The following is a 72,089-nucleotide window of genomic DNA, read 5'->3' on the forward strand; positions in this document are numbered from 1 at the left end:
ACAAGCTAGAGATGACATTGGTAGTGTTGTCTCGTTGCTACCAAGGACATATGTTAGGACTCTAGACCGCATGAGAAGACAGAGAAGTGAGGTACATGAGAGTTCAATTTTAAAATTTGTTTATTTATTATTGTTGACTATGAATTTGATTTTTGATTTTTGATTTTTTGAAATCATATATTTGAAGTAATCTAACTTGGGGTTTCACTTTTGTGTTCATGCAGAATCCATCAAAGCTAAATAATACTTCAAAGAGTCTTAATTTTGATGATCCACCTGTAGAATAGGATGTCCTAGAAATATTTGTACTTGTTTCTTATTTTGAGATGCTAGTTGACACATTTTGAGATGGTGTATCCCACATTGTATCTAGACATGTAGACTTCGTAAAGATTCTGAGATGGCATGTGCCACAATTTGTAGAAAAAACTTTCATATTATATCTTTGTCATGTGTAATAAACCTAATGAGACTTTGTTTCCAATACAACTACCCTTGAAATATTTTGTCCAACCAATGTAATAGGTTGATAGGTGTTATAGGCTACAACATGGCTAATAGACTCTAAATTTGTAAACCCTAACTCCACTTTCTTATAGGGTAACCACAACTTGGATAATAGGTGTAATAAACGTTGGGGACACTTTAGTATGGGGTAGTCACATATGTTCTATGGATCTTTGTGGACATATTTGGGTTGAAACTAGGGTTCACTCAACCAATCAAAGCTAACAAAGCATATGGTTTGGTCCTAGAACAAATGGTTTGAAAGATACTTAGGTTTGCAACTTTCAATTGAGCATCACTGCAACTTTTTCCAAAAAGTGAGATTTGCCTGCCAAATTCAAATGAGGAAAAATCTTCCAAAATGGAGAGAGGTTATTATAGGCTTCTCCCACTGTCCTATAATTCCAAATGCCTCAACAATACCTCACACGAGCTCCAAGTTACAAGGCATGAAATATCGCTACCCAATCATGCTTAGTGCACCTTGAGGACACTTTAGTATGAGATTGGTTAAGAATATTCTATGCATATTGGTGGATAGAACTATTGACAATTGGCTACCAGTGATATGTAATTGTTTTCATTTATGGAAACACATGATGTACATGTTGATAGGAAACCTTGGAAATAAAGATAGTGTTTGGTAATCAGAAAATTGTCTAAGTAGAGAATTTGGTTTACAGTAGTGTATTGTTTTGTTAATAACATGTTGCAAACGTCATATTATGACAAGCGAAGTTACATGGAGATAGTATACATGTTGTTGATGACGTGTATAACCTCCAAAGTTTGTATGGACTGTATAGAACATAGTTAATCGTGTTTTGATGAAGCAGGACAACGAAATTAAAGGAAAGAATTGTTTTGGTTACAAAACCATTACTTGTCCAATTAGGGCCGACATCCTAGATGTTTACCCTAACTTGGAAAAGTGAATTATGGTCTTAGCCAACCCAACAGTAATTTGTGTAAAGGCATGGTATTTATGCAAAGGACTTCTTACGATAAGAAGTGTGTTATTTTGTGTAACATTGTGTAAGCGAAGTAAGATTGCGAAGTGAGCGAACTTTTGTGAAAGCAATATATGCGAAGTTTTATATGAGCTATCTGGTGATATGAGATCGAGCTAAAGATAAGAGATCAGACAAGGAAGGAAAATAACAATAAATTACTTGTTTGAGTAGTGAGCTCTTCTTGTAGTTAAAATTGCATGTTTGGGCAATGGGCTCTTCTTGCATACATTATACTACAACTCCTAGCAGGGTTGGAATCTCCTAACTTAATAGGGTCCATCCTCTAACAAAGAAAATACATATCAGTATATTATCTAGTGGGTATCATCCACACTGAGGTTTTCCCTTGGCCAAGGTTTCCCTAGTTAACAAAATATGGTGTTATGAGTTATCTTTGTGCATTGCTATGGTTACTATTCAACATTACTTTATTGCTTTGTTATGCATGGTTTAAAGTAAGTAATAATATCTACTTGGCGACTAAAGTTTGTAGATTACTGATTCCCCCCTCTCAGTAATCCCTATTTCTAACAAGAACGTGGTTATAAATGGGGTTCACCTAGCCAATTGGAATTAATAGAGCAGATGGTTTGGTCCTAGAACGAGTAGTTTGAAAGAGTAGTGCAACTTAAAACTAAGTATCACTACAACTTTTGACATAAAGTGAGATTGTCTTGCCAAATCCAAATGAGGTCAAAACTCCTCAAACTAAGAGAGGGCATTGTAGGCCTCACCCACACAATCTTGTAGCACTTGACCATTTGACCATACATCACACAAGCTCTAACTTACGAGCCATGAAAGATCGTCACCCAATTGTGCTTAGTGCACCTTGGGGACACTTTAGTATGGGGTCGTCATGGACATCCTATACATCTCTGTGACATCCTATGCATCTCTGTAAGTGAATAGTTCAAAAGATATGCAATGGTGCAACTTTCAATAGAGCAAGATTATCTTGCCAAATTCAAACGAGGTCAAATCTCCCATAACGGGGAGAGGTTATTGCAGGCCTTGTCAACACAGTCCTGTAGCACCTAACAACTCGATGATACCTTTCACGAGCTTCAAGCTAAAAGCCTCTAGGGTTTCCTGCTCCATTGTACAAGGTACACCTTGGAAACACTTTAGTATGGTTAGTTGCAGATGTTCAAACAACTTTTTGGATGGAACAAGGTTGTTAATGAGGTTCATTTAACCAACCAAAGCTAATAGAGCATACAATTTGGTCCTAGGATGAACAATTTGAAAGATAATTTCAACTAAGCATCACTACAACTTTTGGCATAGAGCGAGAACATCATGTTGAGTTGAATCTCTAATAACATAGGGAGGCTATTGTAGGCCTTACCAACAAAGTCCTATAGCACCTAACGACTCAACGATCCTCTCACAGACTCTGATTTATGGGCCTACAACGTTTGTTGTCTAATTATGCTTAGTGCACCTTGGGGACACTTTGGCATGGGGTAGTCATGTATCTTTGTGGGCAGAATGAGGTAGTTATTAGGGTTTTCTCGACCATACATAGCTAACAATGCTTACAATTTGCTCTCAGGATAAACAATTTGAAAGATATGTAGTGGTGAAACTTTCGATAGAGCATTACTGTAACTTTTAGCACTTTTATGTCAATGACACTTATAACCTTGCAAACATGACTATTTTGACTTAGATGAACTAAAAACATATTTTTTATGCTAGGTTGACCTTACTTGACCATTTTGACCACTTTGACCACCCTTGGCCAATAAGGCTTAATAGACCAAATGGTTACACAATGGGGTAGACAAAAATCTAATGACATCTATATTAAAATTGAAATCTATATTACAATCAAAATTTATTACTATTGAAATGTAATGCATGAAAATGATATGTTTGACCATATTACATTTTTTTTAACCAAGTCAAATATTTGCAGTCTTGCATGTATTTCATCATTATAGGAGCTTGAGTGTACAATACACAACCTCCCACAAATACATCACATGTTATTGATACGACCATATTATATATAAATACATCAATTTTATCAAAAGTCATAGATATAGAATTACCAAAAATCTTAGATACACAACTATATATAAAAAATCCTATATAATATGTGTGTCTTTTCTCCTCCTTAATGTATAGGTTTAACCAATGGTACTTGATGACATCTACATTCCAATCCCTGCATTGTGAAGGCACAAGAGAAAATTAATAGAGAAAGCAAAAAGTTTATATTCTGACAAAAAGATTATGAATGTATAACTAACTAAACAAACCAAAGATCATGACTAGCCAATGCATACATAAAACTTTACTTGTCATGATCTAATCAAATGCATGCCTCAATCTTCTATATCTATCATATATGTATCCAACTTCACCTACAGTCCACATACAAAACCAAACTAATTGGTTCAAACAAATGAAGCAAAAAACTACAACCAATCTATTGAATGCAAGTGTAATATACATGGAAAACCTTAGAGTAAGTTGGTATTACCTCTCCGACACAAACAGGTCCTCCCTATAAAAGAACCAAAATTCTTTGGAACACATATGATGGCAAATAAAAAAAAATTGAACCCACAAAAAAATCACCATAACCACAAATAGTAAAGCGAGTACATCCTATTGAATGCACTTTAACTCACAACAAATCGTAACCTTAACAAATGCAGTGGCAAACAACTCATCGTCAAGAAATGAGAAACAATGAATAAGCGCACATAAGCAACTGTTAACAAAAGAAAAATAGGAGCAAGAAAATGGTCATACGATGACCGAGACATGTCGACATTAGGTAGTGCACAAAAACAACATTTAAGTGTCAGAAAGGGGGAAAAAATGAGACCAGTAAAGTTGTCGATGTTTCCTTGCAAAATGATAGACAACTTCCAAAGAGGTCATCTCCATACAAGACACTTATTGACATAATTAAATTTTAGAATAATATGTAGATTTCACAATTCCTCTTGTTTTATAAATTGTAATCACTTATATTTTTAGCATTAGTTTCACATATTTAATTAAATACTAGAATCATTTTTAATATTTGTTAAATTATTACTATGTTAATTTTTTTCTAAAGTATTTATAAATTTTATTAAAGGAAAATAACACAAAGTTAAATATAATTACAATAATAATAAATTTATATGTTTGAAATCTATTTTTCTTAAAGTTGATTAATTTAATTTTCAAAATATCTTTGATGTTTTCTATTTGATTTTTTTAAAATATAGATATGCTAGTTATACAAATATTTAGACATTTTTAATAATATAAATTAATAATATAATAAAGATTCTATATTTTTCTTCAATTTTTGTATATAAATTTGAAAAATTCCATTCAATGAAAACTCCAAAATACTTCATTTCATCCATTGAAAATTTAGGTATGATCCTCACTCTCTCGTGATGGACCATCCACTCCCCTCCCTTGGAATCCAAAGACCGTAACCCCTGGTTACAGGGCAGCCAAAATGCATCCACCCATGGTGCACTTTTTTTAGACTCCTATATCTATACACCTAAATAAAAACTAAAATTGAAATTGATTGGTTAGGAGGATGGAGAAATGGAAATTGACTTCTGGCTGAGGAATCCCAAGAGAATTGCACTGGCGGCTCTTCTGTTGAGCGCAGGAATAGGGTGTACAGCAGTGGGCATTCATTTGTCCTATAAAAACATCGCTCCACAGCAGGAGCGTATTAAGAAGCGCAGTGACTTCGTCAGGGAGCGCCTCAGGGCACGCCGCTCTGGCTACTAAGAAGCTCTCCACATATCAATTCTGCCAAATCATTTGTTATCTGGGAAATGTCCATCATACAAGTTATGTCTGAGAACGAAATAGAAATGGGGTCGGAGTCTCCTACACCCAGGACTATCAGAGCCACTGTAGTTCAAGCTTCTACTGTTTTCTACGATACCCCTGCCACTCTTGGTATGTTAGATCGCTTGCTATGCCCTTGAAATAAGGTAGTTGCCCTTTTCATTGCCTACGCGGAAAGCGAGGGAATGCTACGTATTTCCTAACATGAAACTTAAAAATTTGTACCTCGTTGGGTTTAATTCTTTCAGTTAGCTTGTTTCATCAAGCTTTTGTGATTCCCTTCAAGCTTGCTGTATTTAGCAATTTTTCGTTGAGTTAATGGTGAAGCAATTGTAATCCAAAATTGAATTATCAGGCTCGAATCTGGAGAGGGTAGGGTAGGGTTGAATGCTAGGTTTGAATAATATAGGGTAAATGAAAAGTGATCTTGTCGAGGGTATGTTTAAAGGTAAAGTGAAAGTGAAAGAATGAATAATTCTAATGACATCCACTTAGATGGGATAGTCTAAGGGACCGAAATTTATAGCTTTCAGTTATCTTGAAATTCTTTTTGGTGTGGGATTTCTTCTGTGTGTCTTGACTAGAAGCTAGCAGTTTTGTTAATTCTAGCTTCACACATAATGTATCTTGCTCACCTTCAAGCTATTTTTATACTGAGTTTGGATTTCCTCATAAGCTGTATATTTTATGGTAAAGTGCCATTCCGCTTCCAGTGCTCCCTTATTACAGAATATGCTATATGCTAGTTATCTATTCTTAAACTCCCTTGGCTATCTTCTACTTACCAGTCTTACATCTAAGATGAAGTGATTTAGACCTCAATCGTGCAACTAACAATTTTTAATATTTGCCCTTAAATGTTATTTCCAGTGGGGTCCCAAGTTGGGTTGAACTCTGTGATATAGTGTGTTTTTTTTCCATCCAAATTGTTTTGTCCACATGGCAGTTCTCCTACATATATTTTTATTTATCGATTGCTCTTAGAACATTCTTGCAAATTAATGTGCCACTTGCTCAACCAATTGTTGTTGTGTTTCATTCAAGTTTTCTTCCTATGGCCTAGTACCTCCTCCATAGCTATTTTGGACCAGCGATGGTTATCCATGTTTTCAACCTTTTTTAAATAACTTACCAACCGGGTTATTGCTGATGCCTCCAATGGAAAAGTGCCTGCTTCAGCCAAATTGGATAAACATTCCTTTTATAGAATGTTTGCACAATAGTCTCCCATATGTTAAATTGGTTTCTTGTTTGATCTTACCAAAAAAGACTGCGTTTATCTTTTTATTTTTGATCATACTGACATTGCAATGACTTCGGTTTTAAAAACATAGATTTATCAGTACAGACCACTGTAAGACACTATTTCTGTTTTTTCTTCATTTAATTTTATAGGCTTCTCTTGAAAATGCACCCTAAAATTTAACCTGGCATTGCCCATTTGCCTTTTTAAATCACTGGAGACTTCAACTCACCAGGCCTTATTGTTTGGGATCTACAAAGCTGGTAGGTTGGATTTGGTATTAAACATAACTTTAACACTTAATATATTTCTCTTTGGAAAATAGATATGGGATTTCATTAGGAAAGCCCCGATGCTGTGTTACTTAAGGTCATTTTTTTTTGAGAGGTAACATTATGAATTACTTAAGGTCATTTTATTTGATAAATTTTGTTGAAGATTTTTTTCTTAAATTTAGAAAAAAAAAATCTGTTTTCTGTACAGATTGTGGAAATGTGTCTTTGATTTCTGTGATATTGCTATCAGGAATTGACTGTGTAGTTTTGAGTCAACTCATTGACCCATGTTTTATGAGCAGTGATTCACAAGAACCCATTTCTCATGAGAATGAATGGAACACTTAGCACTCATCGCACCTAGGTGCGGTAAAGCACCACATTAACTTGATGCTCAAAGCAACCGAATTACAGGCATAAACCTAGTGCCAATTTCTTTTTGAAGTACAAGAAACTAAATTGTTGTCTTCTAAGTATGTATATAGTTTCATCCTTAGTTGCCGGATTCGTCCCCTGCTGCCCGGATTCGGGTTCGGGTCCGTACGGGTCCGGATTTGTCCCTGGGTTCGGTTCAGGTCCGGGCAGGGTCCTTAGTTTTGACTGTGGATTTGTCCGGGTCCTTGCTGAAGCGAACCCAGATGAACCCACAGCGAACCCAAGGCTAAAACAACCTTAAAATTTTAATTGTTTTCTTATGCAACTCTCAAAGGAACTTAATAAAAAAACATTTCACTCATCTAATCCCTTATGTCAAGGAGTAGGATGATGATATAGCAGCATATGGGACTAGTGGAATCAGTTTGGGTTCCAATGATGAAGATCTAGATATAGTTGCAGTTGGGGATGAAGCCATTAATCCCTCATTTTGTGATGATCCATTTGACCCTTGAAGGGCATTTGATACTATGATTATTGATAAACTACTAAAAACTTGTCATCTATCATCATGTTTCAATCTTTATTACTTGATGAACTAGTCTTTCTTTTGCAATTTAGTAATTCAATGTATTATTTGATGAACTAGTCTATGTTTTGCAATTTAGTAATTCAATGTATAATTTTCTTTACAATCATGAAGATAGATTAATGAGCGAGTATTTAATGCTTTTAGATTCAGGTAAAAACAGGTTTTGAAGGGACTCGAAACCCTTTGGCATTTGGCATTGATCAATGATCAAGCAACAGTTGTTCATATTGTGAAATGACTTTGTTTTGCAACTATGCATGTTTCTCTTGTGTGTGTGTGTTTATATATATATATATATATATATATATATATATATATACATATATACTCACGAACCCATCCATGAACCCAAATGGGGAAATAAAAAATGGCTTGAATCCACGACCCGAACCCGAACCCGAACCCATCCCCGAACCTGAATCGGCAACTTAGGTTTCATCTAATATCCAACTTATCATCCTTTTACAAAGTGCAATGCTCATTCCCTTGAATTTTTTCTTTTTTTGGATCTTTTGTTTGTTTGGTGGACTATAACATACAAAATGCTATGATTCATTGTATAAAGCTCTCTCTTATGCATTAATGCGTCTTGCAAACAATCAAGAGATCCTTTTGAATTTTATAATACTACTGACTTTAGAAAATGATGGATTATAATTAACTCGCTAGAGTTCAGCAGCCAAAATAAATTTAAATGCTTGCAAAAAGAAAAATTGCTATTTTATTAACCCTTCCTTTGAGACTGTTTAAGTTTATCCTTCAAACTTGCGTACAATTTCTTCAAATTGGATCTGCAAGATGCAAGAGTGCCATGTGCCAAGCGTGAGGGTTGTGGGTAGATTTATGTTTTGTATCACACTGAGTTTTTGGCTTGGACTCATTGAGCTTTTTGTGTGTACACACCAGAAACTCGGCGAGTCAAATGCCTAAGTTTTGCAGTGAATAACTCTCTAGTACTTGTCAAGTTTGCCATTTATGCTTATAATATCACATGATGAGTTTTCTTTCTATGTTGGGCTGATTGTTTATTTATTGATGATGAAAGTTAAATTGCTATATGTTCTGCAGCTTCCTTCCTCTCTTTTATCTCCCTCCTGTCTAAAGCCTCCCTTGAGGTTTTCCAGAAATCTGCTGGCCAGGTCACCATGTTTGGATACTGCATTTATTATTGATTAGTTGCCTTGTTGTGCTGCTGCAGTCCTGTGCACAATCGCCATAAGAAAGGTTTCATTGATTTTTATTTTGTTTCATCACCTCTAGAATTATATCCTCATGGCATCAAGATATAAGTTGAATACTTTATTTGAATACGTGCTTTTAGATGTGATTATTGTTAGGGATGTGGTTGGGTGGTTGCAGTGTTGTTTTCAATTGCTTTTAAGTGGCATTACTTTTTTACAAGGTGAACAGAATAATCTCAATAGTTGGTAACTATAGTTTGGTTTCTTGAGTTTTTATTAGATGAAATCAAAGAATAAAACTGTGAACATTTATATTTTATTGAGAGTAGTGTATATATTATTTGGTTTGTTTGCAAAGGTTGGACTTGGAAATCTCATGTGTTCCATATATTTTCTCAAAGCTGTCCCCTACATTTTGTTTATATTTACCAACTTCTTTTTAATTATTGTTAATCTTGAGGGCAGATAAAGCAGAAAGATTGATAGCAGAAGGGGCTGCTTATGGGTCTCAATTGCTTGTGTTTCCCGAAGCATTTATTGGAGGCTATCCTAGAGGATCAAATTTTGGAGTTATAATTGGTAATCGCTCTTTGAAAGGCCGCGAGGAGTTTCGGAAATATTATGCTTCTGCTATTGATGTACCAGGTATATTCTTCTGTATCCTTTGTTTAAACTTGATGAGGAAATATTTTGGCTAATGCGTGCAATACCTCTGGGTGTAACTTTCCATAAGTTGTGGAAAGTGAACTTTTAATTGTGGAAATAGTTACAATTCATATGCTTTGTATCATGTTTTTAAAAAGTAGATGTTATGAATCTGGGAAAGTCATAGACAGCCTGTAATCAATTTGAAGAGAGATATTATTCACCTGCTGTTTGTCCACCCACTCAAATCTGTAACCGAGTGCAAAACCTGTGATTTCCTTCTTGATAGTCAGGACTTGGGTATATTTTTTCAAAATAATTATTCTTGTTATGTTGTCTTATCAAACCTATGACGAACTGTTCTCGGTAATGGTATCTCTCTTATTCGATTTAATGGTTTTGCAGATTTACATGTTAAAGTTTCTCTTCCAAAACTAGTTATACTTATATTCAGTGTAAAAATATTAGTTTTGTTGACTTAATTGCTAGACAGTTGTTTGATACAATTTGAGGGGGCCCAATGCTGAAGATGCACTCCATACTAGAGTTCACTGTTCAAGTCTGGCGCGGAGGAAGGCCATATGTCTTAATGAACATTATATATTTTAAATGGAATATCTGCTTGTGGAGCTGGTATAAGGGAGATCTCATGCACCAATTTATTGTATCACTTTGCAATATAGTTCTTACAGTTGCTTTTGCATTGTCCCTACTATAAATTTTCTACCTTACTCAGGACCACTTGATCATTCATATGCAGTGGACTTTGTCATCCAGGAGCTCTTTGTCAGTGAATATACTATTTGTAGTCTTCCCATGAAAGGGATAAAACTTGGGCAATTCACGTTCACTTCAGATGCACTAATATATGGTTTAAAATATTTTTGGGCAATTCACGTTCACTTCAGATGCACTAATATATGGTTTAAAATATTTTTAATTTCTCCAATCAACTTTGGTGATTTAAGGTTCATGTCCCACCTAGCTACCGTAATTTTATTGGTAATCAGTTTCTGGTAATTTGATAGCAGAATCAAGCTAGCAGAAACTTTTTGTGCTCGTGTATTATTACTGAGGATGTATGATACTGCAGAATTAGTTCTGACTTGCAAAATTAGTTCCAACTGACAGATAGCTCATCAAAATGCATGTTATTGTAGCTTTACCTTTTCAAAGTCTGTGGAGGGAGAGTGTTCACATTTTACCTGTGTTTTGCAAATGGGGATTTAACAACATTGACATTTGAAATTTACCTTGAGGTTGTCTTTTAAGAATAAATGTCATTCAAAAATGTAAAGCTGGCAACTTAACACCCGTTTGATGCACTTGCATTTTGTTATGCACCTCTTGATATTTCATTGTGCGGAATATTCATTGAAAAACTGTTTCTTGAAGATTCCATATTTGATATTGCTTTTGTTATAAACTCCCTGGTAATATCAAATATTTTCATTATATTTTCATTAATCATAACATGAAATCCAACTGACATTAAAACTTTGTGCATTATATATTACGAAGAGAAGTATATACTTTTGTTGTGCTACCATCTATTCTTGTATCCTTTAACTCAATGTTCAACAATACTTGAGCTTTTCTCTTGCTGTTTCTTACAAATTTTTGCAATGGAGTGTTGACCAAACCACAGAGAGAAAGAGATATTTAGTATTTACCAATGACATGAGGTGTAATTGTGCTAGGAACAATCATGGATATAACATCCATTCATTACACAGGTTTATAACACTGTATGCAATGAATCTATCACAAATCCTGCCCTTTTGTTTTTGGCAATTCACAATACCCCATAGCTTTTGAGTTGTGATTCACAAGAACCCCATCTCTCACGAGTTTTAATAATTCTTTCCACCCATTGCATCCAGGATACACGTAACAGTGGGGGTAAGAGTCTAACTTGTGAAAAGAAGATTCAATGACCAATCCTTAGTCTTCTTTGATGAAGATTTTGATTCCAAGGCTCTTATAGTTGACACAGTAAAAATTCTTTGGTTTTGCCAAACCCTAAATTAATGTAGCAAACAATGATTTTTATAGTATGACAGGCAGGCGGGTTTGTTATTCTGTATTTGTTCATCTATAGGCATTAAAGGGATCATTAATTTGTAATGATTATGCTGAGGTAAAGCCATATGAGTCGTGGAGGTTGAAAAGGTGAATGGGAGTTACAAGCATGAAGGACTGTGTTTGAGGAATTCATTGCTCAAGTACTTAATGTATCTTCTCTGCCAGTTTGAGTTAAGGAACTGAGAAATGTATTCAAAAACTATTAGAATTGTAATCTGCATTCTGGCACATTTGGAGCTGGATTGGCATGTTGTCTAGGAAGAATGGCAGGTTCAACCAAGCGTGGAAGGGAAATGGAATGTGTCCTCCTTGGAAGGTGGTTGTGCTTAAACTTTTTAAGTATTTTGTTGAAATATAAGCATCCTTATAATGGCTTCAACCACTAGACTTAGAAATTTAGAATGCATGCCTGATTCAACCACTAGACTTAGAACCCATAGGACGTAGTTAAGCCATGTCATGAACCCCGCGAGGGACGTTGGCCCACTACCAACAATCCCCCTCCCAATGTCACTTGTCGCAGCTTGCGTGGATTCAAATATGTGACCAAGCTCTAATACCACTAGTACCACTTGTTAATCACTAGGGTTGTTGTTGCACCAAAAGATCGACTTGTCAATGCCTTATACAACCACTAGACTTATAGAAGCCATAGGAGGCCGTTAATATGTATCACGAACCCGCGAGGGATGTTGGCCCGCTGCCAACATGAAACTCAAATAGGAAGAAGGGAAGAGGAAAGTTGGAAGAAAAACCATTATTCAAGAAAGAAAAACCCACAATAGATGGAACTAGAGAATACATTCTAATAGATCTCGCTTTTGGATGTGAGATATCCATACATAGCTCTTTATTCTTTGGAGAGGATTGCTTTCTTGGACCTAATTGGGATTGTCATTGCTGGTGCTTTGATAGTAGATCTTTCCATTCTATTGACATCTCTATTGATAGACTACCACTTTTCATGTATTCCTTGGATACTCCTATACTTCTTTAAAAGAGACCATCACTAGAGCTGCTAGGTGAGACATATACAAATAGTACAACCAAGTCGCTTGAATCCGTCATGCACTTTGTCATGAGGCCTTGTGATGTAGTGCAAGGCAAGAGTATCCCCAAAGGAGATGTCCTAGCCCCCAACTATATAACCACATAGCGGAAACACAACAAGAAGAAGCAACAATGCAAGATCTAATACCAAATTACAATAATCTGTTCATAAAATATAATTGATTACATGCAATATACCCGACTGTAAGGCGTTCCGGGTTAGGGCCAAATACAAACAACAATTACAAAATCAGTTAAGCAAGATCCAACAAGATCCAACTTACAAACCAATCTTGGCTAGTCCAGATACACAACTGGATAAAAACACTGAGAAGAATCCACACTTGTACCCTCAAGTCCACCAAGAGATCCTCTAGTTCCTAAGCCACAGCACTAGCTCTTCAAATTCACATCTATCCTTCATTCCATCCCAACTCAAAATAAAATGACTAAAAGACTCCACAAGGCCCCTACTTTTACTAATCTAAGCCACGAGTCGGCCCAGAATGCTAAAAACTAAAATTAAATACTTAAAGAGCCACAAGTCGGCCTGCAACAGCAATTAAATGCCTAGAAATTGATATCCAAGAAAAATTGCAATATCTCATAGCTTTGATTGAATTAGAACTCGTGCTTCGAACTGTGGGTAGTATTTTAGGTTCTCTACAACCCCTTAAATGCGCAACGGCTGATTCACCAAGGATAAGTGCGCATCCATCTCAAAAGTCAAGCACATAAAATTGTCACACAGAACTACCAGAAATCGATACTCCAGGAGAATTGCCACATCTCCCAACTTATAAGGAATTAGAACTTGCGCCTTGGACCATAGATAGTACTCTAGGCCCTCTTCAATCCCTGAAGTGCACAACCTCTCATTCGTTGCCAAAATTAGTTACACGGTCTGCAACAGGCACCCAAAAACCAGAAAACACAGTTCCAGCGGCAAGGTAAAAACAGTTCAAACTTCAACTCAATCCATCCAATCTCTATGCAATCATGAGGAAAGGTTCTCCAATGTGTCTCCAACACATCTCTAACTATGAAAAACATAACTCCATCAAAATCCAAGCTTGATGCTCCTCAACACTTAACCAAAAGTCCTCCAAACATGCAGGATTGCAGGCAAGCCTAGGATGCTCCTGCATCAGACACCCCAGGTTCGAAAAGATGTTCTAGTAGCTAGAAGAACATCTGCTGGGATTTAGCACATAAATCCCAAATTGGTTCTTCACATATATGTCCTCCAAGTCTTCAACTTGCACACTCTTTCCCTTGTTTTTCTTCTTCTTCACATTCACCACAAGTGTTCCATAGGTCTGCTTTCCATGCTGATCTCCAACCTTCTCAGAATCTGCCAACTCAACTCGGTTGCCAATACTCAGGTTCCTCTTACCGAGCTCTTCATTCTGCAAAGGAATCAGGGAAAACTTCCTACCACCTTTCTCAATAGTAAACACATTTTTAACACAATCATGCACAACCCTACAATCATACTGCCAAGGTCTGCCAAGTAACACATGACAACTGTTCATATCCACAATATCACACAACACTTGATCCTTATACTGACCAATTTGTAAATCAACAAGGCATTGCTCCCTCATAAGTTTCTGAATCACCTTGTCAGCAACAAGGTTATCAGTACCACCACCATCCACAATCATCTTGCATATTTTGCCACCAACCTTGCATATTTTGCCACCAGACTTGCAACAAGTCCTGAACAAACTAGTCCTCTGACAAGAATCCAATGTCCTCTCACCAATCAATACTCACCGAGCCAACAAACTCTCTCCTTGCTCAGGCTGATTGTCCTAGAATGCAACCTCATTCACCACAGCAGTTGTCCTCCCAATCGGACATTCAAAAGAACTATGCTCTTCTTGACCACACTTGAAACAATTACCTCTGAACCCACCTCCACCTGTCCTTCATTTCTATTCAACAAGTTTTGGTTCACCTTCTGCTTTCAATTTAGCTTGTGCCAAACTATCCTACTTCTCCTTCCCTTGGGAACTACCTTGATTCTTCCTCTTTAGCTTCTCCTCTGCTCTCAAAGTATATTGATAAGCATCCTCAACTGAAGAAATATTCAGCATACCAACATCATCCTAAATATTGAATCTCAAACCATTTATGTACTGAGCTACCTTCTCTTTTGACAATTCTCTATGCCCAGACTGAATAGTCAACTTGTAGAACTCCTCGGTATAATCCTTCACAGTCATATCCTTCTGCTTCAAATTTTGCGATCCCTTAAACAACTCAAGTTCATAATCAATAGAAATGAACTTAGCCTTCAACTTAGTCACTATCAATCTCCATCTAGTGATCTTCATTTCACCTTCCTCTTCTCTATCTCTTTGTAGTTCTTTCCACCAAAGAGCAACATGTCCCTTCAGCTTAGTTTGTGCCAACCTTACTCTGAGTGGATCCTCAATATCCTCAATCTCAAAGTAGTCTTCCAATTCACCAATCCAATCAATCAGGTCTTCAGGATTCAAGGTACATGAGAAATTAGAAACCTTCATCTTATGCTTCAACTTCAACTGACATCCAGGTCAAGCAAACTGACCAACCCTATTTCCCATAGGCCTCTCCACACGATCAGTTTTGTCCTCACTACTTGATCCAACAACTTCAAAGTCTTCAACAACTTTTTCATAACTTCCTTCAGTACCCACATGCCTAAGTACACCACCTAAAGCACTTACATTTTCAGCAATCATGTCACTCTTCATCAATGCTAGCTAAGATCTGAAACTGGCTTTAACCTCCTCCATCTTAGATTTGAAATCTGCTTTAACCTTCTGTGAGATCCATTCTTCTACAACATCACTAAGATCATCAATTGCCCTAGGGTCCAATCATCATGGAGGCATCTTCCATAATTTTAGCAAACTCTAAGCAACGGATCCACCAATCCAGAAGATCAATCAGCCACAAGATCAACCTTCTTTGCAAATCCTAGTGTAAACTGCCTCACCTTCGGCAATCTATCAACACACTTAGAAACAACCATCGCTTTGATACTACTTGATGCAGTGCAAGGCAGGAGTATCCCGAAAGGAGATGTCCTAGCCCCTAGTTATATAAGCACACCCGAAACACAACAGCAAGAAGCAACAATGCAAGATCTGATACCAAATTACAATAATTTGTTCATAAAATATAACTGATTACATGCAATATGCCCGGCTGTAAGGCCTTCTGGATTAGGGCCAAATACAAAAAACAGTTACAAAATCAGTTCTGCAAGATCCAACTTACAAACCAATCTCAGCTAGTCCAAATACACAACTGGATAAAAACACCAAGAAGAATCCACACTTGTACCCTTAGGTCCACCAAGAGATCCTCTAGTTCCTAAGTTGCAGCTCTAGCTCTTCAAATTCGCATCTATCCTTCATTCCATCCCAACTCAAAATAAAATGACTAAAAGACTCCACAAAACCTTTACTTATACTAATCTAAGCCACAAGTCGACCCATAATGCTAAAAACTAAAATTAAATACTTAAAGAGCCACAAGTTGGCCTGCAACAGCAAGTAAATGTCTAGAAATTGATATTCGAGTAACATCGCAATATCTCATAGCTCCGATTGAATTAGAACTCGTGTTTCAAACTGTGGGCAGTATTTTAGGTTCTCTATAACCCCTTAAATGCGCAAAGGTTGATTCACCAAGGATAAGTGCACATCCATCTCGAAAGTCAAGCACAGAAAACTGTCACGCAGAACTGCCAGAAATCGATACTCCGAGAGAATTGCCACATCTCCCAACTTATAAGGAATTATAACTTGCGCCTTGGACCATAGATAGTACTCTAGGCCCTCTTCAATCCTGAAGTGCGCAGCTTCTCATTCATTGTGCAAAATTAGTTACACGGTGTGCAACAGGCACCCAGAAACCAGAAATCACAGTTCCAGCAGCAAGGTAAAAACAATTCAAACTTCAACTCAATCAATCCAATCTCTATGCAATCATGAGGAAAGGTTCTCCAATGTGTCTCCAACACATCTCTAACCATGAAAAACATAACTCCATCAAAATCCAAGCTCGATGCTCCTCAACACTTAACCAAAATTCCTCCAAACATGCAAGATTGTAGGCAAGCCTAGGATGCTCCCACATCACCTTGTATGGCTACCAATCATTCACCAATGAAATTATAAAAGCTTACCTCAGTGTAGCACACCTATTCTTTCACAAGACGTCTATGTCTAGATGACTATGGCTCCTTATAATTGAAGCACGACTTCTTCCTTCTCGATTCATTTTTTTCCTCAATGTTGGTCTTGATGGAAAAGTATTGGTCTACTATACATTTTTGTGAAAGGGTTCTTTGACATGAAGGTTTTGGTTTGAAACTTGTTCTTTGGCATTGAAATATCTATGCCAAAGGCCTCTAGATGGTCTCTTTTAGGTTGGCAGTTCAAAAGCCTTGACCAACCCCTAATGAAATATAGAGTCGATCTTCTCTATGTGATGTTTGACACTATCATCAATAGGTTCTTAAACGTTATTACATAATTTTACACTAAACCACACAATTTGAGTTGAGTTAAATGTTTGAAATAAACATCAATATCCTTTTGATCAAACCTTTGAATCAAAAGCCTGTAGAATTCATCATATGAGATGATGAATCCACAACGAGTGACCAGACCATAGTACCACCACTCCTGCAATACCCTCCAAAAGCAAGGTGGCAAATTTGATCGCTCCATTTTCGATTGTCCGTCCAAGAGGCAGGTATGTCTCTAGCGTTTGTGCTTACACACAAGCTAAGCATTTGGTACATCCATCACAAGGACAAGGTATCAAGTTGTCGACCTCCCAAAAGCTTGTTGCACACCTCTTCGAAAGACTTGCGGCCTAGGCTTAGGTTTTTAACCGTTTTAGGACATCTTCATGGTCATATAATTGGCGAGCTGACATTTCACTTTAGATCTTCTTAGGAAGAGCTTTGTTGTTTATGTGGAAAGTCCTAATACCATCAAACAATGTGTTTTAGGGTTTAAGTTTTGGATTCCCTAGCTGCTTATTAAGAAAGGTAGGTTGGGTTGGTCTTTTAGCTGAAACAGGAATAGATTTTTGTGTGTGGCTCTGAGTGGCATTCAAATAATTATGCTCAAAGCACTTGCATGGTTTGTCTAATCATATTCATATTACTATCCATCTTGTGAAACAGTTGTGCCATTATATTAATCATGAGATCAAACTTCCTTTTGTCCTAATTGTCTGGGTTGTTCTCTCTCTCTCTCTCTCTCTCGTATTGTTATGCTCTACAACGGTTTTCGTAGGAGATGATTGAGTCTTTGCACTCAATAATTCGACCTCATTCCCTAACTTCCTTCAAATGATATCCGATTGCCGTATAGCTGTACTGCATAAAAATAATATACGTGAAGTTGAATTTTGAAGATAGAAGCGGGTAAAATCACTAGTTTTGGTACTAGTGTAATGGTCTTTCCCAAAAAAATAATGCAAACCTGATTGTTAACCACTTGTTAATTGCTAAATGTTGTCATTGCACAAAATGATCTATTTGTCAATGCCTGATACAACCACTAGACTTATAGAATCCGCAGGAGGCAGTTAAGACATGTCACGAACCTTGCAAGGGACGTTGACTCACTACCAACACGAAACTCAAACTCGAAGAAGGGAAGAGGGAAGTTGGAAGAAAAACCATTATTCAATAAGGAAAAACCCACAATAGATGGAAATAGAGAAGATATACCAATATGCCTATCATTTACAGGCTTAGATTAGCTTGAAAATGGATTGTGACAATTGGGGTCAAAAAAGTGTGTCCTCTCTTTTTGACCCTCTTTAGCATCTACTTTGATGAGTTGGAGTAGTTTCTTTGGCAACAAGCACCTAGGATGATGTTTGCATTATACTTGGGGTTGGTTGTTGCTTTACTATTTTTTGCTAATTAGGTGGTTATTGTCTTTACTCACTTTTGTGAATTTCACTAGCCTGTGGTCAACCTTAGTAAAGCTAAGCTCATGATAATTAACATCTTCAAATGTCATCTTTCCATATTTCAATTATTTTACAAGGTGCAATGTCTTTGCAAGAGATCTGGGGCCTAGCTTGGGATCCTTTGATTAGGCCCATGTTGAGAGGGTGCATACTCTCATGCCACAACACATTATTAGGTGCAAGTGAATTATTCCCCAAAGCATTGTCTAGGCTTATTTTGTTACCTAGTAATTGCATCTTGAGCCTATCTTCTAGCTTACTTTCTACATGCACAAGCTTAGATCCATAGGAGATCTTGCTTTTGGATGTGAGATATCCATACATAGCTCTTTGTTCTTTAGAGAGGATTGCTTCCTTGGACCCAATTTGGGATTGTCATTCTTGGTACTTTAAGAGTAGTTCTTTCCATTGTATTGATAGACTACCTCCTTTCATGTATTCCTTGGACACTCTTCTACTTCTTTGAAAGAGACCATCACTAGAGCTGCTAGGCGAGACATATACAAATAACACAACCAAGTCACTTGGATCTCCCCCTCTTGTTCCACTCAGCCCAAAGCTTGCTTTTTATGTTGAGTGTTCTTTGTAGGTGGAAGATGGTATATTAGACCATCTTCATCATCTCTAATGTTAATATTCACATGTCTTAAGGTTTCCCCATGGCAAAATGAGGTTGTGCTCTCACCAACTCTAGGTCAAGACAAACCATCAAATTCCTTGGCCTATCTAGATTGTCATCTTTGCTTACTTTAGTAGGTGGAGACCAAGGAGTATTTTATCTTGAAATGCCCCATTTACTATAAGATTAAATGAAGATATTAATACCTCTATAGGGTCCCAAGCAACATTTTCTTTACCTTTTTTAAGTATGTGGATATCAATGCTTGGCTCTATCTTTGGGAGGTAGTCACCCTCCTTTGCTAAGTCTTACATGAGATCTCACAAGATTCTAATGTCCCTGGTTTGATCAACTCCTCTAAATAACCTTTCGATACCACTACTTACCTTACAAACATAGGTAGACCTATGAGAAAACATTTCTCACAACTTTTGTCTCAACTTGTTCCACCTTAGCATCTTGGTCCTCTTCCTTCTTGTCAACATGGCTCAAATTTTTGTCCTTAACATAAATCTACTTCTCTTCAGCTAACCATCAACCACATGGGTAGATGCATACCATGAGCATTTTCACTAAAACAATAGTTTTGGTCTTGTATGTTAGATGCTACATTACTGGGTTCGAACCCTGGAGCTCGGTTTTGGATCCAAATTCATCCGGGTCCAGGCAAGGTCCCTGTTTGGGACTGTGGGTCCGCACGAACCTGGGTGGACCCACAGCCCCAAACAGGGACCCTGCTCGGACCCACCGTGGACTCAGGTGAATCCGGGAGGACCCACGGCTTGTGGGGCCATAAAGTGGTCAAAAAAATTTAAAAATTTGTTTTTATATTAAAAAAATTCTTCAAACTCATTTTGGTGTGGCCATTTTGCAAGTTTGAAGAGAAGGTTGTAGAGATTGTTTGTGGAGTCTCAAATCCTTCAAATAATTAGTGTTGAGTGTTCCAAGTATGCATTTGATCCTTCCTTTTGCTTCTTTTATAGTTAGTTTTTAGTGTTTTTATTGTTCTAATTTTTAATCAAGTTTTGTATAAGTTCTGACATATTTTAATTTTTTTTTTTTTTTAATAAATTGCAAGAATCATAGAATGAGTAGTCAAAGTTCAGTTGGTGGGGAGGGATCCCAAAGATTTAAAATTGATAAAAGCTCTCGTTTATGAAGTATACAACAAGAATTGAGCAATGTGTTGGAGGGGGAGGGTATATATGGAAATGCAATTTTTGCCAAAGCCAATATAGAAGCTCATATTACCGGGTTAAACATCATTTGATAGGCCCAGTAGGTCAAGGGATTAGCATGTGTGAGGGGCCCCCAAAGGGAGGTAAAAAGGGGTTGCTGGCTTCTCAAATAGTAGGCATGTTAAAAGAACAACAAGAGGCTGATAAATTAGTGTGAAAGGCGAAAAAAGATAGATCAAAGAAAAAACCACCAACACCACCCTCTCAAACAACCACTAGACCACATCCCTTCCTACCTACCCCATCTATGGATGAAGATGAAATAGAAACACCCCCATCCCACAAGAGAGACCCATTAGATAAGGCATTTCAAAATGAAAAGAGAGGAATTGCTGACATAAAAGTTGGGCGTTGCCTCATTACGAATGGTGTTTCATTCAATCTAGTGAGATCACCTTATTGGAGAGAGATGGTGCAAGAAATAAATGAAGCACCTCGTGGTTACCGAGTCCCTGGATATGAAAAGTTGAGAACCACCATATTGCATAATGAGAGAAAGAATGTAGAAAACCTCCTCAAACCAATAAGAGATTCTTGGATCCAAACGGGGTTGAGCATTGTCTCTGATGGATGGAAAGATTGCAAAAATCGTCCATTAATAAATGTGATTGTTGTCTGCCCCAAGGGGGCAATGTTTTTGAGGGCGGTTGATTGTGAAGGGCACGAAAAGGATGCAAATTTTATTGCCCAACTTCTCATTGAATCCATAGAGTCCGTGGGAGTTGACAATGTTGTCCAAGTAATAACAGACAATACTAAAGTTTGTAAGGCTGCAGGTATTTTGGTAGAAGCACAATATGATCATATATTTTGGACACCATGCACCGCCCACTCCTTGAACTTGGTGATGAAAGCAATTGGCACCCAAATTGAATGGGTGAAAAAAGTGTATCAGGAGGGTGAGGAGATCCAAATGTTTGTGACAAACTACCATATGTCACAAGCAATTTTCAGAACTTTGTCGCGCTTGGGATTATTAAGGTAAATTTTAAACTTTATTTAGCTTCATTTATCATTTTGTGTCATACTTTACATAATTGAATACATATTCTTTTGTGTTGTTTACATATTTGATATTTGAAATGTGTTATTATATTAACTTACAATTTGAATTAACATGGTAATAGGTTGCTGAAACAATGTTTGCTTCACCCACAATCGTCCTTAGACCACTTGTGAGGGTGAAAAAGCATTGTGTCAAATGGTTATTAGCAACAAATGGGGTGGATGGAAGCAAGCCGATACAGAAAGGGCTAAAACTATACAGGATATGATCTTGAGTGATGATTTTTGGAATAGGTTGGAATATGTATTAAAACTTACTGAGCCCATCATGTCTATGCTTCGGTTTGCCGACATTGATGAGCCTTGTTTGGGGGACATATATGATGTCATGGACTCCATGCTAGAAAGAATAAAATTGGTAAGTTTAAAATTTTATAGAATACTTTATCCTTATTTATTGAGAGATTTTGATTTTTTATTTTAATTAAGTTGTTAACACTACATCAAGATAACATACATGTACATTATTTGACATTCCGGGTCATTCAAAGGAGAGAGAAGGATCCTGAGGATACCTTGTACAATTAGGTGAAGAAAATTGTTCTACATTACTGGAACAAGATTACTACACGTTTACAACTCCTGGCATATGCACTTTCTCCCAAGTATTATAGCGGTGAGGTACTTTCTATTCCTGGTAGAGTGGCACCATACAGCGATCCTGAGGTTGCTACTAGGTATAAGAGGGCATTTAGCAGGCTCTTTAGTGATCTTGATGTGGCATCGAATGTTAGGAGAGAGTTTTGTCTCAGGCAAAAATGCAGAGTCTAATGCAATCAATGACCAAAGTAGAATGGATGCCATTGGATAGTGGTACTTACATGGGCAAAGTTACATGTACCTCCAACCTCTTGCAATTAAGATCTTATCACAAATATGTTTTTAAGTTTTTTTCCTTTTTCTTATGGCCACTTAGCTTGTCGAATTAGCACTCTTAAATTCCTATTGTATTGTAAAATTACAATTTCTAATTTTTTAAAAATTGTGTTGGTTGTCTCTCTAGATTACGAGTTCTTCTGCTGCTGAGCAGAATTGGAGTACATACTTGTTTATCCACTGAGGGAAGCATAACCGGTTGGGTTCGAAGAAAGCAAATGACTTGGTATTTATTCACAACAATTGGTGCCTCCTATCACGCAAGGATCTAGGATATAAGAAGGGGCCAAAGAAGTTGTGGGATGTACTACCCGAGACTTTTGACTTGGATATGACCATCTAGGATGTATCTAGAATTGCCTTGCTTGATGTTGAGGAGGACGAGGAGGATGTGGTTGCATCTGGGGCTAGTGGAATTGGTTTGGGTTCCAATGATGAGGAAAATGATATAGATGAGGATGAAGCCATTGATCCCTCATATTTTGATGACCCATTTGACCCTTAAAGGGCATTTGCATCTTTAATACTATGAGTCTATAATCAGCGATAAACTATTAAACATTTGTCATTGACTCATTTATCACCATGTTTCAAAATTTATTAAATTAAATTATTGTCTATCAATCTGACGAAGAAGTCTATGTGTTGAAATTCCATTTTGCATTTTAGTAATTCAATGTATAATTTTATTTAAAACATTAACATAGATTAATGAGTGAGTATTTAATGTTTATCTTTGACATTTGGCATTGATCAATAATCAAGTAACATTGATATATTCACACATGAAATGACTTAGTAAGTTAGTTTTACAACTATGCAAGTTTCTTTGTTTTTTGCACACACACACACACACACACACACACACACATATATATATATACACACACACGAACCCACCCACGAACCCCAACCCCAAACCCTAATCGGCAGCTTAGGTTAGATGTGATCTTAAGGAAGTATCTTGCTCAACCCTGGCACTTGTTGATGAACAGTAACATATCTTATATTGGTCCACAACAATCACCGATGACATGAGTGGTTCACCATTTCAAGTCTGTACAGTGAAACTTGGTGATCTTTAGTTTCCTGTAATTTTGCTCTTTGGGGGTTCTTCTCTCCCCTTCTTGGGTTTATTGTAATGTCCCCTTTTTAGCATTCATAGCATGATGTTGTCGTTAGCCTATTTCTCCACTGTCCCGTAGGCTAACTAGGACATTAAAGGGACTTAGAGGCCATTTGGCCTAGATAGTTTCAGTTGCAGGTCTTTTTGGGGGGTTTTGAGGCAACTTTGGGCATACTTACTATTTATAGTAAGTCATCTTGGATATGGTCGGACATCTAGTGGCAGCGGTATGTCGATGGTAATTGTTTAAAATCGGCAAGAAGACTTGTTTATCATGGATAAGATTTGTTATGCATTGATAAAGCTATTTTATAAAGTTAAATTTAAATATTTAACTTTATTAATGCATAGACTATAGTTTGTGGGAAATATTTAAATTAAAAGAGTCCTCTTTATTTTATAACACGTTGGAGACTTAAGTTACATAAAAGGGAGTGATGTTTTATCCCACATTGAGAAAACGAAAGATTTGAGCTCTTGTGAGAACACTATAAAAGAAAGGGAAGAGCTTCTTTTAAGTATGCTTGGAAATATTAAAGAAATTGGGAAATTTTATGGAGATTATGTTTCAATAGTTTGAAGGACGAAATCCCTTCAAGCTGGAAATTTTGACGCCATTGAAAGATATGGTCTTGAGATTCAACAAGGTAGCAGTCCGAAAAAGCAGATACGAAAAAGCGGAACCGAAAAAGCAGATTCGAAAAAGCAAATCAGAAAAAGCAAAGCAGAAGAGGCAGCATTGAAGAAAATTATTACAGCCATCTACAACCAGGTTCCTTTATTAGTATTGCTTTTTTAGGTGTTATAAGTTTTAGTTGTAAGTGTGCATTATACCAACATTATCATTTTGTAATCCATGTAAATGCCAAAATTCTTGGCCATATTTCATGAGCATTGTATTAGAAATTTCATTGCAAATTAAGAAGATAATAGTTGCTGGTGTCATTTAAGCAATTCAATATCATTATTTATCAGCTAGTTAGTTTGCATACCAACTGTTTGTAAAAATGCCAGTTGGCTGTAGGTGTTCATTTCTCATGCTTAGATCATATATATGCACTGAATATTGTCAAAATTAGTAGCACACTCATGTTAGGCCATTGTGTAGTCCATTTGGAGTCTTCTAGCACAAGATTCTCATTGATGCAAATTGAAAAAAGAGTCATTTAAAGCCAGCTGAAATACTATATCAGTCATACATCCCTTGCATGTGAATTGTTTGATGAAATTCCTTGAGCTTTCATCAGCATTTTTGAGAGCAGATTTGAGGAGGGTCATTACATTTATCTACTAGTTTCTTAATCACTTGTGTTGGTTGTCCCTTATTGTTTTGTATATTTTTACTTTTGTTCTTCCACTTTGCCTTTCTAGGTTTCTTTTCCTAGAACTTTCTATTGTCAAGTGTTGTGCTCGAGCCCCTTTGACCTACTTTTTGTTATACATTGACATTGATATAATTTCTTTCTTTCTTTCTAATCAAGGAATCAGTCAGTAAAGAATCAGACATTAATTAGTCACATGTTTGAGGAACCAAAGGTTGGGGGACCCATGGGAAATGAGGATTCAATTCTTTAGGAAATCACTCATGCAAGGGGTGAAAAAGATTTGGTAAACTGAGCTTAATTTGCACCTATTATGGCTTTGGCATTTGTTTGTAAAAAATCTTTATGTTTAAAATTTGTTTTCAGTACTGTTTATTTTGAGAATGGAATGTTTAATGATTTTGTTGTCGACCTATAATTGTCAGTGTTATAACTTCTTTGAAATCGATATTGCAAACAGACATTTCAAAAGGTTATGTGACCCTGATGCTTTTTTCTAAACTAATGAATTTTTGATACACAGGACCTGAGGTAGAGAGAATAGCAGCTGCAGCTGGGAAGTATAAAGTTCATGTAGTAATGGGTGTTATAGAGCGAGCGGGTTTCACTCTCTACTGCACTGTTCTTTTCTTTGATTCTCAAGGACAATACCTAGGCAAGCACCGCAAATTAATGCCAACAGCTTTGGAGCGCGTTATTTGGGGATTTGGTGATGGATCTACCTTACCTGTATATGATACAACAATAGGGCGTATGGGTGCACTCATATGCTGGGAAAACCGAATGCCTCTCTTGAGAACTGCTATGTATGCCAAGGGTAAAATGTTAAAAAACCTATCTTTGTTTCTTGCGATTCCAAATGTTAATGTTATGTACATAGTTTTCATGACTGTCGAGTTTTAGTTTCAATTGCAAAAATATGAATTGAAAAAGAGAAGCTATATAATATTAGAGACAAACACTATTGATAATTTCAGATTATGCTTCTGTTACTTGAGGAAGTCAAATCAAAAAATTCAATCTAGTTAGAAGTTCAGTCCACAGTCCATGATACAACAATAGGCGTATGGCTGCACTCATATGCTGGGAAAACCGAATGCCTGTTTGAGAACTGCTATGTATGCCAAGGGTAAAAAGTTAAAAAACCTATCTGTGTTTCTTGTGATTCCAAATATTAATGTTATGTACATATTTTTCATGACTGTCGAGTTTCAGTTTCAATTGCAAAAATTTGAATTGAAAAAGAGAAGCTATATAATATTAGAGAAAAGCGCTATTGATAATTTCAGATTATGATTCTGTTACTCGAGGAAGTCAAATCAAAAAATTCAATCTAGCCAGAAGTTCAGTCCACAGTCCATGATACAACAATAGGGTGTATGGGTGCACTAATACGCTGGAAAAACCAAATGCCTCTTTTGAGTACTGCTATGTATGCCAAGGGTAAAAAGTTAGAAAACCTATCTTTGTTTCTTGTGATTCCAAATATTAATGATATTACATAGTTTTCATGACTCAAGTTTCAGTTTCGATTGTGAAAATTTGAATTGAAAAAGAGAAGCTATATAATATTAGAGAAAAGCACTATTGATAATTTCAGATTATGATTCTGTTACTCAAGGAAGTCAAATCAAAAACTTCAATCTAGCTAGAAGTTCAGTCCACAGTCCATGATACAACAATAGGGCACATGAGTGCACTCATATGCTGGGAAAACTGAATGCCTCTTTTGAGAACTGCTATGTATGCCAAGGGTAAAAAGTTAAAAAACCTATCTTTGTTTCTTCTGATTCCAAATGTTAATGTTATGTACATAGTTTTCATGACTGTCGAGTTTCAGTTCCAATTGCGAAGATTTGAATTGAAAAAGAGAAGCTATATAACTTTAGAGAAAAGCACTATTGATAATTTGAAATTTCAGATTATGATTCTGTTACTCAAGGAATTCAATTCCAAAACTTCAATCTAGGTAGAAGTTCAGTCCACAGTCACATAATAAATGTTATATATAGCTTTACACTTGTAAACAAAATCTCAAGGTCTAGCTTCTATTGATTCTTGTAACTATGGCTGACAGCCAATGATCTTTTTTCCAAATCTACCTTACAGTAATAACTATCTGACATCGCCTGCTTATTTATTCCTTAGTTCCATTAAATATAGCCAAGAAATTTAAGAGCTATCAAGTCTGTATCCATTGTTGTTTCCCATGGACTGTACTGCCAGAAGTAAGCTTAGCATCATTTGATTTGTTTTAATGATTCTATAATTTGACATGGATGATACATGTATGCAAGGTGATGTGGCTATGGAGGCTTAATGTTCCTAATGAATGTGTTATTAAAAAAAGATTATAAATGATCTATATATAGAAGTATACACAAGAATGTTTCTATAACGAAGTAAGAGAGAGAAATAGAAACATTTTGGAGAGAGAGAGAGAGAGAGATTCCATAACAATCAGGAGGAGTTTATGGAAACATTACAAAAATAGTGACCATTAGAAACTATAAACTATCTAATATCGTAATATCCTCCCTTAATGGTCAATCTATCTTCAAAAAAACAGAAATTTGCATGTTCCTAAAAAGTGTAAAAGGCAGCTTGGGGTTGATCACAGAGGTCTACATGTTATACAATGTTGGCTTGTGGTTGAGACCCTCCCTACTTCCATTGGTCAGAAGCCATGCGAGTGCTGCATTCTTTGATCACATGACCAAATTTGTGGCAATAGTTGCACTGGATTTGCTTCTTCTTGGAGCTATTCTGAGACTGAGCAGATGACTGAGATGGGCCTTTATCCTTATTAAAGGATTGGGCTGAAAAAGCTTGTTCAAAGGATGATGAAGGAGCATTGCTGCCAAACTGTTGTTTCCAACGGTCCTGCTGCTGAAGTTTGGTGCACAAATCTAGAAATTTGAGGTCAACATTAGTTGCAATAATGTTGAGCATCTCAATAAAGCGCTTATAGCATGATGGTAGACTTTTCAGAGTAATGACCACCATATCCTCTTCTTCCATTGTATGAGCGATGGCCTCAAGCTGATCCTTGAGATCCTTAATCTTTAGAAGTGCTCATCCATAATAATAGAGAATAGTTGATTTTTCAAAAAGAAGGCTTTGCTCTTATCTAATGTCTTGTGGTGATACTTTAGTGTTGTCCAGATCTTTGCAGCTCTCTTGCCAGACAACACTTGAGGCAGTTGGTCATCAATAACTAAAAGCTTAATAAGCATAACCGCTTTACATTTACGCTCATCAAACTTCTCTTGAGTAACATCGATTGTGGTAGGATGAGTCTCAATACCAAGAACAAGCACCTCAAGGCAACAGTACTCGAATATTGTCATCTTTCTCTGCTTCTAGGGGTTGTAGTTCTTTCCGTTGAATCGTTGACTGTCTTCCAAGAGAAGATTGGTGTGAGATGCCATGACACATTTTTTGATGCAAAAAAAACGTGAATATCAGAAATGGTACGAACTTCGAGGCAAATTGACGGAAGTCCTAGAAATTTGAAGAGACACATAGATAAGAGCTCAAAAAACTAAGATAGAATCTGTTGTTAGATTTTGATTTCGTTGGCTCAAAAATTGAGGCACGAAAAATGATGCACCCAAAAAAAAAGAGACTAACCCAGTTGAGATCTGCAAAAATATACTAGGTATATGCAAAAAATTTGTTAATCGAACACGGGAATCATTGTTTTTTTCAAAAAAGCTTAGTCAAATTAAAAACCTTGAACAAATTTGCAGAGTTCTTGAACAGAGGGCGGATTTGAAAAAGAGGCAGATTTTAATCCATGTAGGGGGTTGTGCTAGCTAAAGAATGCAGAAGATGGAGGCAGAAATTGCAAGAAAGATTATAGAACTATTGTGTTTGAGCAAAAATGTAGCAGAAAAACACTAAAAATGGCGATGAAACTCATGCATTTTGCAGAAAAAGAGACCGAGGGTGAATAAAAAAGGGCTGCAAAAGACCAAAATTGCCTAAGTTGTTGATAAGAAACAAGAAAAACACGACCAATAGTCAAAGACATGTCTACCACAAGAGGAAGATGCCCACAATCTTGAGGAAAAAATGCGATTTTAATGACTTGCGATTTCGCACAAAGAAAATTGTAAAAACAAATCGAATGTTGAATCCTTAGTCGGGTTTGGAGGAAAAAAAAGGATGTAAATTTTGAACACAAGCAACTATTTAAAAATTTTTGAACTAATAATTTCAAAAAAAGAAATTTTTTTCTTTTGAAGAGGCCAATAATTTGCTCTAATACCATATTATGGTAAAATAATGATGTAGGAGCATCCTAGGCCTACTTGCAATCTTGCATGTTTGGAGGGATTTTGATTAAGTGTTGAGGAGCATTGAGCTTGGATTATGGTGGAGTTATGCTTTCATGGTTAGGGATGTGTTGGAGACACATTGGAGAACCTTTCCTCATGATTGCATAGAGATTGGATGGATTGAGTTGAAGTTTGAGTTGTTTTTACCTTGTTGCTGGAACTGTGTTTTTTGGTTTCTAGGTGCCTATTGCGAGCTGTGTAATTAATTTTCCAAAATGGGGTAGAGGATGTGAAGTTCAAGGATTGAAGAGGACCAAGAGTACTATCTCTGGTTAAGGTCGCTAGTCCTAATTCGTTATAAGTTGGGAGATATAGCAATTCTCTTGGAGTATCGATTTCTGACAGTTTTGCGCTACAGGTTTCTTTGCGTAACTTCCAAGATGAATCTGAAGTTATCCTTAATAAATCTGCCTTAGCGAGCTTAAGGGGTTGTAGAGGACCTAAAGTTCTACCTTCGGTTCGAAGCACAAGTTCTAATTCAATCGGAGCTTATGAGATATCGCGATTTTGCTCGGATATCGATTTTTAGACACTTAATTTTTGTTGGAGACCGACTTATGGCTCTTCAAGTATTTAATGTTAGGTTTATTTAGTTTTTAGCATTTTGGGCCAACTTGTGGCTTAGATTGTTATAAGTAGGGGACTTGTGGAGTCTTTTAGTCATTCAGTGGGGGATGGAATGAAAGATAGATGCGAATTTGAAGAGCTAGAGCTGCGACATAGGAACTAGAGGATCTCTTGGTGGACCTGAGGGTACAAGTGTGGATTTTTCTTGGTGTTCTTATCCAATTGTGTATTTGGACTAGCTGAGATTGGTTTTGTAAGTTGGATCTTGTTGGATCTTGCAGAACCGATTTTGTAATTGCTATTTGTATTTGGCCCTAATCCGAAAGGCCTTAGAGCCAGGCATATTGCATGTAATCAGTTATATTTTATGAACAAATTATTGTAATTTGGTATTAGATCTTGCATTGTTGCTTCTTCTTGTTGTGTTTCCACTGTGTGGTTATATTACTGGGGGCTAGGGCATCTCCTTAGGAAATTCTCCTGCCTTGCACTGCATCAAATGGTATCAGAGTGAAGGTTGTTCTTGAGTGTGTAGACTGAGCACCGAAGATGAGGCAGTTTGCACAAGGTTTTGTGAAGTGGATTTATTAGGGTTTGCGAAAATCTTGGAAGATGCCTCCGAGAAGATTGGATCGTAGGGCTATTGATGATCTTAGTGATGTTGTGGAAGAAAGGATCTCTGAGAGGGTTAAAGCAGATTTTAGAGCTTATATGGAGGTTAAAGCTAGTTTCAGATTTGAGATGGCATTGATGAAGAGTGATATGATTGATGAGGTCATAAGTGCTATAGGTGGTGTACCTCAACATATGGGTACTGAAGATGGTTATGAGGAAGTTGTTGAAGACTTTGAATTTGCTGGATCAAGTGGTGAGGACAAAACTAATCGTGTGGAGAGACCTATGGGAAATAGGGTTGGACAGTTTGCTAGACCTAGATCTCAGTTGAAGTTGAAGCATAAGATGGAGGTTTCTAATTTCTCGGGTACTTTGAATCCTGAAGACTCGATTGATTTGATTGGTGAATTGGAAGACTACTTTGAGCTTGAGGATATTGAGGATCCACTCAGAGTAAGGTTGGCACAAACTAAGTTGAAGGGACATGTTGCTCTTTGGTGAAAAGAACTACAAAGAGATAGAGAAGAGGAAGGTGAAATGAAGATCACTAGATGGAGGTTGATGGTGAGTAAGTTGAAGGCTAAGTTAATTCCTGCTGATTATGAACTTGAGTTGTTTAAGAGGTTGCAAAATCTGAAGCAGAAGGATATGACTGTGAAAGATTATACCGAGGAGTTATACAAGTTGATTATTCAGTCTGGGCATAGAGAATTGTCAAAAGAGAAGGTAGCTCGGTATATTAATGGTTTGAGATTCAATATTCAGGATGAGGTTGGTATGCTGAATATTTTTTCAGTTGAGGATGCTTATTAGTATGCTTTGAGAGTAGAGGAGAAGCTAAAGAGGAAGAATCAAGGTAGTTCCCGAGGGAAGGAGAAGCATGATAGTTCGACACAAGCTAAAGCGAAAGCAGAAGGTGAACCAAAACCTGTTGAGCAGAAGGACAGGTGGAGGTGGGTTCAGAGGTAATTGTTTCAAGTGTGGTTGAGAAGGGAATAGATCTTTTGAATGTCCGATTGGGAGGACAACTGCTGTGGCAAATGAGGTTGCATTCTAGGACAATCAGCTTGAGCAAGGAGAGAGTTTGTTGGCTCGGCGAGTACTGGTTGGTGAGAGGACATTGGATTCTTGTTAGAGGATTAGTTTGTTCAGGACTTGTTGTAAGTTTGGTGGCAAAATCTGCAAAGTGATTGTGGATGGTGGTAGTACTGATAACCTTGTTGCTGAAGAGATGGTTCAGAAACTTGGTTTGAAGAGAGTGAGACATCCTTATCCTTATCGGATTGGCTAGTTGCAAGGTAAACATGCTTTGGAAGTAAGGGATCAGTGCCTTGTTGATTTTCAGATTGGGTAGTATAAGGATTAGGTGTTGTGTGATATTGTGGATATGAACAGTTGTCATGTGTTACTTGGCAGACCTTAGCAGTATGATTGCAGGGCTGTGCATGATTGTGTTAGGAATGTGTTTACTATTGAGAAAGGTAGTAGGAAGTTTTCCCTAATTCCTTTGCAAAATGAAGAGCTTGGTAGGAGGAACCTGAGTATTGGTGGTCGAGTTGAGTTGGCAGATTTTGAGAACGTTGGAGATCAGCATGGAAAGCAGACCTATGGAACACCTGTGGTGGATGTGAAGAAGAAGAAGAAAAACAAGGGAAAAAGTGTGCAAGTTGAAGACTTGGAGGACATGTATATGAAGAACTAGTTTGGGATTTATGTGCTGAATCCCAAAAGATGTTCTTCCAGTTACTAGAACATCTTTTCGAACCTAGGGTGTCTAATGTAGGAGCATCCTAGGCTTGCTTGCAATCCTGCATGTTTGGAGGGATTTTGGTTAAGTGTTGAGGAGCATCGAGCTTGGATTTTGGTGGAGTTATGCTTTCATGATTAGGGATGTGTTGGAGACACATTGGAGAACCTTTCCTTATGATTGCATAGAGATTGGATGGATTGAGTTGAAGTTTGAGCCTTTTTTACCTTGCTACTGGAATTGTGTTTTTTGGTTTCTAGGTGCCTATTGCAAGCCGTGTAACTAATTTTTCGAAATGAGTTAGAGGATGCGAAGTTCAAGGATTGAAGAGGACCTAGAGTACTATCTCTAGTTAAGGTCGCTAGTCCTAATTCGTTATAAGTTGGGAGATATGGCAATTCTCCTAGAGTATCGATCTCTACAGTTTTGTGCGACAGGTTTTTGTGCGTGACTTCCAAGATGAATCTGAAGGTATCCTTAATGAATCAGCCTTAGCAAGCTTTAGGGGTTGTAGAGGACCTAAAGTTCTACCTTCAGTTCGAAGCACGAGTTATAATTCAATCAAAGCTATGAGATATTGCGATTTTGCTTGGATATTGATTTTTAGACATTTAATTTTTGTTGGAGGCCGACTTGTGGCTTAGATTGGTATAAGTAGGGGATTGTGGAGTCTTTTAGTCATTCAACGGGGGATGGAATGAAGGATAGATACGAATTTGAAGATCTAGAGTTGCGGCTTAGGAACTAGAGGATCTTTTGGTGGACCTGAGGGTACAAGTGTGGATTCTTCTTGGTGTTCTTATCCAGTTGTGTATCTAGACTAGCTGAGAGTGGTTTTATAAGTTGGATCTTGCAGAACTGATTTTCTAATTGCTGTTTGTATTTGGCCCTAATCCGGAAGGCCTTACAGCTTGGCATATTGCATGTAATCAGTTATATTTTATGAACAAATTATTGTAATTTGGTATTAGATCTTGCATTGTTGCTTCTTCTTGTTGTGTTTTCGCTGCGTGGTTATATTGTTGGGGGCTAGGACATCTCCTTTGGGGATTCTCCTACCTTGCACTACATCAAATAATGAATGTGTTATTAAACAAAGATTATAAATGATCTATATATAGAAGTATACACAAGAATGTTTCTATAATGAACAAAGAGAGAAAAATAGAAACATTCTGAAAAGAGAGAAAAAGTTTCCAAAACTAACGGGAGTTTATAGAAACATTACAAACAAAGTGACCATTAGAAACTATCTAATACCGTAATAAGCAGCTCTCTCTTTTTTGGCTCTTCTTGTCTTCTCCAAGGTGATTCAACCCCTCATGTAACCATGCCATCTATGTGCTCATTGTTTTCCAAATTTCAGGGACATCATGGCAGCTGTGCAAAAGCAGAAATGTTCACCTTTTGTGACTGATTGACTTTTTAGATCTGCAACAACCCTTGTTTCTTCTTAAGCGATTTTCCAATAGCAAGAGCCGATATCACAATTTGACATCCAACTTCACCATATCAGAGATTTTATTGATTTGTTTCAACTTATTCATTGAAATTTTTGTAATGAGAATTTGGTTCTTTTGCTCATAGTAGCATTCACACAGGAAAATTTGAGATTCATCTTTAGTAATCATTGCCCATTGCATTTGTTGTGGGAAAACTTGGAGCAAAGAAAGATTTAACATCTTTTCTACAAATGTAAGATGCCTGATTATGTTTAATCAGTGTCAAAATGTAGTGAAGGGAGGCCTCTAATCATCCTTCTCATGGCTGGAACTCATTAAAGTGGGTATAAAACATCAACTTGACACCGTGCATGTGATGACGGGCATCATGAGGTGGGTTTGGTATGATCAATGGTTCTTATCTTAACGATTGCAGTTATTATTGTAATACTAATCTCTTTGTTTTGCCCTGCATGACCTCTCGACTTCAGGAGATTTTTCACTGTTAGAACTTCGGTGGAGTAAAAGCCTCATAGCTTTTGGTATATATGGAGCTGCTTCAGATTTCATGAGCATGTCTAGTCATGTTAGTAGAAGTTTTATTTTGTTTGAGTAATAAGCTTGAGTAGGGTGTTTTCACTGAATAAGAGATATTTTTTTGTATATTCGATTTGTGTGAGATTCATACTTACATTATGTAAGATTTTGAAGTGTTTGTGATATGCTCATGCTTAATTGTTTATTCTGAAGTGATTTATGTTCAAAGAGAAATAAGGTTTATTGATTCACTATTAGTGTCTTGAATCATAGGCGAGAAATTGTTGTGTTTGGTTTGAGAACTCAATAAAGAATCATCTTTTGGTGTAGTTGGGTTTTTCCCTCGAGTAGGAGGGTTTTTCCAGGTTATCTTTGTTATTATGTGTTTTATGATTATCTGTTCTTTGTTATTCTGGTTCTAAACTTAACATGGTATCAGAGTTAGGTTTAGTAAGGATCTTAAATTAGAATAGGAAAAATGGGAATTAAGAGATGCAAGAAATGAAGGTTTAGCACCTCTAAATTCTTGATGCTTTGGCTTCAAGAGGGGTACGGCTTTGTTTGGTGGCATAGGGCTCACTGATTGGCGACTGTGTATTTCATTCGGTTGGGTTTGTATGTGATCTTCAAGCCTATAGTCAATTTCGAAGTGATATGACCACTTATTGCTGCATTTCAAGTGGTTGGAACAATTATTTCTTGGTAGTTACATGTATAGAAAAATCCAGTAGAGGTTGGAGAGGCAGATTTCATATGTGTGCTATGCTAACAAAGCAGTCCCAACTGATTTTTGCTTCTAATCTGTTGACTTTGCTGCTAACAAAGGAATGATTGGCGCATTTGAGCGAAAAGTATAGGGACTCTTGAAGGTTTTATGATTACACCTTTGAATATTGATCATGAATCTTGTGTGGTTGATATTAGTTCATGTTATAACACTAAGAATAGTGTATACTTTTAGCATCGATTTGTATATCTTTCTTCTTAACAGTTTGATTCTATGAACTATTACTAATCTCTCCAAAAATGCTTCTAGGACGAATCAAGAAGCAACAAGATGTTGAGAGATAACACACAAGGTCATACATGAGGACTCTGTTTGTAGTCATGGGATTGAGTTGATGGCACACAACTTTATTGAAAAGTGAGAACCTATATAGATTGTATTTGCATTCAGACGAAGAAATAAGATTCAAAGGAGCTTGTGTGGCAGAGAGAGAGTGCCCAGTCCTTTGCAGAGGATCAACAAGATCATGTACCAGTGTGATTGCAAAAACTCCTTGTTTGGTCAAACTTGGAATCAACCCTTTTATTGTGATAATTAAAGCAATGAGAATGCTACCTCTGTTGAGAGGAAGTCACTATTGAGAGAGAGTCTCAGTTTTAGTGATTCTTATACATATTAATCAAATCTTCTCTATGATGGAGAAGTTCAAGGTGCAATCACTTCTTAATGAGTTCTTCTTTGTGAGAGAGAAGTTCAAGGTGCAATCCCTTGTTAATGAGCTCTTCTCTGTCAGGGAGAAGTTTGAGGTGCACTTCCTTGTTAATGAGTTCTTCTTTGTCAGGGAGAAGTTCAAGTTGCAATCCCTTGTTACAAAAGAAGTTTGAGGTGCAAGCCCTTGTTAATGCATTCTTCTCTGCGAGAGAAGTTTGAGGTGAAAGCCCTTGTTCCTTCCTTTGAGAGTAGCTATGATGGATCCACCTTCTTTAAATAGCCATGGTGAATGTAATGAGAGAGAATCCATGACTTAGTTTTCTATTCTTTCACACTTTGGGAGTAGCCATGGTTAATGTCATGCTGAGATGACAATATTATGTTGAGAAATTTTGTGATAAGATGACACTTTTTGGTTGCAGCTCCATTGTGCTTGTCAAGTTGAGAGATACCATGACATATGAATGATCTCTCTCTTACTAAGAGGGAGTGTTAATGTTTTTAGTAGCTGCAAGAGAAATGATTCTGACTTATGAAGATCTGCTTTGAGTTTCTCAGAAATATATGTGATGATGAACTATGATCATCTTCCTTTTGGCTTGAGCACTTGCTATTATGATCTTCTACCTCTTGATTTCCTTTTTTGTATTATTGGGAGCAGCTTATTTTCTACAGAGATATATTAGTGTATTCCTTTTCTATCGGTAGTGAAATGCCTTTCTTGAGTTTTTATTACCGCCCAACAAAGATATCATGCGGTCTTTCATTTTTTCTTGTTGATTTATTCTTCCTGTGTGATCCGTCTCCTTCGTACTTGTTATTCTGGTTTTATCTTCTCCGCAGGGTTAATATGACTTGGTACCATGTGTGTGATGAAGGGCATCATGAGGTGACTTATGGTATGATCAGCAGTTCTTATCTTAATGATTGCAATCATCACTGTAACACTAGTCTTTTTGTTTTGCGCCGCATGACCTTTGGGCTATGAGAGATTTTTCACCGTCAGGACTTGGTAGAGTAAAAGTGTCACATCTTTTGGTATATATGGAGCTGCTTCAGATTTTGTGAGCATGTCTGGTCATTGTTAATAGAAGTTTTCATTTGTTTGAGTAATAAGCTTCAGCAAGCTGTTTTCACTGAATAAGAGATATATTTTGTTTTGTATTTTCGATCTGTGTGAGATCAATACTTAGATTTTGTAAGCTTCTCAAGTGTCTATGATATGCTCATGCTTAATTGTTTATCCTGAAGTGATTTAAATTGAAAGAGAAATAAGATTTATTGATTGGCTGGTAGTGTCTTGGATCATAAGCAAGAAATTGTTGTATTTGGTTTGAAAACTCAATAAAGGATCATCTTTTGGCATTGCTGGGTTTTCCCTTTGAGTAGGAGGGTTTTCACAGGGTATCTCTGGTGTTCTGTGCTTTATGATTATCTGTTTTTTGTTATTTTCTATTCGGGTTCAAAAATTAACAGTTTACACTTTCTAATTGAATTAAAAAATAAAATAAATAAAAAACTAAGAATAGTTAAGTTTTGCAGCTAAAGAATTAAGAAAGAAAAATAGCTAGGCTTTGAGTATTGGATGCCCTAGGGTTTATCATCTTTTCCATTAACTTAAAATGAAATAAAACAAAATCAAATGTCCAATGAAATGGAAACGTGAAAGTAAAAAATAAAAAAACAACAAAAGAAAGTTTTAAAAAAAGAAATTGAGCTTACCTCTTCAAATTTGCTCCAAAAATGAGGAAATGTGCCTTCAAATTAGTAGAGACTGCCTCCAAATCTTTTTAAAATTCCTGTATATTTGTGATTGCAAGTTACTAACTTGCACAAATGATCAGCAATCGCTATCCCTCTTCAACTGTGGTCTGCTCTTCAATGCCAAGTGTTTCTGCTCAAATGCCTATTTTTCTTTCCTTCAGTCTTTGCAAACAATACCAATGCCTTTTTAGAATTGAGAAGGCAAATATAAACAAGTAATGGACAAGTGAAAAGTAGTAAATTTGGTTTTTTGACTAGATAAAGCATGCCGCAGCAGAGTTTAAGGCTTGAGACTTTGCGAATCTGCCGAGTCTGAATGACTCGGCAAGTCTGCCCAGACTTGGCGGGTCCGAGTCCAAAGCTCCCCAAACTCAGGAGAATCCACCTGTCTCGGGACTCAGTGAGTCCAGGTTTGTCCAAGTGAGTCCCAGAACCCTACCTCATGTACATCAATTCTGGATAATGTTCCTTTATGTGGGTGATGGGCTAGATTCACACAATTAAGTTGTCTACAGTAAAAATATTGAAGTGTTAGCTTAGTGAAATAGTTATGTAAAAAGATGATAAAGTGAGCTTCAAAAGTGTCGGACGCCTTGGGAAGAGTAGGCCTTACATGATAAGATATTATTATTCAAAATAATGAATTTTTCCCTCAAAAACATTATATAAGGAAGATGTGGGCTTATTTTGTGGGTCGGACTTGTGAATGTTATTTTGTCGTGTTGTTGGAGAGAACCTGAGTTCTTTTAAAGCTTCTTGAGGATGAAAACCCTCCTAGTTAGTTAGTGTGGTTTCATATAGAGATAACCGTTGAGCTACAGGTTGTATCTTCACTTTTGGTTGCAGTCGTGGATATTTTTGAAGTTGTTGATTTCAAAGTTATTTGTAAAGTTCTTATTGACGATTTTGTTGTGAAAATAATGTGATTGAAGAAGTTTTGTTATTGGGCCATACCACCTTTTGTTACAAGCTGTACCATTCCAATTGGCCACCTTTTGGAGTATAACTTTCTAAGTTTGTTTTCTTCTTAATGCTGTTTGGATTCTTGGAATCATCTTTACTCTAATTTGCAAGCCATACAATACTGAGGGGAGTTGTTGCCAAATAAGTAGGCCATACTTTTGTACTTCCTGGGCCAGATCATCACAAGGAAGGTGTTGGAATTATCTACCAAAGTGTCTAGTTTTTGGGCCACTTTCCTCTTTGTGTGGGATTGCCTTGATCATGTTAGGAGTTTCTACGACTTATCGTGGTGAAGAAAAATCATATATTGAGATTTTCTTGTTATTTAGGCTTGCTGCACCAGTCATACCAGCCATAAGAATGCCTTGTTCACACTTGTGTATTGCTGAGCTAATCATCTGTCTGAGATCTCTTTTATTTTACAATGTTATGTTTAGAGTGACATTGGATGCTTTCAAGTAGAATCCTAGCCTTGGAGCATGCTGTGCCTTTATCTAGCACTTCCAGAATTACATCGGTATCTATGCTTGTTTGAGTTTTTAATCAGAACAACAGAAAACAAGCATTATCAGACCTGCATCAACATTTTTTATCATTCAAACAAGGTATCTCATTGTTACTTCATAGTTGGGTTGATGACTTCATAATATTTGCCATTATCTGTGGGTATTACATCAGTTATTTTATACCACCACTTTATATACCAGCAGCTAATCCTCTTATTCTGGTGTTTAGGATGCATATGTACTACCTTTGTACTGCTTCAGGTGGTGATGCCAGTGAAAGCTACTAATTTTATGTATTGTATATTAGAAACACTGGATAGTAGTAACTCCAGTGAGTTTAAACTTTGTATATTGATGATATACTTACCTCACTGGTTAAGTGTTTAAACTTTGTTTTAATATTTTGTAATAACCTTTCCCACTGAATAAGTGGATGTTATTTTGTTTAGTATTGCATATGCACTGCATTGAATAAGTAGTAGTGGCTGGGTTGCTTCCTAGCACTTTACTTTTGTTAAGTTTATAGTTACAGTCAGATTGATATGATCATGAGTTTCATTATAGATGATAATATAAATATTCCTTTATATATATATATATATATATATATAATAATGTATATATTATACATATGGTTGGTTATATTATTTTATACTAACTACTGATGTTTAAACCTTGGAGACATGTCTCTTCAAAAGACATGTCTCCTCCTCTCATACTTATATGAGATTCAAATCCTCATTTGAAACATATCTATAACAATGGCAATATTATTACATTTGCAGATATGATCCATGCTACTTAACATGGTATCAAAGCAAGGCTGTAAATGTAAGTAAGAAAAGAAAATGACGAGTTATTAGTGACATGGAAGCCATATCAGGGATGGTTAGAACAAGCATGAAGACAATATTTGATTAGAAAGGCAACATGAATTGTGAGTCATCAACATACAAAAAGGTTCCAATGACCCAGGTGAAGATTGGGTAGTAGTTCACACTGGACTGGACTCTCAACAGGAAGATCATGGATGATGGTCATGGTAATGAAGAGAGAAGAGTAAGTTTGAAAGGTGTCTCTTTACATGCTCTGTGTAGACTGTAACCATGCATCGAAGGAGAATCAGAGATTGAATACTTTGGATACATCGGGTTCCTCTTGCTCTTCACTTGGAAGTGGTATCTCTTCACTGGTTATCCAAGATGACAAAGACCATCGCATCCTCTACTTAAGGTGATTCCTTATTTTCAATCAACCCAAATGGAGGAGCCACAGGCAGAAAATGAGTCTGTGCATAAGAATTGGCAGAAACTTTCTGTATTTTGTGATCGTACCAGCACATGAGGAGTATTTGTGAGCTTTCATATGCACTATGGGAGTTAAGATATATTCTTCAACCTCTTAGATTTATGTCAGGAAATGATAGAAAAAGAAGAAGGATAATACCGAATATGGTCTAAGCATATATACCTTCATTTCAAAAACATAATCTACACAGACCCGTCATTACCAGGCCATCTAAATTCAATAATATCGAATGAAATCAGAAAAAGTAATATAAAATAATAATGATGAGGATGTCTTTTCATCGACATGACCGTTATGGCAAGAAACCAATTTGATATTGTCACCAAAATATCCTTAAAATAAAGGAATAGCGGCTGAAACATAAGAATGAGCAATCCATATGTAAGAGAATCGACACCCCTTGATGTTAGCAGGGATCAATGCACCTGAATCGAATGCAAGGCCTCTCTTGTGGAATAAAGAACCCACCACTAATGCAAGCAAGTATTAAATGTTGGGGGAGATATAAGGTGCTTAATAAGGAAGTCATTGCCTTCTGAACCATTGCATTTGGAGCCTTCGGTGACAATATCGTGGGTATACCTTTCCCTACATACCCAGATATAGTTTGAAGATCATATTCATCCGTATGTATTATGACTTAATCCACCTCCTCAAATGAATCACTACGCTCTTATTTCATCAGCCAAGGTCTACGCTTAAGAACTGCAATCTGATCTTTAAACAAGGCTATGATCTTGTATATAGAAGATGTGGGTTCCTAGATTGGCATTGTGGCGGCCTGACTAAATTGTGCTCTCACACTATCGAAGTCATACGGAGCATCTATTGTCTTCAGCAAGAACTAGAGTTGTGTTAAGTCACCGATCAGATGTGTGCTCGGACGGCTTGGTGTGTGCGGTAGGGTCAGGAGAAATTGCTCGGCTTGTACTGCTAACTGTTATAATTGAATACCACATGTCAGATTATATTCGCTATGATCTGTTGTGTTATTTATCCACTCTCACAAGCTTAAAATTAATTTTTATCCCGGCGTGTCCCTTCAGCAAACACGATAGACCTTGTCATATTCTGAAGATATGTTCTGTAATTCCTTCTATCTGCTCCGCTCAGCTTTCATGATTAATATTATGATGTGTACTTGCGTTAGCTGAGGTGGAAGATATCGAGCATTTTGTTCTTCCATCTCATGTGTTTGTAGCATTACTAGAGGATTTCTATCATGTTTTCATAACTGTCGTTGATTTATGGAAATGATTGACCTTATGAGTTTCACTGCACTTCAGATCATAATTTTTTTAACATCGTCAGATATGAAGGCGAAGCAGTTCTATTATCTCGTTTATGTGGATGGTCATCAACGCTCAGTGGGATAAGGGTATTCAACATTTTTTTATCAGGAGCTACCTGTGTGTGCACATATATAGTCTTCTTCTGTTAGAAATGAGAAGTGAGTGTTTCCTTTTGTGAAGATAATTATAGTTTTTTTTGTTACTTTACCAAGCTTCATATGCATAACACAAATTTATTCGAACAATTGAGAGAGAGGTATACAAAAAATCAAACATATTAAAAGCCCCTTGATCAATCTACAACGAATGATTGGTGACTGTGGTGTCATCAGACGAAGAAAGGAAAACTAAACTAAAATAATATACTATCTAAATTGATGCTGGGGCAAATTTTAAACAAGCAGATCACTCTTGTTTGGAGCAAAAAATTCCAAGTCTTAAGGTGGCGAAGTCTACATAAGCATGCAAGAGAAAATAAGTTTAAGTGAATATGGAATTCTTTGCAGGCCAATCAAGAAGAAATTATGACAAAATCCAAGAAAGAGAAAGATATATATATGTTAAGGAAAGCATATACAATTATGAGAAGGACAATATAAGAATGAGTTGGAATTTTACATTGTTGGGGGAATAATAGTCAATGTTTCATTCCCACTTTTAGAGGGGAGATGTTCCATTCTCAAATAATCTAAGAAGAAAATTTTGAATCTTCATGTGCAGATAAGTATTCTTATTTATGACATTTATCTCTCTTATTTGTAATTTCTATATATACTATAAAGTTTATTTGCCTTGATACTTTTCCTTTATGGTTGAGGATGTTCTTACAGGAAAAGAAAGTTGGTACTTTAAACATGCTGCCAGATATTGTGCAAACTCAACCTAATTATAGTAGCTCCAAAGACCCTGATGATCAAGATGGATAAAATGAGGCTCTCATCTTTGATGATTAAGATTATGAGAGTTTTCTACATTAAGATGGAGTATAACACTTCTTCGAAGGCAATGCAGGAGCTTAGAAGATTGATACTCAGAGGGAGTCTAGAAATACATGTGGGTGATTGCACGATGTTGATGGGCCTACTCCTATGTATATTATGAGGAAGTATTGACTTATCACTAGAAAATCTAAAGATTGATATTAGATTCAGAGTGAGTTCGACAGGCATCCTTGGGTGAAGCAAGTTTTTGAGGAAGTAACTAGAGGACCTGATTTCCCAGGATCAATGTTCAGAGGGAGAAATTTTGAGATGCAATCTCTCGTAGATGATTTTTTTCCATGAGGTGAAGTTCTGAGAGAAATTCTTTGTAATATGCTCTTTCTCTATGAGAGAGAAGTATGAGGTGAAAACCCTTTATTCCACCCCCTAGTAGCAGCTATGGTGGGTCCACTCTCTGCCTTGGTTCATGGTGGATATCATGTGAGTTACTACATGATGTTGTAATTATGTCATGAAAGATGACGATCTTTCATTGATGTATATATTTAGAGGGGAGTTATTGAAAGGTGACAATCTTATCAATAACTGGACCTATTATCATAACAAACTACATTAAGTTGTTGCCCCAATGTGCCAGAAGTTACGATAACGAACAGAAAGTAACTATTGTAAGGTGAAGATCTTATCAATAGATGACCAACCGTTTAATACCAAAAGTATTGAAGGTTATTGGTGTCATTGTTAAAGGCCGGATTCAGTCGGACACATTGATATCCATCATGATTATAGGCTGTATTTTTCCAGACATCATGAAAATTATTGGTATCATGGTTATTAGGCTAGATTTTGCCAGACACCATGAAAATTGTTATGGTTCTTCGAGCCGGATATTGCCGGACACCATAACTTAAATCTATTATAGACCACACTTAAAGTGGTATTCAAAGTTATATTAAAGTTATAGTATTTGCTTAATTTCCCTCCTTGCTAAAAGGTAAAGTGTTGAGAAATTTAGTTTCATTATGAATTGTAGCAAATTCCATAGATAATATATGTGTGTGTTGATGGATTTATGTTGATATCCTTAAATATGCCATTCTAGGAATATCATACTGAGATGATATCTCTTCATATACTCAAGAACATAATATGTTTTGTATCAATCCTTCCTAACTAAGAAGGAGTGTTAAGTTTGTAGTTACAGCCAAATTGATATGATCATGAGTTTCATTATTGATGATAATATAAATATTCCTTTATATATATTATACATATGGTTAGTTATATTATTTTATACTAACTAATGATGTTTAAACCTTGGAGACATGTCTCTTCAAAAGACATGTCTCCTTCTCTCATGCTTATATGAGATTCAAATCTGCATTTGAATCATATCTATAACAATGGCAATATTATTACATTTGCAGACACGATTCATGTTACTTAACAACTTTTAGCTGCTGCAATTAAATTTGATATCAAGATCCTTTAGCTTTATGTTCTCACTTTGCCCTTCTCAGGAACTAGGTGACCAGAAAGTGGAACTGATATTGCATTGTAATCTCAATTTTAGTTGATATAATTTTAAAAAACAAATAATATTAGGGTGGTTATTCTACTATATGTTTTTTTAATAAATACAATTAGGTGAAAGTAAAATAAATTTATTTTGAAGTCCAATGCAATTTTTCGTAGTTTATAACATCTGCCATTTACACAACATATTCCACATAAAATAACAAATTCAGTTTTTTTAATTATGTTAATTTTCACAACTAATATGTTATTTTTTCATTTTTTCCCTAAGATTTTCCCATATTAAATGTGTGTAGTTGAATTATATTTTAACTTTTAGAAGACTAAGTGAATGCCATATAAACAAAATGCTACTATGGTACTTTGGGTTCGAGTCCTTAGGGCCAGTTTGGTTGCTGGAATAGGAATAGAAATTTTGGAATACGTTTTCTATTCTCCGTTTGGTTCGTCAACTGGAATAGGGAATAGGAATACATATTTCCATTTTACCTCTAAAATGAGCTTATACCCATTCCAAAAAATAGCTGTTATTGGAATAGCCATTCCTATTCCCAATATTGCATCCCTATTCTCCATTCCTATGCCTGCAACATATAGTGTTTGGAAGGACCCTTGCATTAGGCATAAAGAAGCACAGACAACATAATAAAGTGTGTGTGTGTATATATATATATATTATTTGACATAAAAAATCAAGTATTTCATAAATAAGACTTCCTTGGTCGAGTTTTACCTTGCATCTCCATCATCCCTTTCCTGAGATCTTGCATGACTGGCAGTAAGGATATACATGTATGCCTTTAGAAGTTGTCCAAGATATTGGTCTTCTGATCTTTTATATCTGGAGGTCCTGCAGGTCTTGACATGCCATTGCACTAAAATTTCTTTTGATTGTTTTCATCTTATGCAGTTGAAAAGCTATAAAATTTCAATTGCTTTTTAATTTTAATGTACATTGCATATACTTGATTTGCTGAGCTTCCCTACAAAATCTGGATATCTTTGGCCATATTGGAACTTCCCCTTCCAGGAAGTGAGAAAAAAATAGGAAATTTTAATAGTTTGTCAATAACATTTATTAAAATTTAAAATAGATAGCTGCAGAATTCTTGGAGCATCAAGAAGAACCCATTGGCAACTTGTCATTGAAAGAAGACAAGTTCGATTCACTCCATAGATACTTGTGAGAGAACAAAGCTGCAAAATATATCTTTATTATCTTTGAGAATTTCACAACTGCAGCATTTTCAGTTTAGACGATATCCTTGAGTTTCACTTACTAATGCTACAAAATGTCTTCTGAAAAGAAGTGCCATGCTTATTGAGATATATTTGTATAGAGAAAATGCTTTGAGACTAAACTGCATCAAGGACCATAATGCTTCATTAAATTAAAGGAACAAAGTGCAAAGAAAAAAGACTATCATTTTATATTTATATCCATCAGTCATGCAAATAGTAAATACACAAGACTTGTGCAGATATGTGACAGGTTTAATTTTATTATAGTTTTCAAACAAAAAAATCCTTTGAATTGGAGGCACTGGGATGATGCTTGTGAATAAGTAGAGGAGACACGTGCAGTTTCTTCAGTGGAGGAAATAGCCACTGTTTGCTGCTACTTTGAAGCCTGTGAAACAAGTTTTGTTACTAGGCTGAAAGTGCATTCTCTGTTGATTTCCTATATGTTGAGCCTGTCCAATCAGCATCTGTAGAATGCTTTAGCAACAATCTGATAGTGAACGCTTTGATAATACCAAATCCCGAACGTTCTTGTTACCACAGAATTCAAATTGGCGCTCTCCAATGATCCATATTCTCTTCACTGTGAACCTTGCAATATATAATTTATCAGACAAAAAAAACATCAGCCTTAACGGCTACAGATAGATCACATTGCCCACTAACTTCCAAAAATGCAACTTACTAACCTTTCATGATTTTCCATTGGTGGACAATTTCATACCAGCCTACATGGGAGTGCACACATGCTTCATTAAATACAGCTTTTCAAAGTTGAACCATCATGAATTATATAAAAGATACTTTTATTTTTCAAGGTTAATGTGCTGACTACTTATATAATTTATTGATGAAGAAATCCAATCTTAGGTTATGTAATATGTCCTCTTATCATTGCCGATCCTACACGTGGGTGTCTTTTTATACAGGGATAGAGCTCTACTGTGCGCCCACTGCAGATTCAAGGGAATTATGGCAAGCTTCGATGGCTCATATAGCTGCTGAAGGCGGGTGCTTTGTGCTCTCATCTAATCAATTCTGCAGAAGAAAGGACTATCCATCTCCACCAGATTATGTTTTTGGAGGAACAGATGAGGAACCCATTCCAGAGAGTGTTGTATGCGCAGGTGGCAGTGTTATTATATCTCCATCTGGTACTGTCTTGGCAGGGCCCAATTTTGAAGGGGAGGCTCTAATTTCTGCAGATCTTGGTAAAACTCTTTCAAGATACCCCTATATGGTACCTTCTGCTGAATATTTTAGATCCAATTCTCTTGTACATAATTATTAAACTATGTTTCTATAATAATGCCCTACTCAATTATGAAATGCAAGGAAACAAATATCTTATTCTTAAAGAAATCATAACTGGGTCTTTGTTTTCTTTGGTCCAGATTTTGGTGAAATAGTGCGAGCAAAATTTGATTTTGATGTTGTTGGTCACTATGCACGACCAGAAGTGTTGAGACTGACAGTAAACGACCGCCCATTTGACCCTGTTGCATTTTCTTCAGGAACAGCAACACCAGAAAAAAAGGATGCCAATAGTCTGCAACTTTGATTTATCCACAAATAATGTTACTAGAAAAAACTCGGCTATTAATAGCACTCGTCTTATAATTATACCTCAGACAAAATAATATCTCTTAAAGAGTACTTGGAAGTTGAACTTCTTTGCTGGCCCACAGCAACTTAAATGTTAAGAGGAGTCACTTCTCCAACATGCTCCTGTGTACTTAGATACTGTCTGAATGGAATGCAAATGTGCTTTAGTTTTCAGCCAATAGCTCTTCAAACAGATATGATTACTTGGAAGAACCATTTCACTGCATGAACTTTAATCACCATTTGTGTTACACTACTTCCTAGAGCTTTCCACACTTCACATCTCTAGTAAATATTAGTCTCGATTATATCCAATATCGTAAATTTTCTTCTACGCGCTTCTCTTAATTTCCTTCTTTGATTGTACTCCTTCTTTCTTTCGTTTCTCAGACTATTAGAGTGTGATCAGTTCGCACCATGCCCTTTTTTCTAATATTAGACATGATTACTTAAGTTGGCAACAACGCATAGCAAATAGACAATGAACCATAAGAAACACTGTAATGTCCCCATCTTTTTAGCATCTCAGTGGAGTTCTTAGCCTTTACATTCTCCGAAGGCTAAGTGGAGAAATAAAAAGAAATTGATTAAATTAATTTCTTATAAAGTCATTAAATAAATTAAAATTAAAAGGTGACTTTATATTTAATTAATTTAATTTTCTACAAGCACAATTAATTATTGTATTGCAAGGGAGAAGCTTCTAGAGAGTGCATTTTCTAGAAATACAACTAATTATTGTATTGGAAAGGGGGAAATTTCTAGAGAATGCAATTAAATAATATTTTATTTCTTTCTAGAAGGGTGAAGGAAAAGAATAAATAGAGGTGAGAGCTTCATTGTTAATCATCCGATTATTGTGAATTGCATTTGATATAAAATTGGGAGAAGAAACTAAGGTTCCGATTTCAGTCAGCCATTGGAGAACGCCAACTCTTCAGTGTTGCAACTATTTGAGGTGGTGAAATATCAACTGAATTTGGTATTCAGGAGAGCTTCAATTCAAGAGTTCTATTTGTGCTTAAATTGGAGCATAAATTTATTGTTGGCTGCTACAGTATGCAAGAATGATGCCGCACTACAGTACTTATGCTTGATTCATCTCCATCCATGGACATCACTATTATCAGGTTCCTCTTGCAGCTATTAGTAGTTAACATTGTAATTTTTTTAGGGCATATGATTTTGCAGTGATAATTCAGAATCCGATTTTGGCATTACTGTAGTCATTATTGTAAGCCATTTGTCTTGGCAAACTCATAGCAACATTGTACATGAGAATGAATTCAATAAAGGATATACATGTTGCATACCATTTGTTTGACTAAATGTCCATCTAATAGCATATATGATCAGCATAATAGTTGTATGTCAATTGTTTGTAAGAATGTCAGTTGGCTGTAGGTATGCATTCCATTTCTAGTGTCCATGTATATGCATTGAAAACATAAAAAGAACTACACTTGCATATTAGTTATTTGTAAGAGGCATTGTAATATCATTTGCAAACATTCTAAATTTCTTATCATTGAAAGGCAGCAACACAAGTGTTTGACAATATTTCTTGAGCTAAAATCAGTCAGTTTGGGAAATGGATATTACATACACTAATATTTGAGGAAGAGATCAGCATAAAAGTGACATCGTCTATGTGCTACCACTCTTAGGCCTTTGAGAAGAAGAAAGTGTCTAGCACACAATATTTTTAATCTTAACAAATTTGGCCTCTGGGAGCCATCCTCTGCTGTTGTATGGTGCAAGCCAAAAAGTCTCCAAGGAGTCTCCAACTAGGCCAACCCTGGGTTTGCACGTCAATCCTACCATTTGAACTGAAATTCATTATCCCAGTCATTCAGAGGATTGCTTCAGCAATTCTTCTCTCATAATCTTCCTGATTGCACTTTTGATGAGTGGGGAGCCTAGGCAAAATATTAATTTGAGATGGTCTTGATCAAGCTGTCCAGGGCAACAAACCTTTAACTTTCCGCATGGTAGGAGTTTCATTTTCTAAGGGGCTTGTCTCAGCAAAAGGAGAGGAGCGTGGCTACAGTAATTTACACTTGGAGGAAATTTTTGTAGCATAAAAATCCTATGTTCCACAGCCCATAATTTATAATACTCATCTGTTTCCCTTTCTGAGAGACTCAAAGAAACAGAGAAGATGTTATTTTAACATAAGCTGGCAGAAACACATAGGAAATCAACAATGAATCATAAGGAACACTAATGGCTGAGGCAGAGATTAGCATAACAGTAAATCGTTTAATCCCAGATGGTTAATACACTCTGCACATCCTTCCAGCTCACTCAAATGTCTCTTCACCTCCAGATTCCAGTAGTCTCATCCATTTTTTCTGCTGCCTGCTAACTGTAGACCTGGGCTACTAGTTTGAAAAACACCAACGTCCAGGCATCCTACCGATCCCATATGCAGTCTTGGGAAGATTCTTTCTAAATAAATCCAGGCCTTTCAGCATGCTTCCATCATGCTCCCTTTCTAAACTTTCAGGATACCCTCACATGACTTCCCAAAAACATTCCGCACACATGGGAATATTACTCAAAATTAAATTATTCTTGTGGTCGAAGGCAAAATCTGCCAAAAAAGCACATATTATTTGTCCCTGAAGCAGTGAGTATCCCCCAATTTTCTCTATTGTCTAATAATGTCCATGCCTTTAGTTGAATGCCGTTTGTTCTCCAGCTGGCTGAGTATCTCCTTTTGACCATATTAACAGTAATGACTGAGTCACCTTTGATCTCATTAGCTTTCAGCCTTGCAGCTTGTGTTGACTGCATGCTGACAAACTTAGCGTCAATGCTTGTGCCTCGGCTTTCTTGTTGGTTCCTACAGTTAATTTTTAGATGCAGCCCAAATTTATTTCCCAAATTCTTCTTGGATTTTGCAACTGGTCCTTGAAACGCCTGGAATTCCTTCCGATGCCTTGTTGAACAGTCTCCTCTACTTTCAACCAAAATGATAATAGATGTAGAGGAGCTGTTCTTGCCTAGCCGCTCCAATCTCTTACTTGTCATAATTCTGCTGTGAAGAATTGTCCATGCAAACACTCCAGATTTTAGAAGGCATGCCTTGTTTCAATAATTGACTACCAGTCAATCTACCATGGGCCTTGGATTTGTAGCACAGCTTGGTACCCCAATATAATACTGTACTGATTTGGGACAACTCCACTCAATGTATCTTCACTAGTTCCAGTAAAGACTTAGCTGCGAAAGGATTCGGATCTGGTTACCCAGAACTCCATATACATTCAACTTCTTCCATTCTAATCTTCTATTGTATTCTCATCCTGAACAGTCAATACAAATATGCCCTTACCTTAAAACCCCAAACCAATTTAGGATGCCCCTATGTTTCCTCCAAGTCCACCCAATATGCCAGAGGAGGGAAGCCATTCGACAAATCTTCCCAAAAGTTTACCATTATCTAGTTCACATCATAAAGCTCCAATTTTATAAGCATCATGGTGGATATGACACTGTCAAAACATGTGAAGGATCCTGTGAGTCAATGTATTTCTTTCTATAATATTTGCACCATTTGGCCTCTGGTCTGATGATCATGCCCTAGCCCAATTTTAGCCACAGAGCCCTATTTTGAGGGTCTGTGCATCTTAAACCTGCACCACCCTCTGTACTTGGCAGTGCAGACTTGTGCTCATTCTATCGGAGGAAGCTTATTTTTACTACAAGAAGCCACAAAAACCTTGTCATCTGTGATTCTAGCTTCATAATTGCTTTCACAGGCATCTTCATACACGTAATTAGGAAAAATGGAATGTCTGAATACTCTATTTTTGGCATCAAAATTTTTCCAGCCAATAAGAGCCATGTACCCTTCCAAGAATGATGTTTCAGTTTGCAACTGTCAATGAGTTTATTCCAAATAGAAGATTTCTCTGTTCTTTTAAGCCAAGGACCCCCACAAATCTGCTCTGCAATTGCCCAATGTTGAACCCAAATATATTTAAAGTATGTGTTAACATTCGATTGTAGGGGTTGTAAAGAACATGGTTGCCTGATATACTGTTTTCCGTAAGGCATGAGTCATACTTTTCTAGAGTAGTTTTGATATTCTGTTTCCTCACAGCTAGCTGCTTCTTACTAAATTGTGTCAAGAAAATTTCTGATGTGTAACCAGATCCACTCCCTAAACCACTTGAATACCTTACCATACACTTGCTGCTTCTGCTGCCTTGATCCCTGCCAAACTATAGTGAAAATTACAAATAGGAGGGGGATAAAGGGCGCCCTTGCTTATGAGTCCGGGAAACATCGACAAAACCAGCTGGGCACCCATACTGAATATTATGAACTAGATATGCAACTAAAAAAGCATTTCATCCACTCAATATCAAAGTCAAACTTTTCTAAAATCTTCATAAAAATTCTCCAATTAACCCAGTCATAGGCTTTGTTGATATCAAGCTTAAGAATCATACCTTTTTGAATATGATTTTTGCAATTGTATTACATAGGAAGATTGATCAGAATCCCCACAAGTAAGGGGGCCTGGTTTCTTTTGGATGAGTTTAATAAAAAGAAGTATTGGAATCTTTCAGTATATTGTGATACGTGATTTTGCAACTGTTGCACATAAATTTAATCTATGTATACTCCAATATTTTTTGAAAGGAGACCATTGGAAATCCGTTGGGGCCTAGAGCTTTATCCAGGAATAGTGGAGATAGGCACACTTAATCTCATCTTTTGTGAAAGGCTAAAGGAGGTTATGATTTTGTTTTGCTGTAATGGATCTTGGAATCTTATTGAGGAGCCCTATCTGATTTCTCAATACCAAAGCATCCAGGTTTCTTAGTAGATCTTTAAATTAGCTTACTACATCATGACTAATTTCTGTAGTCTGTAATTATATTGTCCTTTCTTATCGTCAATGGATGTAATACCATTTACTCTTGGCTTTTGTAGGATTATGGAAATAAGTTGTATTCCTGCCACCTTTTAGCCCATTTCTCAACTTTTGTTTTCAGTAGTTGTCTTCTTTAGCCATTGATTCTGTATTTTTTGCCAATAGATATTCTCTTTCAAAAACTCTTATTATAGCATACCCTGGGTAATGACCTTCAAATTTACTTCGGATTCTGCTTCTACATTCTCTTGTTGAGAATTATATGGTTCCATTCCATTAAACATATTTTAATGTCACAGATCTCGAACAAATTTGAAGATCTTATAAGTGAGACAGTTATCATCCTTGAATAATTTTTATTCAAACCTAAATGAGCATCTACAAGGGGATCTGTCCTCCATGATGTGCATCATAATTGGGCAGCAATTAGAAATTTTGAAGCCGAGATGGGTAGAATCATGGATTCTAGCAGACTCAAAAATTCAATTACAGAAAATCCACCCCATCTCTGAACCATTTTTCTGAATCCCAGTAGCCTCCTCTATTGGGGACCAAGTTTATCAAACCCCATTGATTCACAATCCGTTAAAAAGTAACAGTTGTGATTGCACAGTTCTTGAAATTCCTCACCTGTTGTCCTCAGCAGACGAGATAATGTTGAAGTTTCCACCAATTCATAGAATTGTTCCATGTAATTTTTTTTAGGACACAGTTCATAGGATCATAAACACTAATGATTAAACTGTAAAAAAAGTCTGAAATATAAAATTTTACATAGTCGCCAATTTTGTCCAGTTTTTAAAACATCTACTTTGATTGACCATCATACCACACAATTCGTAACCCTCTGTTAAGGATACTAGCATCAGTTGAAATGGGTCATCCTCAGATTATATTGTATATGTAATTTATATATACTAAATTGTATGTGTGTATATATATATATATATATATATGAAAATGAAATTCAGTATGAATTGATTGGGCATTATTATTATAACCGATGCCTCATTTAGTATTCATTCGTGTGGCTAATAAAAGTTAAAACCATTGGTCATGCCACTTAGGGACATGACCCTTTGTGGCAATAGCCACATAGAGTCATGACTCTACATGACATGACAATTGCTTGTCATATATATTTCCCTCAATGCGGGTGAGAAACGGGACCAATTATCATGGTAGTCTCAAAGTATCATCTGCAATTTAATTCATAGCTGCCTATCACAAAAGTCGGAACATATTAGTATCTGCGGCAAATTGACGGTATAAACATTTTGTATCAGACGATACTATGACCTTGAATAGATATCGTCTGCAGTTTTTATCATATCTATTCAGTATTGTTCAAGCATATATTAATAAATATATATATTAAGATTTGATCTCTGCATGTAATAACCCCAAAAGGTTATAACTTTGTCAAACACAAAGTCCTCTCTAATTCATTTGTTTGACATTTCGTCAAACACTTTCCAAGCAAGAGATATATTGCATATTGTTAGTTGCATATAGAGTCACCATTTTCCAAATGTTTTTTCTTTAAATGTTTGCCCATTTGATTATTGAAGTCCTTTACTTGTAGCCCATGAATTCACCGTCTCTCGAAGTGAATGGTTGAAGTAACTAGTGAAGTAGTTCAAAGCAGTTCAACCAAAAGTTTAATACCAGCGATCTTTTTGGCAGGTGATGTACATCATCCCAATGGAGCTTTCTTTTGAATCACTTTGAACCACTTCGAACCTCAATTCGAAGTAGTTCAAAGTGGTTCAACAATGGAGGTATTTGGCCATTTTAAACCCTGAAGTACGGCGCGTTGTCATCCCACGAGACAATTAATGATCTTGTCAGAAAATAATAATTAAAGGGACATTTCTATTTCTGAGGAAGGAAGTCATCATTATTGAGAAAGTGGAAAATCTTCAGCTGGAAAAGTGATTGGATGTCGCATTAAGCTAATCATTATCAATACATTCGAAAAAGAAATCATTAAATAGAAATTCATACAACAAGGCTTTCGAATGTATGAAGGTTAACAAGAGGTGATGTGTCATTAATGCCTAATAATCATCCTGTACTTCCACACATAAGCACTTTCTTTTAAGAAAAACTCGTTCAGTTTCCTTTTTAATTATCATGCAAAGAATTGTAAGTGTGGAGGAGTTGTTAAGGGAGATAGAGAAAATTGTTGATTTCTCAGCGGGATATAGGTGAGAATTTAGCAATCCTTGTTTTGTTCTACAAATCTCTGTATTTTCCAAGCATTATCTGTTCGAAGCCTTCTTGTTTGGTTGAGAATAAGGTTAATATTGCATTTCTTCGGTAATGTCTCAAGCCTAGAATGTAGAAAACCAGTCATCTGTGATACGAATTTGCATGGGGTGAAGTTGGAGAATTTACAGAAAAATTTTCTTGAATATGCTAATGAAGTGAATGGATGTATGGAAGTCTTAACTAGTGGGTTGGTTGAGGTTGCTGCTTTCCCCTCAGCTTTTGTGAGTCCTGAACTTCTACAAATCTGTATTGATCACTATGATGTTAAAAGGAAGAGTATTGTAAGTAAAAATGGCAACGTGATACTCACAATCTCAAGAGACACTATTGCCTCTGTATTACATTTGCCAGAAAATGCTTTTGCTGCATTCTCCCCTGTTCAAGCCCAGGTCGAGTACCAAGAAACCCCAAATCAATTCCACAATACCATGGCTAGGAAATGGACTGAAACAATGTACGACGGAGGTTCCAAGCTACCCAAGGTCATCACTAAAGATCACCTAAAGCCCCATATTCATGATCTAGTGGTGTTATTGCATAGGGTAAAAGGTTCAGCTGATGTACTCCTTTTTGAAGAATGGATGTATGGGTACGTAGAAATCATTTTGAAGGGTGAACAATGGATGGATTGGGCAGAGATTATTGCCGGTTCAATGAGGTCTCAACTCAGATGTGTTAAGGAATTCCGAAAGGATTTTTATATGGCTTCTTATTTAACTTACTGCATTGCATGTACTTATGATCTTACCCCCCTTCCCCATGAATATGGACTGCAAAAATGACAGTGTTTCAGTATTGCCCCCTGCTATAGAAAGATAAGGTCTTAGAAGATTTCAGGAAGGTTCATGACTTGCTAATGGAAAAGGTTTATATACCTCTGAAGGAAGTGCCCATGCCTAGACTATCCTCTGAAGCTCAAAGGTTAATTCAGCAATATGGAAGCTACTTTATACAGTTCCCCAGGTTCACGTATTTGAGAGTTGGCGGGTTTGAGGATGAACCTATGAAGTTGCCTCGGTATGCCTTAGATTGTTTTGTTTTGGCTGAAATATGCATACAACTCTTCTCTTTGTAAAGGATAATCTACCGCAAGAAGATTGGGAAATAGCCTTCCCTATTGAGTTGGGCTCATTGGTTTGTAATAACATGGATAGCGCTTCCATCATCGGAAGTAATTTACTTGGGTTCAACCTTGGCTTCTACCATAGCAGGAGGAACTTTGACAATAAAGGGTATGCGGCCCAAGTCCTTGGCCTTGAAGTCAACCCATCAGCCACTCCACAGTTGGAAGACCTTTGGCAAGATTACAGGGATGAAGGAGAAGTTTTGAGGAAGGATCATTCAAGACTAACCTTGCAAAAAATCGACTCCTTCAAGTTGAAGTTCAAAATGGAGGGAGTAGTTGATGATGGCTCGGATATAGTTGAACCTGGTTGGGAGGAATCTAGTGAATTGAAGTCCCTAGCAGTCGACTGTAATAAGGATGAAGAGGATAATATCAATCTAAGGGCTAGGCTCATACTGACATTCACAAATGACTGGTTACAGAGAAAAATCACAAAAATCATCAATGAACCTTCTGCAGAGGTGATTTCTTTCCCTGAATCGCTTCCATTTGACATCCCACTTTCTCCTGTTGTAGGTAATATATTGGTTCAAGATAAACAGAAGAAGTTGCCTCCTCACTTGCAAACTACGGCTCCAAGAACAAGGTCTCAATCCAAGTTTGAAGCCCTAAAGCAGCATAAAGTTCAGAAAGAGAGAATGTCTACTCAGGGGTAGGATTCGGGCGATGGCCTCAATTTCTTTGACGATGTAGATGGTAATGTTCAATTCATTGAAATTCCCAAGATAGATCAACCTAAATTCCTAACTCCTACCAAAGATGCACAAGTGGTGTCCACGAAGAACACACAATTAGCAAGAAAAGAAGTTTGCAACCGGTGTCTACACTAGTGAAGGACATCGTCACCAAATATGCAGTTAGAGGTTCGAAGACAAAGAAGCTGAAAATAGATGCCCACCTCACTAAGGACCCGGTAATAGGGAAAATTACTGCTGAAATAGCTACCTACAAGCAGAAGGAGTATGGGGATATTGATGATAAAGGATTTAAGGTTACCTCGGTTGAACTGGGAACCATTAATAGGAACACCGGCAACCATTTCTTTAAATTTTTTGCTGACCATATGCTTAACGCAATCTGAAAAGGATAGTAAAGAAAAGAAGGAATTAGAGGGCATGGTAACGACAATGGTTGCATACATTGATTCCTTAATGAACCTTGGAGCTTTACCAATTGTTCAGGTTCCGCAGCCATTTGATCCCAATTCGGCAAGGAGTCAACAATTGATGAAGCAAATGCAGAGAGGAAAGTTGTTAACCAATGTCGTGAGGAGCTGGGTAGACATCATAATAAAGGAAGGTAGTAAGTTCATCTCTGAGTTTACTAGTGTTTACGCTGAGGGAGAGACATTACTGGGAGAAATTCATACCTTGATTCCAGTTTGGGAAAGAAAACTAGGTCGATGCCAGGCGATTATTTTTCATGTAACCGAAGTTGAACGGTTCAGGGTCCTCAAGTTCTCAAACGAGAATCCCATGAAAAATGTGGATCCTTGTATGTTGTTCATTTTGAAGAACAATATGGGTTGAAAAGAAGCAGTCTACAAGGAGACAATCAAGGAAGTGCAAGGCATTGAAAGTAGGATTACAGAGATCACAAGGAGCTCTTAAAGGATATGAAGATTGTGAATCCCACAGGAATCTTATTGTTTGATGAAGGGAACATGGATGCTGAGACACTAATCAAGAGCTTCAACGAAGCTATGGAACAAATTAGGGATAGTGAATCACCAAGTGCCAATGACTTCACCGCGTTGGCAAGCATTGAATCAATGTTGTGTCTCAATAAGAACTTGATGCCACGTCAAAGTTTGAAAGTAAAGGAATACAAGTGGCAAAAAGATGCATGTAGGGCTCGGTTTCTGAGCCTAAAGAACCCTCACTCTCAAGGGACGCAAGAGTTTATGAGTGCGTTTCAAAGCTAGAAGCTAGTACGTCAGACCATTGGTGAGGAGGAGAAAACTGGTGAAGATGCTTGAACTGAAACGTTGCTTTAGTTACCTTTTGGCGCTTCTTTTAACTAATTGCTTTCCATTTTGTAACTGTTTCTTGTATCATCCGAAATGGCTGGGTTTTGATGAAGGCCTTTCAGATTTGGAAAAACTATAAATGTTGGGGCATTGAACTAGTTTAAGGTTAGCAATAGATAGCTAGAAGATATATAGTAGAAAAAACTCTATTAAAGTAGATAGTTTATAGCAGTTATCAAGGATAATATATGGATTTTTGGCTTTCAAATGACTGTGTGCATGGGAAGGTTTAATTTACATATATAAATCGCCTCAGATTCTACTTTGGAACTTGGTGTTCAGAGTGTTCAATCATTATTACTTTGTGAATGTTGATTTGATGATTCGGGATCTTGATTGCTGTTCACTTTGTAAGTTTATTTCAGTTCTGATGTTTGAATGATTTATGTCAGTTTGTGGTATAATTCATTCTTTGAAGTAGGTTTTCTGTATGAGTAAATTTGAATGGATGCTTCTTTAAGAAAGTTGTATTGACATTTACCTCACTACTTAAATAGTAGTCAAGAGATCCTTAGGCAATTTCAGGTAAAAGTGTAAAGATAACTTTAAATTCATTGTATATCTAATAAGGGAGTTGTACCTTTAGAAATTTAGAGAGTTAAACAATATGAGACTTTCTCAATTGTTGTGAGCATTTTGTACTTTTCATAATTTTGGGCATAGAGTAAACTCGGTAAATCGATTGAAAGGACAATCTGTTCACTAACACATATCTAAAATTCTGATTGCTTTCTAAATACCAAACTTTAATAAATATGCTTGCAAAAAACACACCAAACATCTAACAATGAAGATGCAATTGTTTTTGTATAACACTGATTACAAATAGGAAAATATGCATCTACATCAATAAGACATTAGGGCAACAAATTTTGATAAAACTTTGATATAAATTAGATTACAACAGATTTTACAAACCCTACCAATGCTCTAAATATCTACTCTCAAACAATGCAAAATGTAGTACATAAAAACCTAGAATTGCTCCCAAAATATGAATTTTTCTATAGCAAATCACTATAGCAAAGCTATTGTAGCAGAGTTCCTGTAGCAATATCCAACTTATTCCTTTTCCACAAATTTGGCCCTAGGCCACAAATTCGGCACAATGAAAAGATTGATTTGTCTTCTCCAACAATCACAACTCTTCGAAAGATATTTCACCACCTCAGTTATGCAAATCAATGGGAGTGTTTGTTTGCAACGATTAATGTAACAACTGTAGAAACCTTTGGCTCCACGAGCTATTTGGAAGAGTAGATGACAATATGTTCGATGCTTAATAATGAAGCCTCTTGCCTCTATTTATTCTTTTCCTTCACCCTTCTAGAAGGAAACAGAATATTATTCAATTGCACTCTCTAGAAGCTCCCCCTTTCGAAGGCAATAATTAGTTGTACTTCTAGAAAATGCACTCTAAAAGCTTCCCCCTTTCTAATACAATAATTTGTTGTGCTTCTAGAAAATTAAATTAATTAAATATAGTCAACTTTTAATTTTAATTTATTAAATGACTTTATAATAAATTAATTTAATTTATTTCTCTTTATTTCTCCACTTAGCCTTTGGAGAATGTAAAGGCTAAGAACTCTACTGAGATGTTAAAAAGATGGGGACATTACAGTCCGCCTCTCTTGAAATTGCTTGTCCCCAAGCAATCTCAACTCTGGATGTTGCAAAATTTCTTCACTCTCCCAAGTGGCATTCTCTACTAGCAAGTCCTTCCATTTCACCAAGTACTCCCTAATAGTACGTCTCCTCAAATTCCTCTTCTTGAACTTAATGATAGCCTATGGTAATAAAACCAATTTCCCCTCATCGTCCAAGGATGGAAGCACTGTAGAAGGAACAATCTGGTGTTGTAATGCCTTTTTGAGACGTGACACATGAAAAATATTATGGACTTTGCTCTTTGCCTGCAAATCCAACTCATAAGCCACCTCTTCAACTCTCCTAATCACCCTAAAAAGCCCATAATAACATGGCTTAAGTTTTTAGGTACCACTCTTCTTGAGAGTGGATTGGTGGTAAAGCTGCAGCATCAAATATACCATATCACCTATCTCAAAAATATGTTTGGTCCTCTTCTAATTGGCATATTGCTTATGTTGATTTTGTACCTTAGTGATATCATCCTTAAGAGCCTTCACAATGTAATAAGTGTCCAACACTGGGCACTCTACTATCTGATAGCAACAAATCCATGAAATTGGGTGCCTCATATCCATATAATGCCATGAATGGTGACATCTGGATAGACATGTGATAAGTGGAATTATAACAATATTCACATAGATATATCCACTTAACCCAAGCCTTCTGTTGCCCTACTATGTAATTCTTGAGGTATCCCTCCACCCATTTGTTCACTATCTCTATCTGACCATCTATCTAGTACTCAGAGTGAGTTCTGTCCCACACAATCTGAACAACTCCTACCAAAAGTGACTCATAAACCTACTATCCCTATTTCTGACAATGCTTCGAGGTAAACCATGCAACCTAAATACCTCTCTGAAGAATAAATCTCCCACCTGTGTAGTAGTGTATGTAGTGATGATTGGGAAGAAGTGGGCAAACTTTATAAGCCGATCAACAACAACATATATACGGTCTCTACCTTGGGCTCTTGGTAGTCCTGTGATGAAGTCTATGGATAAACACTCCCACTTCATGTCAGGAATCAGAAGTGGCTTAAGTAAGCTAGCTGGATAAGAGTTCTCCTATTTATTTTGTTGGCAAGTAGGACAGTCTCTAACATATTGCAACACCTCATCTTTGAGCCCTTTCCAAGAAAAATGCTCATGAATCTGTCGGTAGGTTTTGTAAAAACATGGATGTCTTGCCATAGTTGAGTCATGATAAACTCTCAACACCATCCTCTTCACCTTTGGACCTGGCACCAAATAAATGTGTCCTTTGTAAATGATGATCTCATTCACAAGGGTGAAATCACTATTTTGGATTGATCCATCTATGAATCTTGGTGCCCATGTATCCTTTGCATACTCTTCAAGGATCAAATGTCTCCAATCCTCTAATATATTTGTCATCAAGCTCAAGTGGGGTCTTCGTGACAAGGCATCTGCTACTACATTCGGTGTTCCCTTGAAATAAGTAATATCAAAATAATATGCATGTAACTTACCCATTTCTGTTGCCTGTCATTAAGATCTCGCTGCCCCAAGAAATGTTTCAAGCTATTGTGGTCGGTTTTTATGCTGAATTTACTACCCACTTAAATATTGCCTAAATTTGGCCAAAGCATGCATTATGGCCAACATTTCCTTATCATAAATGTTGAAGCTCCTCTCAAGCCCCCTGAGCTTCCTACTCTCATAAGCAATTTGGTGCTTGTCTTGCATAAGCACCGCTCCAACACCTTCGCCAGATGCATCACAGTGCAACTCAAAGGGTTTGCTAAAATTTGGTAATGCTAGCACTGGACAAGAAATCATCAACTCCTTGAATTTATCAAAACACTCTTGTGCATCAAGAGTCCATAAGAAAGCCCTCTTTCTCATCAAGTTTGTCAAGGGTGTTGCATGCTTGGAATATCCATTAACAAACCTCCTATAGAACCCACACAACCCCAAAAATCCTCTCAACTTGTGTCAAGTGCACTAGAGTAGACCAGTCAATAATAGCACGAATCTTTTCAGGATCCGTATGTACTCCCTGAGCACTGATAATGTGACCTAGATATAATAACTCTAATAATCCAAAATCACATTTGGACTCCTTTGCATACAAGGACTCCCTGCTCAGAATGCTCAACATAGTGTCTAAGTGTCGCACATGTTCATCCCATGTCCTACTAAACACCAAGATGTCATCAAAGAAGACTAACACAAATTTCCTAAACTGATGTTGAAAAACCCTGTTCATTGTGGACTAAAAAGTAGTTGGAGCATTAGTTAGCCCAAATGGCATAACTACAAACTCAAAAATGGCCACAATGACATATAAATGATGTCTTCTCTATATCTTGTGCTCTGACTCGGATCTGATGATAGCCTGATCTCAAATCAATTTTGGAGAAGAAACATGCTCCATGTAGCTCATCTAATAACTAATCAATCTGTGGGATGGGGTACCTATTTTTTATAGTCTTCTTGTTTAGGACTATGTAATCTATGCACATCCTAAGAGTTTCATCCTTCTTCACCAAAACCACAAAAGAAGCGAAAAGACAACTTACTTGGTCTAATGTGCCCCATAGCAAGTAGTTCTTTAATGGTTTTCTCGATCTCCTCCTTCAATCTCTTTGGATGCATGTAGGGTGTGATCATGATGGGTTTAGCACCCTCCTCTAACTCAATAATATGCTCAATACCTCTTTCTGGAGGTCTACCTAGTGGTATTTCACTGAAAACCTTGTAGTGCTTGATTCTCAGTTCTTGTATGTCTAGGTGATATTCTAATTTTTGCTACCCCTGTGATGGCATTAAAGTGCAACGGGCTGCCCACTCAACTTGGTCATGTCTCAACAAGTTGTCCATGTGTCTGCAAGACATCATCCTAAACCCACTGTCACGAATGACCTTAAGTATATGGGTCTTCCCCTCTGACTGAAACTTCATCTCCATATCTCTTAAATTGAGAGTGAACTCCCCTATGTCATGTAACCAAGTCATACCCAGGACCAAATTTGTATCACCCATGTTAACAACATAAAAATCTGCTTTGAAATCAAAATTGTTGATCTTTAGGGGCATACCTGTAATCTTCCTTTCACATTTGAGGATGTAGCCATAATCTACCCTCACTCTCAAACCCTCAAATTGCTCTATATGTATCTCACGCCTCTTAATCAATCTGGAATCGATAAAATTGTGAGTAGCACTTGTATCAAGCAAAGTAATAACTCGTTGACCACCCAATACCCCTCTCATCCTAAATGATCCCTCTTCTTGTACACTAGTGAGATGGGCCTCCTTAAGTCTACCCTCAGACTTCTCATCACCTATATCATGTGTCTTCCTTTTCTTCAATTGATTCCTCATTTTCAGATTGCTAGTCTGAATTTTCAGAATCAGAATCTTCATAATAAGCCTACATAACCCTGTTTACTTTCCCCTTTGGCCTCAAAAGACAGTCATGGTTCATATCATAGGGTCCTTTTCTTCCTTAAGTCATTCAATGTTTCTCTATTCAAAGGAGCAAATGATTTATTTTTATTTTCAGCCTTTGTTTCATTTCTCTCAGGTTTCTTGAAGAATGGTTTATCTTTGCTAGATAATGCACCCCTTGATTGAATTTTTTTTACTGGGGCTACCTGTTTCATACTTCTAGCCTTCTTAATCGCTTCTTGCAAATTGAATGGATCAAAGGCTTTTACCCAATCCTTCAGTGGTTCGGATAATCCCTCTGTAAACAAAACAACCAATCTCCTATCTGATATATCTGACACCATAATGGATAGCCTCTGAAAGTCACTAATGAAATACTCCAATCCACCTGTCTGTTTCAACTGTGCCAACTCCTTGAAGTAGACTTCTGAACCCTTCTTATCAAACCTCTCTACCAACCTGTCCATGAAGTCTTGATATGAAGTCACTTGGTTATGTTGAAGGGTAACCATCCCATGGTACCACCAATCATGTGTAGCTTCCTCTAAATGTAGCATGGCATATTTTATTGCCTCCACTTTTGTCATGGGTCTCAGTGCTAAGAAGGTATCAAGCTTGTGAATCCAAGCTTGGGTTGTCATTCTAGTACTCCCATTAGATGTAGTCAAGGAAAGCTTCACTATAGCCCACTTTAATTCATTATCCTCGCCACAAGGTCTCTTATTCTATCTGACTTGATGGTAGTGTTCTCTTCTTTGGTTCACAAACCTCTCAAAAGTCATTCTCTCACGTACTTGAGGTGCCAATAATTCTCATTCATCATTAGTAGCCATAAGGATATTTGCAAATGTCTCATCCTCGGCTTCAAGTGCTAGCTCTTCTACTGGTTCCTCTCTCACAAAGGTAGGACATGTGGGCATGTCTGCTATTCTAGAAAGAGTTCTATGACCTCTAGGTGATCCCACCACACTCCTGCTATCCCCTTGTTCCTGATTCCATCTTGTGGGTTCATGTGCTCAACCATAGGGGTGAGTGCCTGCAAAGCCTGAGCCATTGGTTCTTGTCCTGTAACCATTGCTCTGAAAAAATTTCTTGTTTCCTGATCCTCATTCCTATTGTATCTTAGTGGGCTACGCTCTTGCTTGTCACCCATGGTGTCTGGCTACCTATCAAAATCTTGTTCCCTGTCAAACAAAGCTTGTCTACGAGTGTAAAATCTGTGAGAGTCAACCCTAGGTGGTTGCATGTGATTGTTAAACCCTCAGGATGACAAGATTTGGCTCTAATACCAATGTAATAACCCTAACAGGTTATAACTTTGTCAAACACTTCGCAAGCAAAAGATATATTGCATATCTAAATTTTGATTGCTTTCTAAATGCCAAAGTTTAATAAATATGCTTGCAAAGAACACACCAAACATCTAACAACGAAGATGCAATTGTTTTTGTATAGCACTGATTACAAATATGAAAATATACATATACATCAATAAGACATTAGGGCAAAAAATTCTGATAAAACTCTAATATAAATCATATTACAAAAGATTTTACAAACCCTACCAATGCCCTAAATATCTACTCTCAAACAATGCAAAATGTAGTAGATAAAAACTTGGAATTACTCCCAAAATATGAATTTTCCTATAGCAAATCATTGTAGCAGCGGTACTATAGAAAAGCTATTGTAGCAGAGTTCCTATAGCAATATCCAACTTATTCTTTCTCTACAAATCTGGCCCGAGGCCACAAATTTAGCATAATGAAAAGATTGATTTGTCTTCTCCAATGGTTGCAATCTTTCAGAAGATATTTCGCCACCTCAATTATGCAAATCAATAGGAGTGTTCATTCTCAACGATTGATGTAACAACTGCAGAAACCCTTGGCTCCACAAGCTATCTAAAAGAGTAGATGACAACACATTCGATGCTTAACAATGAAGCCTCTTGCCTCTATTTATTCTTTTCCTTCACCTTTCTAGAAGGAAATAAAATATTATTTAATTGCACTCTCTAGAAGCTTCCCCTTTCCAAAGCAATAATTAGTTGTACTTCTAGAAAATACACTCTTTAGAAGCTTTTCCCTTTCCAATACAATAATTTGTTGTGTTTCTAGAAAATTAAATTAATTGAATATAAAGTCACATTTTAATTTTAATTTATTGAATTACTTTATAAGAAATTAATTTAATCAATTTCTCCTTATTTCTTCACTTTGGCTTCGCAAAATGTAAAGGCTAAGAACTCTACTGGGATGCTAAAAAGATGGGGACATTACACTGCAATATTATATTACAATATTCAGGCATATTTGAATACATCAAAATAATTTCCGAATCTTAGATACATCTCTATTAGGGATCCTATATACATTTCCATGGTATTAGAGCTTAACTGATAGAGCATCATAGTCAGTTTTATTCATATTTAAATTTGTTAAATTATTTTTAAGCTGAAACGATGGTGAATCATGTAAGATTAGAACATAAATTTGAAGGGGCCCCCAACTTTGCATCATGGAAGATACGAGTAATGATCATACTTTGGGAAATGGAATTAGAAGGATACGTAGAGGAAAATAAGTTTATGCCTGAGATTGATCCAAACAAAACAACCTAGAAAAGACTTAATAATAAAACTATGAAGATCAGTATAGATTCTATCAAAGATCATATACATAATACCACCAGACTCCTAATATTGAAGCAACAACTACTATACATCAAAATGAACAATGGAGAGTATATTACATCATATTTTTTAAGAATTACAGAATTAAAAGATCAACTTTCTATCATCGAAAATCAAGTGGATAATAAAAAGCTATGCTTAATTGCTCTAAAAGGTTTACCTTTATCCATGGATTAAGCTTTCGACCTAAACAACTAAATTTTGAGCAACTCAAAAATGAATGCACTCAAGAGAAGTCAAGAATAATATTAAGAGGAATCAGTCCACATCAAGAGGGAGAAATTCAAGCTCTACAAACTAATGCAAACAATAAAGGAAAGAAGGGTCAATTCAAACGAAAAAGAGGAAAGAAAATTCAACAAAACAATAAGGAATTCAAAACATCCAAAAAAAGAGATTGGTCCAAAGTACAATGCTTCAAGCCTGTGTACACCATTATGAAAAGGTTTTCATAGCTCAGGATCACTCGCTAGAGTAGGAATAGGCCTTGAAGGAATGCATCATTGTTACTCCTAACTGCCTTGCAGTTGAGAAACATTATTTTATGAGCAATTGCTTACCCTCAGTGACCTCTAGGAGGTTATCTTTTCCATGGTGGATGAGAAGGCTCCTGAGTGCAATGGTTTCCCCTATGAATTCTACAAAACCTCCTAGAATTCCATTGGGCCTAGTCTTCATAAGGTGTACCTAGAAGCATTTCATTCTAAATCTCGAGGTAACATTATTAACAAAGGCAATATAAAATTCATACCTAAAGTTGGTGATCCTAAAGATATATGTAATTGGAGGTTTACCACTTAGTTAAATGTCTCCTATAAGATCATAGCCAAAGCTCTAGCATTTAAAACTCGTCATCTCCTACCATTGGTTGTTTGTCTGGAGCAGACAGGTTTTATCAAATCATGCTATACCTTGGATAACATCATTATTGTCTGGGAAGGTACGGAATGGGCTTGTAGGTCTAAGCAACAAGCTCTCTTTCTCAAAATTGACTTTGCGAAATCTTATTATCGCATTTGAATGGTCTTTCATTATTGTTATGCTAAGAGCTTTAGGATTCAGACAATTTTTTCTCCAATCCATGCTTTTCAACGATGCTTCTTGCATCACCATTAATGGCAGGAAATCTAAGGTCTTTGGCCTTTTCAGATCCATTTGTCAGGGATTTCCTCTGGCTCTTGCTTTATACATCCTAGTTGCTAAAGGGTTTGGGTACCTTCTAGCCCATTCCATATCCTTTGGTTGTGTTCGAGGCATTTCTCTTCTTGAGTCCCCCAATCCACTTGTCAATGGACACTTTGCTAATGATTCCTTACTCACTATCATTGAGGATTAGAATAATGTTTCTAATGTTCTCCAATGTTTGGATATTTTGTTTGGCTTATGGGTCTGCCATCCAATGGCACAAGACGCTTTGCTATAGACAGTTCTTCCTTCCTACTCCACCTTTGCTTGCTCAATATCAATGAAAATGGATCCACCATAGAGAAATCTTCCATTTTTGTGGGTATTCTTTTTTCTTTTCAAGCTTCAACAGTTGATCTTTGGAATTTTGTGCTTGACGAAATCTCCAATAAGTAGGATTATTGGATTACCAAGCCTCTCTCTTTGGCTGGTAAATTCCAAATTTTCTCCAAGGTCTTGGCCTACCGATGTGTATTATTCCTCCTGTTGGGCTCCCTCTAAAGCCTCATACTCTAAATTGGAGAAGCTTCTCAAAGATTTCCTCTAGGCTTTCATAGAGTCACTTGGGAATATTGTTTCTTACCCAAGGAGTATAGCGGCCTTGGCCTTATTTCCACTCAAAAGCAAGGTATTGCCTTGTGTGCTAAGTGGTTTATCATAGCCCTTTTTTAGGGATGAGGCCTGGAATATTCTTCTTAGAAATTGTATCTCCTCTGTTTCCCAATTAACAGATCAGCATGGAAGGGGATCGGGTTTCAAACCCTCCTCGTCACCTCAGAGCCAGTGAAAATCCAAGGCTCTTTTGTTGTTAAGAGCATTTGGAGAGTGTGGGAGGTTGTCAAGTCGTGGCTTTGATTGGATGGTAATGGTTTTAGAGATGGGCTTTCCATGAATCAACACAATTTGTGGTGGCCACCCTTGTTTTCTATTAAGGGTGTGCCACTTGCCAAGATTTAGGGTGTCATTACGTTGCCTTTTTGCAAACATGGCATCAAGACTCCCAAAGATCTATTTTCCAGAGTCACCATGAATATGAGATCATGGGAAGATATGCAGGTCCAATTTCATCTAACTTGCCCAAATTGTTAGACGTTTGATTTATTGGTCTCTACTCTACGTCCACACTTGCTTCACAAGCTAAGCATTCGACCAGTCAAACCTCGATGGAAGGATTGGAACTAGTATCTACATCCAAGGATGGCATTCTACGTCGAGCACTTCTTAGATATTCGAGATGTGATTATTGTATGCCTTGACTACCTACACAGACATTGGACACATGCCCTGCATATCTCCCTTGGTTCCTTCAGGGTGGGCTCACACTGACTCCAGATCCAAGTCAATTACCATATTGCTAGAGAGGATCGGGTTTGTAGACTTTGTACCTTAGCAGAGGCAAAATCTGAGACCCATTTCCTTTTTAGATGCCCTATATACTACAATATTAGAGGGAGATCTTATTGTCTGTTTAGAGATTGTAGATCCCTCTCAAAGTTCTTCAAGTACACAAATTAGTGTTACATTGTGCTCTATCTCTATGAGTCCTTATAGCTTTGTGACCATACTTTGCAGCCACCATTCCCCACGAGTCAAACCTAGGCACAACTTATCACAACCTTCTTCTTGCCCTTAGCTTCAGCTCAGGGTGTGAAGCGACCATGCAATTTCCCTAACACGGGCCATTCCAAATCAGTGAGACACCATAGTGGACTTCTTCACTAGCGACACTCCTCTCGTAGCACTCAACTACACCACAGGGTCCTTGGTAGCTGTTGGCCTTATCAGTCATTGTTGGATTTTTTCCCTTTGAAGACGGATACCTAATCTTTTTCATGATGTCTCCTGCTTTCTTCTTCATTTTTTATGCTTGTTCTTTTGTGAACCCGTTTGGTGCTCCATTTGTTTGCTATCTTCTTGGTTGTAAACTTCCAGTCCCATAGACCCAAGTTGTGGTCTTTTGTTGGACATTAATAAAATTATCTTATCTTGTTAATTAAAAGCCTAAATGGGATACCTTTGGTTGGTGCCTCACTTTCCTATTGTTCAACCAATCTTGGCACCTCTAGTCCATGCAATAGAATTGGAGATACTGGTTTTAACACTATCTGGAAGGCCATTACTAAGTCAAATATTGCACACTTTGCTTGGTGTGTCCTCTTCTAGGGATTGCCTCTAGGTCCTTAGCTCAAGCATTTGGGTATTCCTAACCCACATTGCCCTTTTTGTGGGCAACTTGAGTCTTTCCTACACATCTTTTGGTTCTATCATAGAGCTCAACAATACTAACTCATAACTCAAAATTTTGACCTAATTTTAAACTTGTTCATAACCGTTGGATTTAACGAATTATTCTTTCATGATCATGTGAAATAGAAAGTTATTTATATACATTGTATTAACTGTTAATGAAGATGGTTGTTAACCACTAACTATTATTAAATGATTAGAAGTTGCTTGATTTAAAGTTATGATTAATAAGTTAAGGTCTTTTAAATTGTTTATATAAAATTATTATATAATTGTTATTATGGTGAAAGTGTTTTCATGGGTGATTGCAGGAGAAGATGAAGAGGGGGGAAGCATTGCTTAACGGGATCATCAAAATGGGATGCTCACTTAGTTCAGTCATCAGGATTGGTAGGTATGACCTTAAACTTCTTTGGAATGGAAGCAACAACTTGATCACAAGATGCATTTTGGAACCCACATAAGCTATTAAGAAAATAATCTAAGAAAACATAAAATAATCTAAATTAAAATATAAAACATACCTCAAGGGATTTTTAATTGATCTTCATCATATTATTATAATAAATATTTACATATGTACATATCAATATAAAAATGAAATGTCACTAATAAATTATAACATAATTTAATGATGTCACCCCATTGATATACTTACATGAATGTATATAAGTATATATTATAATAACAATTGAAATTATAATCTTTCCAACCTTTTATTTTTATTTTCTTTCCCTCTCTTTTCTTAATCGATTTAATACTTGGAAATTCGAATGGTTTATAGTCTTTTAACCGATGGAAGCCAAGAAGTCACGGCTAGACTTTTAAATGGAAGTCATGAGGGGAGTCAGACACCCTATCCACATTTCCACATTTCCCTTCTGCTACCGTCTTCAAACACCTTGCCACTATAGCCTCGAATTATATAACATCACCAGTATTTTTACATCCACCAACACCCTTGCAATTACCAATTTAAACCATGTTCAGATTGTGTGATTTCACCTTAGCCAAGCAAGTATTTTGAGTTAGGATATAGAGGTTTAAGCGTTGAAGGTGACGTCTCAAGCAACGAGAGGGAGCCGATCAAATTGCAAGTTCCTTAAACAAAGCTTATCAAGTCATGAGTTACCTTTCTATGTTTTTGAATACATATTCTACTGTAGTCGGCTAAGCTTAAGAGTCTCTTTCTCTATGACTGTGATCATATTATGTAACTTGCTAACTATTCCCTGTGAATTATATTGAGTTTTTGCCTTTTTATTTCATTGTATCCAGAACCATCTTAAAAAGAAGTCGAGTAGTATCTCTAAAAAAGGAGTCTCAAAATGTAGTAAGAACCTTCATGAATGTTACTGATATCAATAGCAAGATTTATGATGTCTCAAACTATGATAAAAGATATTAAGAGCAGAATGCTCACAACTTATCCAAAGCACCTGGGAATCACTGGCAATGAAGCCACAAAATGGTGAAGAGGTGAAAAAGGGCAAAGAGCTCATATAATTTTAATGCACATGGGACTCACTGGCTGGTAGCCATGAAATGGTGAAGAGGTGGATTAAATCTGCAAGAAAACAAAGGAGAAATCATACATGAATAACTTAAAAGAAATATACTTAATAGCTCATGCTTATCCTTATACCTATTGTCAAGTGGAGCGGTGCTGATCGGGTCAATGAACCCATCAGAAATTGTTTGCCAAGGTATTTTATAGACATATTTGTCATCTAATGATCAGGTGATGTTAGTACCACCAATTATGTAAGCATGTTCGTTTCATAATTGAGCAGATACTCAAAACACCATGAAATGGTGAAGAGGTGGAATAAATCTGCAAGAAAACAAAGGAGAAATCATACATGAATAACTTAAAAGAAATATACTTAATAGCTCATGCTTATCCCTGTAATGATATCTATTGTCAAGTGGAGCGGTGGTGATCGGGTCGATGAACCCATCAGAAATCCTTGGCCAAGGTAGTTTATAGGCATATTTGTCATTTAATGATGACTTGATGTCAGTAGCACCAATTATGTAAGCATGTCTGTTTCATAACTGAGGGGACACTCAAAACACCAAAATGCTCAAGTGGTTGGACTGAAGAATATCCCAAGCCGGATCCCGAGGTAGGGAGGGCCATTCTAATTTAATAGAATGTGTGGGGATAAGTATGGTTCAAAGTTGGGAGGTTAAGCCTATGTCAATGCTTCTCCTTCTTGTCAAAGTCAAGGCTTGCACGACCAAATAAAGATTCTCTGATAATACTTGTATGTTCCTTTCATTCTTTTCTTGTTAAGCATTTACTTTACTTTTAATTAGTTGATCATGAATATAGTTATGCTAGTTAGACGTAAATCTAGTTATATCAGCTGAACACGAATACAGTTGTGAACAGTTAATCATTGATTATAGTTGATCATGAATACAATCATGCTAGTTAATCATTAATCTATTTATTTCAGTTGAACATGAATATAGTTGTGAATAGTTAATCGTTGTGAATAGTTATTTCAATTGAATGTGATTACAGTTATTTTCTGTTAATTGTTAAAAACAGTTAATGTCATGTGAAAATGATTCAGTTATCTATTGAAAATTTGCTGGGAGTTTTTAGTTTAAATCGTCTTTGATTTAGATATGAAAATTCGTTTGTTACATATGGTATCAGAGCGTTGGGTTCAACACTGAACCTAGGGCACACTGCCTTCCATATAAACCTAAAAAAAATTTAGAATGATTGTATAGGATGCAAGTACATAAAACACCCCGTAAGAAGGCTCGACATCTCATCTTTCCCTATTTAATTAAAAACATGCCTAAATTTGAATATACTTGTTGCTCCATGCCCCAAGACAATGAAACTTTGAACCATGCATTACAACGAATGAAGAAAGAAAGACTCAAGTGGACTCCTACTAGTGAAAGCATCATATAGGAACAAATTAATTCAAAGCTGGAATGCTCGAGAGGGAAACTCTCTTCTGCATTTTCACAAATCTTGGATGTTGTAGGATATGTACCGATATGAATCAGAACTAAATGTTGAAAAGCAAGATTAGATTTTATGATGTAAACATCCTCAATAGAGGAATTTTTTTGTAAATAAGGTTGCAATGAATGTAGCAGCAAAATATTAAGTTAATTAAATAAAATTGGGTTAATTTATGTGTTTCATGCATATGCAAAACTCTTTTGTTGTAGGTACACTTAAAAAAATATAGATTCAATAAATTGACACAAATTTTGTAATTTCTTATTAGGTTAAAACAGTAAACAAACAAAATGAACAGCAACAAGAACATTGCAGATCATGACATGGTCCATGAAAACGCTCAATCATCCACTGAATTGTTACTTCAAATTTTGCAAGAAGCGCAACTAAAGTTGGATAACATGGAAAAGAGAATGAATGAGATGGCAGCCTAGATGGAGCATAACTATGAGGAAACACAATCATCACCTCCTCTTAGAACAGAGACAAAAGTCTCTGGACATAACAAGAGAACCTCTTCACCCATTCAAACTAAAAAATAAAAGAAACAAGAAATAGCAGTTGATCTATTAGCAAATATTAATAAAACCAAACCACCCAAATTTTTCAGTTTTGAGTCCGAAGAGGATGCAGAGGCTTGGCTAACTGAAATGGAATAGTATTTTAAAATTAGGAACTTTTCTGAAACCTCA

General features: G+C 36.6%; 2 protein-coding genes across 2 annotated transcripts; both read left to right on the plus strand.

Moving 5' to 3' along the window:
• The first annotated feature begins 5,065 nt into the window (after window positions 1–5,065).
• On the plus strand, window positions 5,066–5,333 carry LOC149531423 (bric-a-brac protein). Its single transcript, XM_089811365.1, has one exon. It carries the CDS (start codon window positions 5,094–5,096, stop codon window positions 5,283–5,285), a length of 192 nt encoding a protein of 63 aa, XP_089667491.1. The 5' UTR covers window positions 5,066–5,093; the 3' UTR covers window positions 5,286–5,333.
• LOC149531422 (bifunctional nitrilase/nitrile hydratase NIT4B-like) lies at window positions 5,066–47,062 on the plus strand. The gene is made up of 5 exons (XM_089811364.1): window positions 5,066–5,459; window positions 9,480–9,659; window positions 25,561–25,854; window positions 46,208–46,489; window positions 46,673–47,062. The coding sequence occupies exons 1-5, from the start codon at window positions 5,333–5,335 to the stop codon at window positions 46,837–46,839; spliced, it is 1,050 nt and encodes a 349-aa protein (XP_089667490.1). The 5' UTR covers window positions 5,066–5,332; the 3' UTR covers window positions 46,840–47,062.
• Window positions 47,063–72,089: the final 25,027 nt, after the last annotated feature.

The sequence above is a fragment of the Cupressus sempervirens genome, chromosome 11 (assembly GCF_028749045.1).
Source record: "Cupressus sempervirens isolate cs-2001-9-10 chromosome 11, ASM2874904v1, whole genome shotgun sequence".
NCBI classification, from domain to species: Eukaryota; Viridiplantae; Streptophyta; class Pinopsida; order Cupressales; family Cupressaceae; genus Cupressus; species Cupressus sempervirens.

Coding starts and splice junctions, on each gene's coding strand:
- LOC149531423 (XM_089811365.1), top strand. CDS start 5,094: ATGGAAATTGACTTCTGGCTGAGGAATCCCAAGAGAATTGCACTGGCG.
- LOC149531422 (XM_089811364.1), top strand. CDS start 5,333: ATGTCCATCATACAAGTTATGTCTGAGAACGAAATAGAAATGGGGTCG. Junction 5,460..9,479: donor CGATACCCCTGCCACTCTTG/GTATGTTAGATC, acceptor TCTTGAGGGCAG/ATAAAGCAGAAAGATTGATA. Junction 46,490..46,672: donor TCTAATTTCTGCAGATCTTG/GTAAAACTCTTT, acceptor TCTTTGGTCCAG/ATTTTGGTGAAATAGTGCGA.